At 42.7% G+C, this 72,089-nt stretch overlaps 1 protein-coding gene and 1 long non-coding RNA gene across 3 annotated transcripts; both read left to right on the top strand.

The window, feature by feature from the left end:
* The first annotated feature begins 39,280 nt into the window (after positions 1–39,280).
* Positions 39,281–57,631, top strand: LOC138923666 (uncharacterized). 2 transcript variants are annotated; one of them, XR_011437643.1, is made up of 6 exons: positions 39,281–39,594; positions 40,622–40,858; positions 41,380–41,474; positions 41,945–42,027; positions 52,297–52,349; positions 56,835–57,631. It is a non-coding gene; the product is annotated as an uncharacterized lncRNA (long non-coding RNA). The 2 variants fall into 2 exon arrangements; XR_011437646.1 differs by lacking the exons at positions 41,380–41,474; positions 52,297–52,349 and having other exon boundaries at positions 56,835–57,222.
* Positions 57,632–57,830: 199 nt separating this feature from the next.
* Positions 57,831–70,724, top strand: LOC102150467 (collagen, type I, alpha 1b). Its single transcript, XM_070238934.1, has 7 exons — positions 57,831–58,253; positions 58,367–59,301; positions 60,847–61,048; positions 63,380–63,477; positions 67,058–67,210; positions 68,447–68,539; positions 69,559–70,724. Exons 1-3 carry the CDS (start codon positions 57,831–57,833, stop codon positions 60,851–60,853), a joined length of 1,365 nt encoding a protein of 454 aa, XP_070095035.1. The 3' UTR covers positions 60,854–61,048; positions 63,380–63,477; positions 67,058–67,210; positions 68,447–68,539; positions 69,559–70,724.
* The last annotated feature ends 1,365 nt before the right edge of the window (positions 70,725–72,089 follow it).

The raw sequence follows: 72,089 nt of genomic DNA, 5'->3' as shown, positions 1-72,089 counted from the left end.
AATTTTGTGATACACGTGATGGTCGTGTCTTATAATTTTATCTGTTTGACCAAGGTAAGTTTATTAATAACAAACCAAAACTTAGGAAATGTGAAATGCCTCTTGTACAATAAATGATAAGCTTCAAATGAGACATCAAGCTGTAATATAAAGCATCAATAACAATGGAAAGAGTAAAAGCAATACTTTTTTCAAAAAAGCTTTGCAAAATTATGGAAATGCTAACTAGATGAGGAAATTGACAGAGCTGATGTGGGAATGAAAGTATTGTTAACTGAGCATGGTACAGACTGCCTTTGGTCACACAACAGACAATATACAAAGGAAATGACACAGGAAGGAACATGAACTTCAGGTGGATATTTGGACTCTGGAGCTAACCTCAAGGATATAAATTCATTGTAATGAATAGCTCAAAGTTGGGAGAAATCTTTGTAATTTCCTCTGCATTGTCCACAGGTTGTCTGTTACTTCATTATTTTAGAGCCTAGAATGTGCAACATCCTTATTAGCTATTAGGAACACCAAAATGAAGAAAGAACACTTGTGTCCTCCCCTAAAATAGTAAATATTCTATAGAATGATACACAAGTTGTCTCTGTTTCTTTATCAAAGTTAAAATCTCATTAAAGGTAGAATCCAGCACTGGGAACGAAAATCATATATTTTATTTCAGAATTTTAGAGTGTATATTGTATTCATTCATTCACTTATTCATCATTCACTCCATCAGTCAGCCAACAAATATCTTTTGAACATTGACTATTTCCTGAATGCTATTTTACAAGCTGTTAATACAAACCATTTAGACATACTCTTTTTTATGAAAAAGCTTATAGACTAGCAAATTCCAGACAAAAAGTAAAATAAAAAATGTTGTCGGTATTTATTACAATGCTTATTTTTGCTTGAAGAGAGATCACAGGTTTATATGAAAAAATATATTTTCTATCCAAATAATTTTTTACGACAAGCTGGAAATTGGGTGAGGTATATGATAGGTGCTTTATGAATTTCAATGAAAAATTGATATTCAGTATCATTACAACAATTCATATTTTGAATTTATGTTTTACATCCTCTGATTTTTATGGCAAATACATGAAGGCTTATCGCTTTTTTGTCTGAGGAAGATTATCCCTGAGGTAACATCTGCCAATCCTCCTCTTTTTTTCCGAGGAAGACTGGCACCGAGCTCACATCTGTGCCCATTTTCCTCTACTTTATATGTGAGACGCCTACCACAGCGTGGCTTGCCATGCAGTGCCATGTCCGCACCTGGGATCCGAACCAGCAAACCCCAGGCTGCTGAAGCAGAACATGCACACTTAACCGCTGCGCCACCGGGCTGGCCCATGAAGGCTTTGTTGACTTAAGAATTGCGGTTTTGCAAGCCAGCCCTGATGGCCTAGCAGTTCAAGTTCAGCATGCTCCACTTTGCTGGCCTGGGCTCAGCTCCTGGGTATGGAAGAACACCAGCCGTGTGTCAGTAGCCATTCTGTGCTGGCAGTTCACGTAGAACTCTAGTTCTAGGACTTAGAACTACAATATACAACTATGTGCTGAGGCTTCGAGGAGGAAAAAAGGAGTATCGGCAACAGATGTTGCTTGGGGTGAATCTTTCCCAGCAAAAGAAACAAAAGAAAAAAGAATAAAGAAAATAATCTTCTATTATTAAAAAGAAGAATGAAGGTCTGGCATTCAATTTTATTCATAATACTCACATTAAAATTAAACATTGGAGCCAGAATCCTTTGTTTTCCAACTGCTGGATTTGCTTGCATCCCTGGGCCAGAAGCAACATTTCCCAGCAAATGTAGGGTTACCATTCAAAACACACAAACAAAAAGTGGAATCATATCATGTGATGGTTATTCAAAATGATCACCTAAGAGAGTCCCTTGTCTATCTCCACTTTTTCACTCTAGTGGAGACTTGAGTAATGAACATTCAATTTGTCTTTCTTTCTGTGGGTAATGAGACCTTTATTTGGGAATTCTGGCCCTCATTCAGGGAATAGGGTCATAAATAAACATCTTTCAGTGTGAAGGTCTTCAGGGACTTCAGACACTTCTGAAACTATTTTGCATGCTTCATGCAGCAAGCTCAGGAGTGGGTCTCAACAGATCTCTGTGTACGATTAGGTTAAATCAAATAATTTACTTATTACTAATTCTAGATGTGAAGACCAAGTACCTTGAAAGTTTTATCAATTCAAGTCAGACTCTGCTCTATTGCTATCTGCTCTAGTCTCTTTCCCTAGACTCAAATCTCTGCTCACTGCTAAGTTGACGTGAAGCTGTTATGAACTAAACAATAGAGTCCAGCATCCTTACTGATAAATTACACGGCTTAGACATATACGGAATAATGAATAGTCGTTATAGGCAGTATATTTCACATTAATATCAAGAGGAATGTTATCTGCCTTTGAATTGACAGGATTGATGGATGTTTTAGACAAGATAAGAAACTTCTCAAGTGTCTTTAAAATACAAGACTCTATGTCTCTAAGAAAGACCTATTAAATGACTTAATATCAATAAAAACAAATTTCCATTTTTCTCAGAGTGACAAATCATAAGACAGAAGGATTCCTAGTGTCAACAGTCAGTCTCTATGTTGCTGGTGGACACCAAGAGCTCATATCAAGACGCGGTTTGTCTCTAATACAACCTAGGCTTAAATAAGTTTCAAATTCTACTGTTAGAGACCAATGGAACATACTCTTGAAATCATTTCAGAAGCTATTTATAAATTAATTTTCAATATTATTTCTCATCCACAATTGTAACATAAAATTATTAGGATCAGGTAATTTTTACAATTTATTGAGAATTTATTTTGGTAGAACTATAAAATATTTCTTTTCATAACAAACTTGTAAAAAACTATATGTAAAATATTAAAATAACTCTTATCAGGAACAAGTGCAAAATCAAACAAGATTCTAAAGAAACAGGAAAAAACTGGGGTTGTTCTACAGAATCTTTGTTTCAGTGACATATACTTACTGAAATAAAAAGTCACCCTAGATTTGCCATCGGTTGTATTTCAGTAGAAGAGGGAATTTTAATAGGTCAGGATTTTTGCAAATAGAGCCAGCCCTGGTGGTCTCCTGGTTAAGATTTGGTGTTTTCACTTGCTGTGGTCTGGGTTCATTTCAGCTCAGGGAACCATAGAACCTGTCTGTCAGTTTTCACCCTGTGTATGCTAGTGCAGTTCTTTTTAGATGTGGTGGTAGGAGACAAAAGATACAGGATAACTGATGCAACACCATCAGATCAGCTCCAGACACAAGCATTTATGGAAAGCTTCACCTAGAATGTTGTCTAAGCAGAGATGCTGATGCTCAGGTCAGGGATATTGATGCTGTCTGTGCCTCAGATATTAATGGTTTCTGATAGGGCTTTCAGTTATCCAGTATTGCAATATTATCACTATGTCTTATTATCAAGACTCCGTAGAGTGTCATTTGTGCTATAGATAAGTGTGGCCTCATTTTACTAATGGCATGCAAGAGACTAGGATTGTAAGAATGGAAATTGCCCCAAGAGCAGACCCTGAGGCAAGGACTTGGGTATACAATATTTATTTGGTAGGTGGTTTCAGGAAGCAAAAATGAGGGAATAAGGAATGTGCAGCTGAGAAGAGAGAAAGTTACTGAAATGTGCAATAAAGTATAGATTACTGTTGTAAGCAACTAAAGATCCATCACTTGAAATGCTTTGACACATCCTTCAGAACACTTCTACATTTCTAGGAATTGTTCAAAAGAAGACTAGGAAAGCTTCAGTGTTTATCCATTGGTTCCTGTCCCTTACTGGTTGAGTACTGCTCCTTGACACATGAGTCTCAGGCAATACCAAACTGTCTTACGTATGGTCTAAGCAAGCTGTCAAGACAGTCTGTCCTCAGGAAAAAGAAGTGAAATTTTCAAAGTGGGAAGCTTCCAGCAAGCCAGAAACAGTCTACCATGGCTGTAGGCCACGTCAGAGGTGGCTCAACGTGACAAGGGATGGGGAGACACAGTGTCTACTACAGTGATGTTTGCAATAGTGAGATGATGACAAAGCCAAAATAATATAACACAAACTTTTAACTTAGGCTATGTCTATGGCACCACAATAGAGGATGTTTAGAAAACGTCCTGCTTGTGGCTCTTTAATATCATCTTCATAAGTGACTTTTAATTCAATGCCGAGCAGTCTAGACACAGGCTCTCAAGCACATGTGTGGAAGGAAAATTATGACTGAGATCAGCTTGCCAGAAGCTTCAAGTGACATTTTCCTAGGAGAGTTTTTAAACATTCCACTAGAGCTGGGAAAGAATATATCTCACACACAATCAAGCAAAGTACATTGTGGAGAAAAGCTCTGGCATTTAGCGGTTTAGGATCGTGCTAGTGAGAACAATGACACACATTGCAGTTCATGCCTTCAGTCAGGCTCTCTCTCCCTTGATGTGAAAGCATGTTCCTGCTGAACTCAGCTGCCGGTAGCTGTGAAGGGATTCATCTAAAGAGATTGAAAACCCTTCACTACCTCTGGGACAGATTATCTGTAACTTTCAGACAATGCGGGTATGCAGTTTAGAAAGACTCCTGCCTGTGGCTCTTTAATATCATCTTCATAAGTGACTATTAATTCAATGCTGAACAGCCTACACACAGGCTCTCCTGTGCATGAGATGAAGAAAGACTATTGGTGACCTCACCATGCCAGGAACTGCAATAGGAGGGCTATTACAAATTTCACTACAGAGGCCAGCCCACTGGCCAGCTTTTTTAAGTTCACACGTTCCGATTCTCGGCGGCCCAGGGCACACCAGTTCGGATCCCAGGTGTTCACGTGGCACCACTTGGCACGCTATGCTGTGGTAGGCGTCCGACGTATAAAGTAGAGGAAGATGGACATGGACGTTAGCTCCGGGCTGGGCTTCCTCAACAAAAGGAGGAGGACTGGCAGTAGTTAGCTCAGGGCTAATCTTCCTCAAATAAAAATTTCACTACAGCTGGGAAAGAATATCTATAACACATATTCAAGAAAAGTACTCTATACTGAAAAGCCCTGACTTCTACTTGTTTCAGATCATGTAGGTAAGTGCCTCTCACATTGCAGTCCACAGACTTCACTCAAGCTCTCTCTCAAATGTCAGGAAAGCACATTTCTTTCTTATTTTTTTTGAAGAAGATTAGCCCTGAGCTAACATCTGCTGCCAATCCTCCTCTTTTTGCTGAGGAAGACTGGCCCCGAGCTCACATCTGTGCCCATCTTCCTCTACTTTATATGTGGGACGACTGGCACAGCATGGCTTGCCAAGCGGTGCCATGTCTGCACCGGGGATCTGAACTGGTGAACTCCGGGCTGCCAAAGCTGAACGTGCGCACTTAACTGCTGTGCCACTGGGCTGGCCCCTAGGAAAGCACATTTTCATTGAACTGAGCTACACGTAGCTGTGAAGGAACGTCTCCCAAGGAGACATTGAAAACCTTTCAGTAGCACTGCAACAGATTGTCTGTAACTTTCAGGCAATGCTGTTATATGGTTTAGAAAATCTTCTGCTTGTGGCACTTTAACACCGTCTTCATAAGTGACTTTTATTTCAGTGCTGATCAGTCTACACAAATATCTTACACTCACATCACGAATGCAAATGACTGCCACAGGTTAGTTACTGGAAGGAACTAAATGGTAATTTGGGGTATTTCAACTTTTCCACATTGTTCTTCTTCCTTTTATGTTTAGGAGATACCACCACCAACCATCGTGAACTGGAACAGGTCTGACCATGAAAGCTGTGCCTGTGACCTTTGCATTATTTTTAGTGCTAAGATCTCTCCTGGTGGAGCTTAGGTCTTATTACCATCAGCTGCAGTGTGTGTGAAATCATATTTCCCAACAGAGCCTGTGCAAGAGGATATCCACCTCTCTTTTCAATATTCATTCCCCAGCCCAAATAAATGTCCCTTCTTCCCTTTGTATGGGGACGCCATGACTATGGAAATGATTCCTCATGGTCTCCTATTTACCGCAAATATACTTTAGTTTGTGAGACAACTACTTCTGGTGTAGAGTCTGATTTAGCTCACCAGGAGGGAACCCACTTCGGTTTCGATGACAAGTGGGCTTCCAATGGGGCACTGGCCCCTTCATGGTGCCTGTGCCACCATCTTCATGTCACTGCCCCCTCAGGAGACCCAAGAGCCACACTGAGCACTTTGCTTGGTGGCTCTCTCAATGGAGGAGGTGGCAGCAAACCCACTGCATGGCTATAAGAGGTCTTTCTTTAAGTTGTCTCACAAAAGCATGCCTGTTGGGGCCTGGATTTGGGGTTTGAATCCCCATTTGGGGGTTGACAGGCTTAGGGGAGGGAGAGTCGGCTTTGGTTGGAAGGACCACAGGACTTGTCCACTCTGGAAGGGCTGATGCTTGACTCTGGCAAAATGGGAGCAATCCCTGTTGACTACTCAGGGGTTTGAGTCTTTTACAGAAATAATTTCCCTTGAGTGACGAGGTGGGGATTTGAGCTACCCCTGCAGACACTGATTCTGTCTTTGAATTGGGTCTGTGATGGGAGAAGGGCTCCCCTTCGATGGAGTTAAACTGTCCCTGAAGTCGCTGAGTCTGTCTTTGTGTTGGGCCTGTGACCTGAGGAGAGGTCCCCTAAAATGGGGTCTACGCCCCTCTGGAGTTGCTGAGTCTGTCCTTTTTGGTCATTGGTTTGTTTTTGTCAAGGACGCTAGACATCCATATTGTTTTTTCACAGTCTGGCTTTTCTGGACTCCTAGGTCTCCTTTTTCTGTTCCTTGCCCTCCCTTATGACACGTTCCTGGGTGAAAGCTAGCATCCAACAGTTTTCTTTTCCTTTTAATGTATTAGTGACTTGACCTTTGTCTCATTTTAGACTATTAGGGTGCCAAATGTGCTCTGGGCACAGATTTGTGACATCTGAGTCTCCACTAACCATTACAAACAGCGCCTGGAAAGTTGGAAAGAGACCATAAGAAAAGATGCTATAATAAGAGGGGGAGAAAGCTCCATCCCAGAGAAAAGCACATTGTGCTGTGTACTCTAGAACTACAAGGTGTTCAACTGTTCACCCATTGGCCAGAGAGGAGATGGTCTTTTTATATATACAACCTGACTGCAATATTCACTGGAATATAGGTAAATATGTCAAGAAAGGGACTCTAAAGTTAATGCCATGCTCTAATGAGATCTAAGTTGCAAAAGAAGCAAGAAAGAGGAAGAAATTCCTTATGTTCACTGTATCGAGGCAGTATGCTTCAAAGAAGGGATAAAGGTTGAATCTAAGATTGATTATTCTGAAGAGGCCAACAAGATTGGAAAAAACAAAAATGTGAAACTGAGGCAAGCCGACGTTACCCACATACAGCAGATTCAGCCCCACACTTAGACCAGTTGGTGAGCCCTAGTGGACCTCCACCTCATCACCCTACCTTACCCCTGCTTGAGCCAGAGGCCGGCACCGGTCCAAACCCCTTGCTGTTCTTCCCCCGCCATCCCCCTACGGGAAATTGGACACTGGCACAAGCCAAGACCCTCCCCCATTCTCTTCCAGAGTGCAAAGCCAGATTAGGAACAAGTGACACACCTGGGATACAGCCCGTAAGACAGGTGCCTGATGGTGAGGGGACACTTGTTGATGTGCACGTCCCCTTTTCCACCTATGTGATTGGAAGGCACACACAAAAGGACTGAGCGCTGCCCCAGAGTTCATAAGCCCGACTGAGGGAATCTTCTGCACTCATGATCCAACCTGGGCAGATATTCCAAGCCTGTTGATTACACTCCTCATGCCTGAGGAAAAGTCATCCGTTCCATTTGAAGCCAGAGAACAAGCTGGTAAGGAAGATGACCCAGGATCAGACATCTGCAGGCCTGGTGGACAGGCTGTGCCAGAGACTGAGCCAGGGTGGGAGCCCAATCATTCTGAGGATCGAGGAAAGGGAGGATATTTTCGGGGTCCGCTTCTGAAAGCCATGAAAAGAGTAAGCCATCCACCTAATAAATGGCCTAAATTAAGACAGGTCCAATAGGGCTCTGAGGAAAGCTGCCACCCCCCACACACACTTTGTTCCAGAGGCCACAGGACTGCCTCAGGCGATACACAAATTGGGATCTGGAGGCCCCGGGCAGTACAGTGATCCTGAATCTGTATTTCAGATCTCAGAAGTGCTCCAGACCCCCTTGGGAAACTCCAAAAGTTGGCTATCGGTCCTGATACCAGTCCTGCACAGCTACGAGAGGCTGCATGGAGGGTGCTCTATAACCGGCTTGAAGCTGAGGATGCAAAGGAAGACAAGAAGATGAAAAGGCAGGCCGCCCTGCTTGCTGTGGCTCTCCAGTTTCCTCAAGGTAACCTGAGGGAGAGGAGGCATATGCCATGGGTTGGTAACCCCGGCCCCCACCGAGGGGCCAGGAGGAGACCAACAACGTCGGGGGCTAATCGGTATGCGGGCTGCCAACAGGAAGGGCGTTGGTGGCAGGATTGCCCGAACCGTCCCCAGGGAGGGAAGGGATCAAAGAAGACTGAGCCGTGGCAGTTTTCTTTGACTACGGATGAGACGTGATGGGGCTGAGGGATCCCCCCCCAGGTGGCTCCAGGAGGCCCTGGTGACCTTGGCAGGAAGGAGGAGAGCAGGCTGAATCTTTGCTCCCTAGTGAAGCCATGTTCTTGTGTTGAATGCCCACAAGGGAAACCTTTCTGAAGGAAAGTGTGAACTGAAGGAGGTCTCAGGAAAGGGAGAGACCAAAAGATTTCTGGAGCCCTGGACTCTGGGGAGTGGAATTTGCTTGCCCCTTGATGAGAGACATTTGCATTTATGAAGGAAGTTTCCATCTATAGGTGTGTCTCCCTCTCTGCACCAGGAGGAAGGGGGGATGACCTTATCTCTAGAAACTCTTAATGGGGATGGCAAGGACTTAAGTCTTGTTTATTGTGCTTGTCTGGTAACCTCACATAGCTGACTCCCCCAACCACCAACATGCTCCGGGAAGCATAGAACATCCTGACTTAATCTGGTCTGATTCTTATCTAAAGTTATAGGACCACCCAATAACCAGACCCCACCTGCACTGATACCATCTTAACAACTTTTTACATATTCTTTCCTTTGTCTTGTAAAGAGATAACTCACACACCTATGCTTTAAATTTAGCCCTACTGTCAACTCATGTTTGCAGCAACAGCTCTTACTGCCCATGGATCCTGTCCCCATAGCAGCAGATGTGACTGCCCATGGGTTCTGTCCCCATGCAGCAGCAGCTCTGACTGCCCATGGGTCCTGTCCCCATGCTTTTCCACACTATTCTCTAAATAAAAGAGCACTACTGGCAGACCTTGAGAGTCCAAGAAATCTTTCATTCAACTCCTCGGCTCACCGATCCTGCATCAATTCTTATTTAACTCACCCAGAGGCAAACCCACTTGTTTAGGTAACACAGGACCTCCCCATCAGTGCTCCCTGGGTGACACCCAGGATCCACCAGTTTGATTTTCCCTTTAAGTATTTAGTTTAGCCTGAGAAAAACAGCCTGAGGAAACTTGGCCTGACCCTAGTTTTGGGTGATTAAGGTACTAAGCTTCCTCTGGGCACAACCTTGTGGCAACTGTATCACCACTAACCTTAGAAGTTTCCCCTGGGATGTTGGAAACAGACCATCAGAAAAGATCCTAGAAAATGAGGGGACCAACTTCCACACCAGAGGAAAGCTCATTGGGCTGCATCCTCCAGATTTGAAAATCCTTTGTATATTCCCCATTGACTCCAGAGGATAATGATCTTATTATGCAACACAGCTGGTTGCAATATTCACTGGAGGATGGGGGAAAATGGCCAGAAAATGAGACCCTAAGTGTTAACACAATACTAAAATTAGATCTATTTTGAAAAAGAACCAAGAAATTGGAAGAAATCCCTTGTGTCCAGTGCTTCATGGCACTACGTCTAAGTGAAAGGTTAAAGGTTGAATCGAAGACTTATCTTTCTGATGAGGAGGATCTGCTCCTCCAAAGAAGGAAACACGGGACTAAGGAAAGCCCACCTCAGAGTCCACCAGCTTTGGCCCCATCGGTAGACCAGCTGGTGAGCCCCAAGAGACCTCTGGAGGATGTACCAGGGCCAAACTCTTTACTGTCCCCCAACCGAGCAATCCTTCCACAGGGAATTGGACTCTCCAACAACCAAAGACCTTCACCCTTTTCTTCCGGATAGTACAACTAGATTAGGAACCAGTTACAAATCAGGGATATATCCCCTAAGACAGGAGCCTGACGGTGAGGAGAAACTTATTAATGTGCACATCCCCTTTTCCCCTCTGATTTGTATAATTGGAAGGCACACACCAAAGGATTGAGAGCTGACTCAGAGGAAATCATAAATCTGCCACTCATAATCCAAACTTCAGATATTCAAAGACTGTTATCTACTCTCCTTATAGCTGAGGAAAAGTCAGCTGTTCTGTTAAAAGCTAGAGAACAAGCATATAATGAATATGACCCAGGATCAGCCATTTGCAGGCTTAGTGAACAGACTGTGCCAGGGACCGAGGCTGGGTGGAATCCCAATGATCCTGATGATCATGAAGAGGAAGACAAGAAGATGAAAAGGCAAGCCACCCTGTTAGATGTGGCCCTTCAAGTCTGCTCAAGGTAACCTGAGGAAGAGAAGGAGTGAGTGACCTCAGCCCCTAACCAGTGACCAGAAAGCCACCAACAAATTTGGATGTGTGTACTGCAAACAGGAAGGGCATTAGCAGCAGGACTGTCCCAACCATCGCCGGAGAGGGAAGAGATTGAACAGGACCAAGCCACTACATCTTCTCTTGACCACAGATGAGATGTGACAGGGCCATGGGGCTCCCCAGTTGGCTCTAGGGGTGACCTTGGCAGTAGGAGGAGAACATGTTAAAATTTTTGCTCAATACTGGAGCCACATTCTCGGTGCTGAATACCAAAAAGAAAACGATGTAGCATCAAAGGAGTATCAGGCAAAGGAGAGACCAAAAGTTTTCTGGAGCCCCTTGACCTACGAAACAGGATAAAAAATACTTAAGCGTTTCATTCTGTATGTACCAGAATGCCCTGTTCCCCCTCTAGGGAGGGACAGACTATCTAAGTTAGGGGCCTCAATAAGCTGGGAAACAGATAAAGTAGAGATCCAAGATCCAAAAAGTTGGGGAGTTGAGCTTATGGCCCTATTACAGGATACACCAGCACCTGAGAAGGAAGAGATTCCTCTAAATGTTTTAAGTTGAGCTAACTCAGAATTATAGGCACAAGAACAGGTGGAGTGAGCAGCCAGTGCCATGTGAGTAAAGGTAAAACTGAAGCAGGTAGATTGCTGGCCCTGGGTAAAAAAATACCCCTCGAAGCCAGAAGCCATAAAGGTGAATCTTTCTTATAATCAATATGTTTTTAGAACCGGGGAATGTAGATTTGTTCAAGACCGTAGTGCTGTCAATGCTGCACAGTACTGGATTTATAATAGTAAATATCTTCATTTTGTTTCTGGCACAGAGATCCAAAAACTTTTGTAATTTCCCATATAAGAGCCATAGAGCCATATTTTGTTATAATAATTACTTTAGTCCTCAGTTCCTGAAATCAATCCAGAGCAATAAAGGGGAAAGAGGTGTCTTTTGTTATTCCTAACAAGACCCTTTCAACCACACCTGCATTTATGTTAATAAGGTGACATTTGGAAAGCCCCTAAGGGTGGGGGCTGGTATGAGGGAAAATAGGGAAACCTACTGTGAGATTCAGGGTTGAAATTTTCAGCCCCATCCCCCTGAGGAGAGGGGCTGAAGATTGAGTTCAATTGTCAAAGGCCAATGACGTAATCAACTGTGCCTATGTAGGTGAGTCTCCATTAAAATCCAAAGGGGTGGGCTTCAGAGAGCTTCTGGGTTGGTAAACACCCAGGGATATTTGGGGAGAGTGGCATGCATGCCCAGAGAGGGTCTGGGAGCTTCACATCCTTGCCCCACGTATTTTACTCTATGCATCTCTTCCTTCTAGCTGCTAAGTAAAATGTTTTCCTGAGTTCTGTGAGCCGCTCTATCAAAATAATCAAACACAATGAGGGGGCTGTGGGAACATCTGCTCTGTGGCTGGTTGGTCAGAAGCACAGGTGGCAACCTGAACTTGCAATTGGCATCTAAAATGGGAGGCAAAGGGTAATCCTGTGGGACTGAACTCTTAACATGTGGGATCTGATTCTATCCCCAGGTAGTGTCAAAATGTTAAACTTCTTAGCCAGTAAGGGATATAAAGTGTCTAAAGGGAAGGCACAAATATCTAAAGAGACTGTAAAGTACTTGGGGTTCATCATTTCAAGGGGACAACACAGCCTTCCCCTAGAGAGGAAAATGGTAATATGTCAACTTGCTTCACCAAAAATTTGTAGGCAGCTCTGAGGATTCTTGGGGATGGCTGGCTTTTGCTGCATTTAGATCCCTAACTTTGGATTAATTGCTAAGCCTCTCTAGGATAAACTACAGGGGAGAGAAATAGACCCCTTTGAATGGGATAAGCTATGTCACCAAACTTTCAATAAGCTTAAAACTTGCTAATGGAAGCACCTACACTGGCCTTACCAGACCTGAGCAAAACATTTGACCTATGTGTCTGTGACAGACAGGGAGTAGCTACAGGAGTGCTAACCCAAATGCTGAGGCCCCCTAAAAGCGTGATAGCCTATTATTGTGGCAAAATGATGACTCCCATACTTGAGAATATCAAGCTATGGTATTAGGGTCCCCTCAGATTTCTTTAAAACCTTGTCATACCTTAAACCAAGCTACCCTGCTCCCTGATTCCAAGGGGCCTATTACCCATGCTTGCCCAGAAGTGATTGATCAGGTTTACTCTAGCCACAGAGATCTCCAGGGTGAACTATCGTCTAATGTAGAGGAGGTGTGATTTGTAGATGGGAGCACCTTCGTGAGTAACAGACAAGGAAGAGCAGATTATGCAGTAGTGTCTCTGCATGAAACTATAGAAGCCAAGGGGCTGACACCACTCACCTTGACCCAAAAGGCAGAAATAATTGCATCAATCAGAGCTTTGGAATTGGGACTAGAAAAAATACTAACAATATACACAGACCCTAAATATGCTTTCTCTGTAATTCATGCTCATGGAGCCATTTGGAAAGAAAAAGGACTTTGTAACAGCAGCAGTAAGAGAAATCAAACTTGAGCCAGAGATGCTCTGGTGCACGGACCCAAGGATGTAGCTATGGCCATTGTAAAGGCCATCAAAGTGGGTAATCAGAGCATATAAAGGGGAATGATTTGGCAGATGCAGCTGCACACAGGGCTGCTATATCAGGAGAGCTTCTCCAATTATCATTCATTCACATTCTACCCTTCTATGAATTTACACCAGTGTAAATTCCCCTGATGAAGTAAGGGAAACCACTACACAGGGTTATCAGTGGTCCCCAATAGTCAAAGGCTGGATGATAAACCCATGAGGGAAGATTTGGGTCCCCAAACAGCTTGGGGGCTCCTTAAGAGTGCTCATGATTCTATCCATCATGGAAAAGAAACCTTATATACCTATGGCTGACAAAGGTCATAAGCACCCCAGGTATAAAAGATCTTATTGAAAACAATAACTGGGCAGTGCATTTATCGCCAGAAGAATAATGCATAAACCAGGCCTCCTGTACCTCCCCTGGCCAAAGCAATTCAAATTCGGGGAACTTTAGTGGGGTAAGACTGGCAAGCTGATTTTACTGTTATGTCCATGGTCCCTGGAGGGTACAAATTCTTCTTGGTGTTTGTGGATAAATTTACTGGATGCATTGAAGCCCTTCCTTGTAGGTCAGAAAGGGTGAATGTGTTAACAAAAGTGTTAAAAGAAATAATTGCCCATTTGGGGTTGCCTAGATCAATTCAGAGTGACAACAGGCCAACTTTTATATCAAAAACAACCTCCAAAGTAGCCAGAGTTTTAAAAATTAAATGGAGGGCTACATGCTGCAAACAGACCACAACTTCTCGAAAAACTGAGTGGGCCAATAAAACTTTAAAGATAACATAGCAAAATTGTGCCAAGAGATGCAGGAAAATTGGCTAAATTACTGCCAATAGCCCTCACTCAGATAAGGGTAGTTTCAAAAAGCAAACTGAAGCTTAGCCCCTTGGAAATCACCCATCGGAGGCTGTTCCCTAAGGACTCAGATTCGCTACAAACCCAGACAAAGAGGTTTCCATGGCAATCAAACACATAATCAATCTGAAGCAGGTGGTAGAAGAACTCAATAAATATGGAAACTCCTGACTTCCCTTGTCCATGGAGGTCAAACTCCACCCATATGAGCCAGGAGATTGGGTCTTCCTTAAAACTTGGAAAAGTGGTTTGTCCCAAGATCTGCTATGTCCTATTTGGGTAGGGCCTCGCTTGGTGTCACTAATCACACACTCTTCCCTAAACTAAGGAGTCGCCCCTTGGATCCACCACACAGGAGTTAAAAAGGCGCCCAAGCCTGAACATCAAGAGAGGTCATCACAGACACTTGATGACTCGGAGTTTTCCTGCAAACCACTCTCTGTTTTGAAACTCTCGCTTTGGTGACACTATACAGATTAGTAATGACTCCTTATTCACCCCAGGCTCGTCCCTGGATCCTAACCAACCGCACAGCAATTAGGGATGGTATGCTTCTAAGGGGGTGGCATGTTCCTGGGCAGCAAGACTAGGTCCATCAGAGAAAGATAGACAACTCAGTTTCTAGACTATAAAGAGCTGGTGGAATGGGGGGCAAGTACGCCCAGATCCTAAACATATACTAAACACATTGAGGGTATAAAATTACAGGTGGTTGTTATGAACAATTGGGGGCTATGCCTGTGGTGAGCCACAAACCTATTTGAGAGTAGCTGGAAATTCAGCTCCTCTTCTGGTCCCTATGACAATGCCCATGCTCAGCAGTCACAGAACATGGACCTTCGACCTGTGCCCCTCAAGAACAAGGCGTAGGATAAAACCAGAGGAGGGATTTGTGTCACCGACTAGTTACCCCGAGAAACTCAAGGGTGGGTATGGATATTTTAACTGTTTTTCCAAGTGGTTATTGTTCCTTATGTTAAGGAGATGCAATCACCAAGCTCTCTGAATCAGACCAAGCCTCATCACAAGAGCAATGCCTATGACCTTTGCCTTATTTTTAACGCTAAGATCTCTCCAGGAGGAGCTTAGGCCTTATTACCATAACCTACAGTGTATGTGGAAGCATGTTTTCAAACTGAGCCTGTGCAAGGAAATACCCACATCACCCTTTTGAATATTCATTTCTTATCTGAAATAAACGTCCCTTCTTCCCTTTGTTCAGGGAGGCCATGACTTGGGAGATGATTCCTCATAGTCTCCTATTTGCTGCAAATATGCCTTACTTTGTGAGATAGCTACTTCTGATCGAGAGCCTGATTTAACTCACCAGGAGCAAACCCACATTGGTTTGGTAAAAAAAGGGAATCCTGAGAATAAAATAACAAAGCTGGAGGTACCACACTCCCTGATTTCAAAATATACTACAAAGCTATAGTAATCAAAACAGCACTGGAGTGGCACAAAAACAGACACACAGATCAATGGAACAGAATTGAGAGCAAGGTAAATAAACCCACATATCTATGGACAGCCAATTTTTGACTAGGGAGCAAAGAACATACAATGGACAAAGGAAAGTCTCTCCAATCAATGGTATGGGGAAAACTGGACAGCTACCTGCAAAAGGATGAAAGACCATTATCTTAAATCATACACAAAAATTAACTCAAAACGGATTAAAGGACTTGAATGTAAGACCTGAACCATAACACTTCTAGAGGAAAACATAGGCACTGTTCTCTTCAACATCGGTCTTAGCAGTGTATTTTCAAGTACCATGTCTGAACAGGCAAGGGAAACAAAACAAAAAATAAATGAGAGTACATCAAACGAAAAAGCTTCTGTACGGCAAAGGAAACCATCAACAAAACGAAAAGTCAACCTGAAAATTGGGAGAAGATATTTTCAAACTCGTGTTCATCACATATACGGTATGAGTAGTTAATATCCAAAATATATAAAGAACTCATACATCTCAACAACAAATAAACTAAAAACCCAACTCAAAAATGGGCAAAAGACATTTCTCCAATGAAGATATACAGATGGCCAGCAAGCACAAGAAAAGATGTTCAACATCACTAACTATCAGGGAAATGCAAATGAAAACTATCAAGAAATACCAACTTACGCCCATCAGAATGGCTATAATTAACAAAAAAGGAAATAAGAAGTATTGGGGAGGATCTGGAGAAACGGGATCTCTCATATCCAGCTGGTGGGAGTACAGCCACTATGGAAAACACTATATCGATTCCTCAAAAAATTAAGTATAGTACTTCAGTATGATCCAGCTAGTCTACTGCTGGGTATTTTTGCAAAGAACATGAATAGCTAAAGACATATTCACCCTTATGTTCATGGCAGCTTCATTCAGAGTAGCCAAAACTTGGAAGCATTTAGGTGCCCATTAAGAGATGAATGGGGGCCAGCAGTTAAGTTCACACATTCTGCTTTGGTGGCCTGGGGTTCAGCAGTTAGGATCCCAGGTGCAGACATGGCACTGCTTGGGAAGCCATGCTGTAGTAGGCATCCCACATATAAAGTAGAGGAAGATGGGCATGGATGTTAGCTTAGGGCCAGTCTTCCTTAGCAAAAAGAGGAAGATTGGTGGTAGATGTTAGCTCAGGGTTAATCTTCCTCAAACAAACAAAAAAAAGAGATGAATGGATAAAGAAGATGTGGTATATATACACAATGGAATACTACTCCACAATGGAATACTACTCAGCCATGAAAGAGAATGAAATCTGGCAATTTGTGACAACATGGATGGAACTTGAGGGTATTATGCTAAGTGAAATAAGTCACAGTGAGAAAGTCAAATACTGTATGATTTCATTCCTGTATAGAAGATAAAAATGAGAACAAAGACATAGAGACAGAGATTGGATTGGTCGTTACCAGAGGTTAGGAGGGAGGCAGGAGGCTAAATGGGGTAATTACAAACTTGGATATGGTGATTCATTGTAATTAGCCTTTGGGTGGTGAATATGATGTAACTTACACCAAAATTGAAGGATAATCATGTACACTTCAAATTTATATAATGTTATAAACCAATGTTACTGCAACAAATAAATAAAAAAGGAATGAATATGATAAAGTTGCAAGATACAAATCAACATGAAGACATATGTTGAGTTTCTATACAATAACAAGGAATTTGCTGAAAGAGAAATTGCAAGTGCAATCCCATTTACAATTGCAGCAAAAGGAATAAGCCACCTGGGAAGAAACTTCTCCAATGAGGTGAAAGAACTTTGCACTCAAAAAGTTAAAACACTGTTGAAAGAAATGGAAGACGCAAAGAAATGGAATGATATTCCATGCTCTTGGATTGGAAGAATTAACATAGTTAAAATGTCCATACTTCTTAAAGCAATCTACAGGTTCAATGCAATCCCTACCAAAGATCCAATGACATTTGTCACAGAAATAGAACAAAGAATCCTAAAATTTATATGGCACAACAAGAGACCCCAAAGAGCCAAAAGAATCCTGAGAAAAATGAACAAAGCTGGAGATATCATACTCCCTGATTACAAAATATACTACAGAGCTATAGTAATCAAAACAACACTGTCCTGGCACAAAAACAGACACACAGATCAATGGAGCAGAATCACGAGGGCAGAAATAAACCCACACATCTATGGACAGCTGGTTTTTGACAAGGGAGCAAAGAACATACAATGGACAAAGGAAAGCCTCTTCAATAAATGGTGTTGGGAAAACTGGAGAGCCACTTGCAGAAGAATGAAAGTAGACCATTGTCTCACACCGTACACAAAAATTAACTCAAAATGGATTATAGACTTGAATGTAAGACCTGAAACCATGAAATTCTAGAAGAAAATAAAAGTAGTACCATCTTTGACATCGGTCTTAGCAGTATATTTTCAAGTACTATGTCTGACCGGGCAAGGGAAACAATAAAAAAAAATAAACAGATGGGACTACATCAAACTAAAAAGCTTCTGCACAGCAAAGGAAACCACCAACAAAACAATCGCTAGAATATGTTGGCAAACCATATATCCGATAAGAGGTTAATATCCAAAATCTATAAAGAACTCATACATATCAGCTAGAAAAAATTGAAAAGCCCAGTAAAAGAATGGGCAAAAGACATTTCTCCAAAGAAGATATACACATGGCCAACAGGCAGATGAAAAGATGTTCAACGTGACTAATTATCAGGGAAATGCAAATGAAAACCACGATGAGATACCACCTCATGCCCGTCAGAATGGCTATAATTAGCAAGACAGGAAATAAGTGTTGGAGAAGATGTGGAGAAAAGAGAACTCTCATACACAGCTGGTGGGAGTGCAAACTGGTGCAGCCACTATGGAAAACAGTTTGGAGATTCCTCAAAATAATTATGAGTAGAACTACCATACGATCCAGCTATTACAATGAAGGGTATTTACCCAAAGAAGATGAAAACATGAACATGTAAATATGTATGCGCCCCTATGTTCATGGCAGCATCATTCACACTAGCCAAGACTTTGAAGCAAACAAGGTTCCAGTCAAGGGCCAATTGGTAAAGAAGATGTGGTATACAACTAGAAGGACACACAACTAAAAATGCACAACTATGGACCAGGGGGCTTTGGGGCGAAAAAGAAAAAATAAAATCTTTAAAATAAAGAAAAGGAGATGTGGTATATATACACAATGGAATACTGTTCACCATAAAAAAGGATGAAATCTGGCCATTTGTGACAACATGGATGGAACTTGAGGGTCCACTGTGCTAAGTGAAATAAGTCATAGTGTGGAAGTCAAATATTGCATGATCTCATTCATAAATAAAAAACAATAAACAAACACATAGAGACAGAGATTGGATTTGTGGTCACCAGAGGGTAAGGAGGGAGGAAGGATGGTGAAAGGAGTGATGAGGCACATGTGTATGGTGATGGATTGTAATTGGCCTTTGGGTGGTGAGCATGATATACTCTACACAGAAATCGAAATATACTGATTTACACCCCAAATTTACATAATGGTGTAAACCAATGTTACCACAATAATGAATGAATGAATAAATAAAATAAATAAATAAATAAGAAATGAATATGGTAAAGTTGTACGATATAAAATTAGCATGCAGAAATCAGTTGCTTTTTTATACACTAACAAGAAAGTAACAGAAAAAGAAATTAAGAAATAAATCCCATTTACATTTGAAGCAGAAAGAATAAAATAACTGGGAAGAAACTGAACCAAAGAGGTAAAAGACTTTTATACTGAAAATGATAAAACATTGTTCAGAGAAATAGAAGAAGACACAATGAAATGGAATGGTATTCCATGCTCTTGGATTGGGATAATTAACATAGCTAGAATGTCCATAGTCCCTAAAGCAATCTACAGATTCAATTCCATCTCCATCATAGTTCCAATGACACTTGTCACAGAAATAGAACAAACAATCCTAAAATTTATATGGCACAACAAGACTCCAAACAGCCAAGGGAATCCTGAAAACAAAAAACAAAGCTGGAAGTATCACACTCCCTGACTTGATGTAAGTTGACGGGATTGGAAACATTGGCTGAGCCAGTGGCTGGTGTCTCTGATGAGCTCCTGTGGCTCATCCTTGATCTGGAAGTCACTGACATGCTTCCCATTCTCCCCTACATCCCTAATCCTGCCGTCTCCTTCCATAGGTCTCAGGGGTGGGAAAAGCATTAAGCCCCAACATCCACCTCCTTCAACTCTTCCTGCACTTTTGGCAAATATCAGCCCAATAATGACATTGACCATGGCCAAGCTCCCTGCTGAGCACTTTCATTCATCATCACCTCATTTAAATCCCGTAGAAGCCTCCATGAGGTGGATAAAATGAACATTCCTGTTGTTCAGATGGGGCAACTGAGGCTCAGAGAAGTGAAGCAAACAGGCCAAGAGGTGCACATGGGTTTGAATCCAGGTCTCTGAGGGATGGGTGGAGAAACTAGGACATCCACACAGGGGAAGAAGGGGATCATGGGACACAGTGCTATCTTTGAATCTTTCTAAACTTCAGTTCCTTTGTCTTTAACATGGGGATAATTATAATAATACTTTCCACCACAGTAATGGTGAGGGAATGTGTAAGTCACTTCTCAGAAGTGCTCAATAGATGTTCATTATTGTCACTGTTATTGCTTCTATTCCCAACTCCAGGAAGCCTTTTCTTTCTGGTCAGGGTCTCTTTCCTAGCCTGGGAGAAGAGACAGCCAGATAACCCCCCACTGCTTGTCCCTAGGTCTCTGGCTGTATAAAGCAGGATCTCAGGAGTTCCCTTGGTCTCTGTCTCTAGTTTGGACTACATGTTGGCCACCATCCAGGTACTGTTCTCCTCCAATCTGGACCACCTCATGGTGAAGCAAGTGCTTTTAGACAACATCCTGAATGCCTCATCCCACTGCCTGGGTGCAACTTAACTGGTGGTTGATGTGCACGTGACAGGTGCTAGATGGGGTCTGGTTTCATGGCTCGAAGAGATGGGGCTGTGAGGAAGGATGGGTTTTCTCAGTAGCAATGTAATGGATGGAGGCTCTGGAGGTGAAAGGGGGTCTATCTAGATACCCATGGAAGTGTGCCATCCAACAGGAGGCAGGAAGACGACGTCAAGCAACTGCACCCAAGGGAATGGTTATTATTACACATCGATTTTTCCAACTCAAAACGTGAAGGATCCTGAGTTGACTTCTTAGGCCCCTTAGTTATGAGTCATGCATTGTTTCATTCTCATTCATTTATTCAACAAATACTTAAGGGGAGTAAATAGGCACTGATGGTACATTTTGATGGTTGCTATAATCAGAGAATTTCAAGAGCCTGTGGGAACCTCAAGGAGGGACACACAGCCATGTCTTGAAAAGTTTTCTGAGGAAGTAATGAGGAAACAGAGATGTGATGGGGAACAGGACCTAGAAAGGGGGAGGAGACGGGGAGTGGTCCTGAATGTGTCTATAACCTAGAGAGAAAGATCAGGGCATATTTGGGGAAGCTGTTAGAAGTTTGGTGAGGCTGAGCCATACAGTTTGACACAGGAGAGGTGACAGTTGAGGCTAAAGATGTGGGCAGGGTCTTTGGGCACTGGAATGGTTCATGGGGGGACACTACACATTCAGAGTCCTGCTTTAGAAAGCTCATCTTCTAGGTGATGTTTGGAGAATGGATTGGGAGGGGGAAGACGACCAGAGGCAGAAAGCCCCATTAGGAACCTAGGTCAGAAAAGGTATGTGACAGATGCCCACTGGGGTGACCAGCACCTGCACTTGCTGACTATGCCCCCCAAGAGGCCCAATCTCCTCTTCCCCCATCCTAGTGAACTCTCATAATTCTTGGTTGGGAGTTGGACAGGTAGACATATGAATGGATTCAATGTGGACAGGGAGATGAAGGGTCTTCTGCAGCCCACCTTTAAAAACCCAGCTCAGGGGCTGGCCCCGTGGCTGAGTGGCTGGGTTCACATGCTCTGATTCGGCGGCCAGGGATTTCACCAGTTCGGGTCCTGGGCGCAGGCATGGCACTGCTCGTTGGGCCATGCTGGGGAGGCATCCCACTTGCCACAGCTAGAAGAACCCACAACTAAAAATACACAACTATGTACTGGGGGGCTTTGGGAGAAAAAGGAAAAATAAAATCTTTTTTTTTAAAAAAAAAAAAAAACCAAGCTCAGGTCATGTTGCCAGGAATAAGTGGACCTGGCTGGAATGACTTCTTTGTCAAAATCTTCTCCTGACTGAGGAATTTTATACTTTCTGTTTATTCTAGGAGTGGAGGCACCATTTCATCTACAGACAGACAAGTCAAGAAGCGATCCCAGTCCCCAGTTTCCAGCTGAATTTCACTATCACCAACCTACTCTATTCCCAGGACATAACCCAGTCAAGCACCACCAAACACCAAAAGAACAAGAGAAGTATTGAGGATGCGGTGAGAATGGAGTTGCTTGTCCACTCTGTTCTCATGTAAGGACTGACCTATGGACACTGGGTGGTCAGAGTTTGACTTTTCTTAACAATTAGTGGAGACAGGTTCTTATTCGTGTTTTACAAATTAAGAAATAGGCGCTGAGAGTTTCAATAGCTGGCCCAGGGTCACATAGCTAAGTCATAGCCTGGAACAAGACATCCTTTGGTACACATACCTGGTCTAGTGTTCATTGAGACAAGAAAAAATAAATGGGGAAGTTCATTCGGTAGCTGAAAACTCTCAGAGGCCACGGAGCCTGGGATTCTGACCTCGGAAATATTGCCGTGTCTTTCAGCTCAACCAGCTCTTCTGAAACAGCAGTGTCAGGAGTTATTTTTCTGACTGTCAAGTTTTAGCATTCAGTTGAGTTTCAACTCAGGACCTAATGACTCTGGAAAGTTCTCCATCTGTAAAAGTATTCCCATTCCATAGTCTCTCAGTTCTAGCTGTTATGGAAGAGAATCCTTGGAATATAGAACTGTTACCTAAAATCCAGTTTCTTCCTAAACCAGTGAGCCCAACATGTTTTGAACCTCAAGGAAGCCTGTGTGAACTCAGAAGTCATGGAGGTACCTAGTGCTGGGAACCATGGAATATGGTGTGTAGGAATCATGCCTTAGTCAAGATTCATGGAAGATGGGGACCTAGAACCAGTTGACTTAGGATCCAGCAGTCTAACTGTGCTGTTCAGTAGTGTATCCACTAACCACATGAGGCAATTTAAGTTTTTATACACCTGTTGGGATAGGTTCACATACCGTGTGTTCATCTGCTTATCTCTTAGGATTTTCTATATATGATATGTCATCTGCAAAAGGAAATAGTTTTACACCTTCCTTTCCAACCTGGATGACTTTTATTTCTTTTTCTTACCTAACTGCCCTCATTAGAACCTCTAGTACAATGTGGTTACCACATGAGATGAGGGCAGAAATTGCTCTCTTGGCCCTGGTCTTAGGGTGAAATTTTCAGTCTTTCACCATTGAGTATGGTTATTACCTGTGGGTTTTTCAAGGATGATATTTATCAGGTTGAGAACATTTCTTTCTATTCCTAATGTGTTGAGTGATTTCTTTTTTAATCCTGAAGGATTTGTATTTTGTGAAACCTATATTCCATGTGTGTATTGAGATTATGTGGTATTTGTCCTTTACTCGATTAATACAGCATATTACGTTAATCAGTTTTTCAGATAAACTAAACTTTCAGCTAAAGGTGAGAGATTAAGACCTTCTCAAGTCTTTCCTGGTTATGCACAGAGCCCTGCACACTTACAGCCTTCTAGATAACTACAAATCCACTGGAGCTTTCCAAAGCCCCCTACGGACTTTTCGTTCCCACAATTTTTCTTTTATGCTTCTGCTCACCTCTTGCCTGCCTCAACTGGTATAGCTCACTCAGGCCTCTGAAATGTAAAACACTTACCACTGATGTTTTTTCTTCAAGTGCTCTGGGGAAAAGCTTTCCTCACTGAGCAAGCTCTGAGTCAACTAAAGAGAAGCCCTGAGAGTGAAGCTTTTTCAAGGAGCTGCCAGACAGGTCAAATAGTGACAATTCAGTGGGGATGGGTCTTTTGGGAGCTCCAAATCCATTATGGCTGCTAAGATGTTGGTTTTCAGAGCTTCCATGGTTCTGAGACTGACGGTTTTCAAAGTTATTGAGAATATTGTGAGAGCAGGATGTGAATAGTGCAAGTTATAATGCCACAGAGCTTACTCGCTTCACCAAGAATCAAGTTTTTCTTAACCAAACAGTCCTCAGATTGCTGTAAGCCTTTGGTTAATTTCTAGACTTCTGAAAATATTGATTTTGACCATTTTGACCAGTCTTCTCATTTTTTTTGTATTTTCAGAAATCCTTTCTCCAACATTTCCCTGTGACTACTTATTTATAAATCAATTACATTAAATTAAAATACATGAGAAATTTAGCCCTCGTTCACACCCAGTAGGCACATTTTAACTGCTCGATAACAACATAGGACTAATAATGACTGTATTGGGTAGGGCAGACAAATGTTCACATCTTTACAGAAAGTTCTCTTGAACAGGACCTAGAATCAGGGTAGAATTCCAGACACCCTTGTGCATCCCTTGCACCCTTCTAGCTCTGTCCCCACAGTAACCACACTGGGGGACCATCTGTGTAACTTCTCACCATTGATGTGGAGACTGGGCATAGCTGCCATCGGTGAGGAATTCCTGTGACTTACTCAGAATGGTACCCAGCTACAGAGCCTTACCCTGGACAAGATCAGTGTCTTTGTGGATGGGAAGGCTCCCTGGTTACTGGGGCAGGCGTAGGTTTCCAACTTCTACACCTGGGGTTGTTCCTGGGAATCTGGAGGACTGGAGCTGAGAGAGCATGGAACCTCTCAGGCTAGTGGGAGGTGGCATAGTCCCCCAGGCTTTACCCACCATTGAGGGAGAGAAAAGGAGACCCAGTGGAATATAAGAGGCCTTCTCCTAGACAGCTTTGTGAGCTCAGGCTAGTCACCTCCCCTCTCTGCACTCTGTTTCCTTATCTCTGCACTGAAACCCACTTGGCCAGATGGTCAGTGAGGGCCTCTAGCTGTGTGTGAACCAGCATTGACAAGTGTGGCAGGGTGGACCTGTTTCCACATCCATAGGCTGTATAAAAATAGGAACGAGCCTGACTTGGCCCACAGGCTGTAGTTTGCCAAGTCCTGCTCTAGATCACACCATGCACTAGAGCTTTCTGCAATGATGGAAATGTTCTATATCTGTGCTGTCCAGTGCATAACTACCTGTGGCTATCGAGTACTTGAAGTTACATTATTGTGACTAGGATTTATGGTTATCAATTTCTAATGTTACTGAGGTACCAGATTTTTAATTTTACTTAATTAAAATTAATTTTAATTTAAAAAGGCACTTGTTGCAACTCCACATTGGACAACACATCTATAAGAATTTGGCTGGAGAGAGGTTGCACAAGTACAGGGACCTGAAACCCTCCCCCCATGCACAACAGGTGCCGTGTGTCCAAACCCTCCTGGAGTTTATGTTGTAGTTGGTAACAACAATGATAGGTGATTGGAAATTATAAATTATGTGATGTGAACCAATCCATGATTGGGAGTGGTAATCTGAGAAGGCTTCTTGGAGGAAATTACGTTATAAGAGAATCCTCAAAAATGAGTATAAAACAACTCAGTAAAGGAGAAAGGGATGAATATTCTAGGCAGAGAAGAAAGCGTTTGAGTGAGAATTTACAAATTTAGAGAGATCCCATGGGCTTGCCAGTTATGATGACCCATTCTCCCCACGACCGTCATAAGATGGCCCAGCCCAATTTCAGTTTTCCGGGCCCAGAGGTATAAGTTTGATTTAATTTTTTACTCTCTTGTCGTGCGATAATGGCCTTGACTATGTAGCAAAATTCCCTGATTTTTCAGAGGTGCAATATGGGGTTGAAACATCACGACGTCTACTTGACTTTAATATTTCTATGAAAATATCCATTTTCATTGAAGCAAGGGTGGCAAGTGTTAATAATTTACACATTGGAAGAAATATTGTTTTAATTGGCTAAAATATACATTGTTAAATCTAGGTTATGGATGTTTATGATATTGTTCTACTTTTCTGTGTTTGAAAAGTTTTATTTAAAAAAGTAAAACACACATGCATTCTCAATTCCATTCACTTCCAGGGTATTCTCCCAACAGAAATGGTGCCTTGACTGAGAATTCTCATCAACCTCAAGGAAGCCCCAGCCCAGGGTGGGGAGGGAATATCTTGATGCTCTGACCTATAAAAGATAACCATGCAAACAGGGTCTTGGGTGATGATAAAAGTTGGCCAACCCATGTCAAGGAGTGTTGCAACACAGTGAGGGGACAGCAGCAGCCCTGGGGGAATTACAAGAGGTGGCTCACAGGAACAATTGTCTGCCCATATCTCCCCTTCTAGACCATCGTTCTCATTTGCTTGGCAGGATTCATGGTGCTCATCACATGCCGGATCTGCTGTCTCCTGGCAAGCAGGGAAGTGTTGCTTGTCTTCTTACTATTGGGTTGTAAGAGCTCTTTATATATTATAAATACATGTGCTTTGCTAGGAATATGTTTTGCAAATGTTTTCTCCCATTGACCACTTGGTATGCAGAGCCCCTTTAGAGATTAAATTAATAGTGAAATTATCTACCTGACTCTTAGTGACTCACTCCCACATCCCAGATATTTCCATCAACCCAAATGGTCATGTGCAAAAATAAATAACTCAGAAAACATATCCACCCACCACCAATTCCTGATTTCCAGTTTTTACTCAAATGCTCATACAATAGATACTCGTTCCTCAAGATTGGAAATAATGCCAGATCACCACATCCTCACCTTCATTTCTCTTCTCCTCTTCATTCTCTTCTCCTGTCATCCCAGGATTCCATGGGCTATGATCTCAATAATTCCCTTGGAATGATCCAAACTTTCTTACTGCTCATATGTGTCTTGTAAAACTTCAAACCCAGAAGATCCTGCTTATCTGCCATGGCTTACCTGCTGCTGGTCTTATGTTAACAGCTAAGAAAAGCACATAACATATGTTGGTACAACTGTATATCCAATATCATCTACCTCAACTGGGAAGCATCCATAAAGCCTGGAAATTTTACTTTCTTTTTATGTGTCAGTAATTTACAGCCTGTTTTTAATATTACCCACTTTCCTTATTCTTTCATACATATTCAAAGTCACTTAACTTGCCTCACATTTCACAGAGAAATTGCTGTCTATAACTCCTTCTCTGTAGTGGTGAACCATTGAGAAAAGATCATCTATATTCTGTGTCTCTGTCCCACCACCTCCTCAGACCCCCCACACTCCATCTGCTCTCACTATTCTATGGGTGATTCCCTTGGTAAGGCTGCACTGACTCCTTTCTTACTAGACCCAAGAGAGACTTTTCATTATTCATCCTACGTGATCCTTAAATGGAAATCTTTTAAGTATGTTTGCAACAACTTAGAGAAGTGAATCTTATGTTACAACTGTCAACATCATAATATCTCGATACATAGAATGTATATCTGAAAAATTCAAGTTACAAATGGAGATTATGCTACAGCTGGAAGGTACAAACTGGATTTGTGGAACCAATAAAAAAAAACCCAGAATGTAAACTCTCTCATTATTGATTTTTATATAGATTGCATGCACGAATGATAATATCATGGTTATAATGGGTTAAAATATACTATTAAAATTAGGTTCAGCTATTTGTTTTTATTTTCTTAAATGTGGCCACTAAAAAGTTTTGATTTTATGTTATAGAGTGTTAATGCTACTATTGGACAGCACTGGTCAAGGCATGAGTGAAAATAAAGCACAGAGAAAGTGGTTAGGGGGCCCCGCTCGGTGGTGCAGCGGTTAAGTTCGCACGTTCCGCTTCTTGGCAGCCTGGGGTTCACCAGTTCGGAACCCGGGTGTGGACATGGCACCGATCTGCAAAGACCATGCTGTGGTAGTCATCCCACGTATAAAGTAGAGGGAGATGGGCATGGATGTTAGCTCAGGCCCACTCTTCCTCAGTGAAAACAGGAGGATTGGCAGTAGTTAGCTCAGGGCTAATCTTCCTCAAAAAAAAAGTGGTTAGGGAACATTTTTCCCAAGAAAAGGAGTGTACTCTGGCCCACACTGCAAGAGGCAGTAAACACTCTCATTCACACACACACACACACACAAAATGAAACAAATGTCATCCTAGAGTCCCACCACTACTTCTCAAGTGGCATGAAGTTGCACTCCTACATAGTCCTAAATGGACTAATCTCAAGAAAGTAATCAGAAATCAAGATAATTTACCAATTAGGAAGATCTAAAACCAGAGACTAAGGGTCAAAATCTTTTGTGTGAATTTTCCATCAATGGCTTCTGTTATTAATTCAATATGCTAGGGAGACTCTTTGAAGGAGAGTTGATTTAAAACTCACTTTTTCTTTACTATGTAAATGTATACAAGATATGTAAAGAATAATTGAATTACACTAGCCAATCAATGAAAAGGACATGATAGAATACAAACATCACTGCTATAAATCACTACTGGATTAGCGAATTGGTCAGGGAATAGATGACATTGGATTAATTTGGACCTCATTAGGATGATTCTGACTTCATGAACCATCATATTGCAGGTATTATGCTAGGACCTATGAAACAGCCATCCCCCCAACACACACAATTTAACTATCAAGGCCCACCAGCAGGACTAGTCCTTGCTGACAACTCCCCTGACTCCACCCCTCTGACAACACCTGGAAGTTTTACACAAATCCCACCCTGTCACTGCATGCTTCTACCTGCCACAGGCCAGGGAACCGTTTCTACAAGGCTCATGTTCTGTGCATGCCCAGATCTGGGAATGACAATTCTCCTTAGTGTGAAGAAAAGGATCAGAATGCAGACCCTGTGAGCTGCAGCAGCTGGGGTTTGTGACAGAGAGAAGAGAACCTTCAGAGGGTATCATCACTAGGGTCCAAGAAGCTCCAGTGATTCCTGGATAGTATCAAAGAAGACGCTTAAGGACAGAACACATAGGTTTGGGTGTGATTCTGCTTGGGAATGCCTGTAGGATGACATATGTGACAGTGGTAAAGCATTCAACAGTGTTGTTCATTCTTTTATTCATTGTATGTCATGGAGTGCTTTCTACATACATCCGAGCACTAGCCTCACCCTCTGGAGCTTATGAACAGTGTCAGAAGATTTTTTAAATTTTATTTATAATGCATAGATACAGTGCTTATGATATGCTAGGTGTTCCAAGCATTTTACAGACATTAACTCCTTTAATACTCTCCATGACTTTACAAGTGGGTACACTTATCATTATCGCCAACTGACAGATGAAGAAACTGAAGCACCAATGACATAGTAATTTGCCCAATACACATATCTAGTAAGTGACTGTGCTGGAATTTGAGCATGAGATGTTTGCTCCATTTTCTATGCTCCTAATAATGATATTTGCTCTCTAAAGACTTCACACATTGAAAAAATTTGATCAACTTATCCATTTTCTTCGTGTATTCAATAGCCTATCTTATCTGTTTGAAAAATATAATACCTGCATAGAAACTATTGCCCATACACACCCAAAAACATTTACTATGTACCAGGGGACTTTAGGGAGAATAAGCAAAAAAGAGATTGGCAACAGATGTTAGCTCAGGTGCCAATCTTAAAAAAACAAAAAACTTGGACATGATCCCATCACCTTGGCTGTATTAAGTTGTTCAGAAGCCAGCAACTAACCACATCATGGTTACATGAGGATATGCACACCAGGAGGCAGGGAGCATTGGGAGCCATTGTGAAGAACACATAGGCCAACATGAGGCACTTGGGTCCATAAAACAGGAGACCCTGGAAGGTTTAATGCCAGTGGATGATATTAGATGAATATCTGAATTTCATTTAATTTCAACCCTTTAAAGATGCAGGCCTGAATATGAGGCCTGGAGGGGCAGTGGATTTCCCAAGATCACACAGCTGAAACCCAGGCCAACTTTGAGAGCTAGTCCATAGTATATCCCACGCTTTCCTGTAATTATTTCATCTGTAAGTTTGTGTATCAGACACATGTGACGCTAGCCCACAGGTATTGTAGATGTCATCTCATATACACCTGACCATCTGCCTACGTAGTAGTTTTGAGCATCATCACCGTTGTGCAAGTTGGGAGAGTGGGGAAGCCCTGAGAGGCACAACGCCTTTTCCAGGACACAGAACTGGTAGAAAAAAAGAGGTGTGAATTCAGTTCTGTCTCCTCAAAGCTAGAGCCCTGGCTTCATCCCCAAGGAGCTGTGGGCAGGGTTGTGATAGATATTTGTGTACAGTTATGGAGATGACATGGGCAAGGAGGATGTGCAGTCAAGAGCCCAGAAGACTCAATGCCTCAGCACAACGCCTTGGGAGAATAACACAATGTCTGCCTGTTTAGCACTTAGCAGAGTGCTGTCCATTTGAGCATTCAGCACAGTGGTTGGTGAGCACTCAGCATAACGCCTGCATGTTGAGCACTCAGCACTGTGCCTTCCTGTGACAAATAGAAATGGCAAGCAATAGGACATATTGGAGAATATGAGGAAGCCATTTGGTGTAAACCTAATTAGGCCTGACTTTGTTGTTCCAAAAGGGCCTGAGCACAGCCAGTGAGCACACATTGTATACCTGCTTTAAAACATTTACTATGGCAAGAACAAATGGCCTTAATTAAGATAAAGGTGCAACTTCCCCCCACATTGGCATTTCCTTAGGGATAAACATCTTTCCTTAGGCTAGGAACTGATCGCTGTGCTCACCTTTGACCACCCAGCTCACCTGTGACCACCCAGCTCGAGACAGCAGACCTGCCACCCTGCTGTGTTCACCGAGACAGCAGACCTACCTGCTGTTTCCATCAATCACTATGCCAACAGAGCAGTCTCACGACTGTTGTAAAATGACATTTCAATCCTATGTGAAACATCCTGTTTGGGGGTATATAACCACTCTGTGCACCCCACTTCTTTGGTGCTCTTTCTTCCTTTGGGAAGAAGGGCCCCAGGCCATGGTCCTCACATTTTAGCTCAGAATAAACTCACCCAAATTTTCACTTATAGATTGGTTATGGATTATTTTCATTGACACCTGTGAGAACTCAGCACTGTGCATGGTGCTCACTCAGCCTAGTGCCTTCCTGGTGAGCTCTCAGCACAGTGCCTGGTGAATATTCACAAAGCTCACGCCAGGTGAGTGATAAGCACAGTGTCTGCCTGGTGAGCATTCAGCACAGTGACAGCCAGGTGAGTACTCAGCATAGTGCCTACATTGTGAGCATTCAGCAGAGAGGCTGGTGAGCAGTCAGCACAGTTCCTATCTGGTGAGGACTCAGGATATTGCCTGTCAGGTGAGCACTCAGCACAGTACCTGGTCAGCACTCAGCAGACTACCTGCCTGTGGAGCACTCAGCAAAGTGCTTGGGGAGCACTCAACATGGTGCTTCATGAACACGCAGCACTTCCCATATTTGCATTCCTAGCCCTGGCACCTCCATTCCCAGGTCTCTTTCTCTGAGGCCACCAAAAGATTTCTTCCTCAGGCACCTCTGCTAGACATTTCCTATGAAGGGAAGAGGAAAAACTTGAAGACACTTTTTCCCTCTCTGACTCAGTACCCCACACTTCTCCACTCCTATCTCAGCCCTCCTAGCCCCCAGCATCCAGAGAAAAACAATGAAGCCTTTTGTCTGGGGCTCTCCAAACACTGAGATGACCCACATATCTGTGCTGATCCACGTGACCCTCAACCAGTGAGCCATTCCATGGGAGAAAATTAAATAGGAGGAGACTAAAATTCCAGTTCTAGTTTCTTGCTTATACCATCATAGTAAGTGATTAAAGCCTTAACTCCTTCATTTTGGGTTTGTGTTTTTAATCAGTCACTCTGACACCTGGCGGTTCAGCTGTCTCTCTCTCAGCCCAGTTGATCTCCTGATGCTATCTTTATATAATTGTGTTACAAGATTCAGGAGGATAAAAGACAAGTTTAAATATTCTGTTGGAGGGGCTGGCCCCGTGGCAGAGTGGTTAAGTTCACGTGCTCCACTGCAGGTGGCCCAGTGTTTCATTGGTTTGAATCCTGGGCCCGGACATGGCACTGGTCTTCAAACCACGCTGAGGCAGCATCCCACATGCCACAACTAGAAGGCCTCACAACAGAATGTACAACTACATACTGGGGGGCTTTGGGGAGAAAAAGGAAAAAAATTAAATCTTTAAAAAAAATTCTGGTGGAGAAATGGAACATAAACTTTAAAAAAGACAAAGTAAATTTGGAGAAATGAAAATAAAAATTCTAAAACTGACAAGTAAAATAATATTAAGAACTCAATTGATGTGTTTGAAAGTACGCATCTTAGAGACAGCTAGGGAAAAATTAATAAGCAGGATAAACGGTTGGAAAGAAATCCAGAATAAAGTCCAAAGAGGCAAAATTTTGAAGAAGAGAGAGAGAGACCATGAGAATGAAATAGAAATAATTCTAAAATGCATTCAGCTATTACCACAGGTTAAAGAGACACATGGGCAGCAGCAATATTGAACTGAAAATGACTAAGCATTTTTAAACTAATGAATGACTACTCCATAGAGACAATAAGCTCAGTGGATCACAAGCACAACAAAAAACAAATTCCACATCTACAGTGAGTATAATAAAATCACAAAAAAGAGAGGAATGAAAAGACAAAGAGAAAACCTGAAGGCAGTCAGGAGGGGGCAAAAACAGGAAGGAGAGGAGGAAATAAGGAAAGAGAGAAAGAACAAATTCAACTGATATCTCATTTTTCAACAGCAAAAATGGAAGCTGGATCACAGTGGGAAAAAAATAGCTTTAATGTGCTGAAACAATACAATGACAAACCCAAGAACTGTAAAGAACTGTAAAGAAAACAAAAATGTCTTTTGGAAAATAATAGAAAAACAAAAACTGAAATTTATCATTAATGTGTTGTGGGGGAGCAGAATTTGCTACCACAAAATGTGTATTTTTGGCTTATTTTTTTAAAGATTTTTTATTTTTTTCCTTTTTCTCCCCAAAGCCCCCCAGTACATAGTTGTATATTTATTCTTCATTATGGGTCCTTCTAGTTGTGGCATGGGGGACACTGCCTCAGCGTAGTTTGATGAGCAGTGCCATGTCCGCGCCCAGGATTCGAACCAATGAAACACTGGGCCACCTGCAGAGGAGCGTGCGAACTTAACCACTTGGCCATGGGGCCAGCCCCTTGGCTTGATTATTTTTAAGAACAAAAGACCAAGAAGACCCTTTGACTTTCCCTCTAACTTCCTAAAGTAATTTAAGATAGAAAGTCTGTTCCAGGAAGGAGCTCTCACCATAGATAACTATAGTGTAATATGTATTAGGTGTGGTAGACAGGGAGGAGCCTAGCAAGGCCCATTTGATCAAAACACTCCTCATGTCCCACACTCTCTGCCAAACATGGCAAACATTTGTTGACCAAACATTTACTTTTCCTTCTCTTAGTGAATTGCCTCCCTCCCCTTTGAAGTCTCAAACCACTACCCTCAAAACCCTCTTTTGTCTTTAGCTGAAGTATTTAAGGTATTTCAGGTGGTGGCTCCAGCCATTTTGGGGAATTACTCAGTTTTCCTGGGCTTCTCCATGTATATATGTTCTTAACTTTCTTTGATTTTCTCCTGTTATTCTTTCTCATGTCAATTTAATTCTTAGACCAGCCAGAAGAACAAAGAGGAAAGAGGAAAATTTCTTGCTCCCCTAAAATATCAAACTGAAGGATAATAGTGAAGGATATCTTTTGAGAAAAAGGGAGAAAATCTCAGGATGGAGAAGTAGGAACAACGTAAGAACAGCAAAATTAATAAATATGTGGGTAGCTCCAAATAAATAATCTATAAAACAAAGATAATATGTGATAGGCTTCAAATATATTTTTCATATATTACATTTATAGTTTTATAGTTATATGATAATTTAAGTACACAACAATAATAATCTAGAAGTCAGAAAGAGGTAAATGGGATTCTTGCACCTTCTGGGAAGAAGGTATAAATACTAATTAATGTTAGACCTTGATAAAGTAGGGTAGCCACTAAGATAATAGGAAAAATATTTACTCCCCTGAGAAGAGAGAGCACACAGGAACGACAAGGGAGTATTACTAGAGATGTGGTGGAGGAGCAGGAGCAGGAGGAGGAAGAGATAGGGGGAGGGAATCCAGGAGAGAAGGGGTGTCTGGAAATCCAGAGGAAAGTGTTTCAAGAAGGAGGGAGTGTTCAATTGTATAATCTGTGTCAAATGCAGCTAAAGGTTGAGTGAGATGAGAGCAAAAACTTAACCTTGAATTTAGCAAAATGGAAATCATTGGTGACCTGGAAAAAGCCATTTCAGTGAAGTGGTGTGGAGAAAACTCCTTAATTGGTTCAGGAGAGAACCTGAGGAGAGGCAGCTTGAATGGAGCAGAGGAACAGAATGGGAAATGGAGAGGAATCTGGGGTCAAAGGAGGTCTGCCTGTTTAACACACATTAGGGCATGTTTGTACATGGATGTTGGCAAGGAATCATCCCAGATACAGGACTACAGCACTCTGAGATGCAGCCTGAAAGGACTTCCCAGTCCAATTTTACTCAAAGTTACCACTTTAGGTCAAGATGGTGGTATAGGCAGACTCTGAACTCACCTCCTCCCGTGGACACAACAAATCTACAACTACCCTTGGAAAAATTACCCCTAAGAGAGAACTGAAAATAGGATAAAAAGAACCCCCACAAAAAGGGACAGGGCTGACTGAGGTGGAAGAGGCAGAAATTCCTTTCTGGAGAGAAAAAGACCACCGTCTAGCAGAGATGCCTCACGGCCAGCTGGAAGCAACCTTAAGCCTAGCCTCCCCAGGCACCTGCAGCAAGAGCAACATGAACAGAAGGGCACATATAGCGCACACAGGGGACACTCCTGGAACATTTGGAACTGGTGATGAGAGGGAAGCAAACTGCTGGACCTCATAAGGCATCTCTTATATAAGCCCACCTCTCCAAGATCAGGAGATGTAGCTGGCATACATGATACATAGATATAAGCACAGAGAAAGAGGCAAAATGAGGAGATAAAGGAATACACTCCAAGTAAGGAAACAGGATAAAATCCCAGAAAAACAACTAAATGAAACAGAAATAAACTATCTACGTGACAAAGAGTTCAAACAAAGAGTCATAAGGATGCTTGCTGATCTTGGGAGAAGAACTCAGTGAGAACGTCAACAAAGAATTGGAAAATATAAAAAAGAACCAATCAGGGGCTGGCCCTGTGGCCAAGTGGTTAAGTTTGCGTGCTCTGCTGCAGGCGGCCCAGTGTTTCATTGGTTCATTAAGGCTATAATATATGAACCTCGTGCTAATGACAAACCAGAAACCTATAATACACGAATAATTAATAGAAAGGAACCCAAACATAATACTAAAGAAAGCCATCAAACTATAAGGGAAGAGAGCAAGAGAAGAAAGGAACTGAGAAGAATTACTAAAACACCCAGAAAAAAAGCAACGAAATGGCAATAAGTACATTCTTATCAATAGCTACTTTAAATGTCAATGGACTAAATGCTCCAATCGAAAGGCATCGGGTGGCTGATTGGATAAAAAAAGTCAGTGGATACAGAGGAAATTATTAATAAATGCTATTTTGTATCAAGAAAGAAAAAGTACCAGCTCTAAGAGAGAACACTAACACCTTCCCCCTTAGCTCTTTCAAGAACGCACTTAAGATAAAAGCAGTGCCCATGCCCACAAGTTCCTTTAGCTAATTATCAGAGCATTGCACACTATTTGTTGACCTTCACTGGAAGAATGGCTGCAGTGGACTTGCCGGGATGAGTTCTCTTACATATGAAGGGGGATCAGAATAAATAGTCTTAGTTGCAAAATGATATATTCTCCTGGTAAGAAAATAGATTCTTCATCACAGTAAATGTGGTGGCCACAAGAACTACCAGCTACAGGGAGCAGAACTGACCAATGGCACCAGCTGCTGCTCTGAAATCCATCATTTCTTTGTGCTGAGGCCACGCCTCCCACAAGCTCTTCCCAGCCCATTACTGAGCTCAGCAGGGATAGCGTGGCTGCCCTCTTCCTGAAAGATGTGAGCTGCAGGATTCCTCTATTGGTTGACTTTGGTTCAAGGTTGTCCCCCCTTGCCAAACTTTCCTTTCCTCAAGTCAGACCTCCATCACAGTCTGACAGCCCTGCCAGCTTCTCTAACTTCCACCACAATTTCTCTCTGAAATATTTCCCCCCCAAAATGCTTGTCATCTCTCGGATGATCCAGATTAACGTTGTAAGCAAAACAAGAAAATACTCAGTTTCCAAAAAATTTTTGCATCTCTAATAACATCTATTCCTTATAAATATCTAATACATTACACAAAAGGGAAATTGTAACCCCCACTGTTTGGATGAGGAAACGAGTTAAGTGATTTAGCCAAGGTCAATTACCTTTTTTTTCAGTAGCTTCTCCATTTCCTAGTCTTCCATGATCAGTGTTCAGAAAAGAACTTTGAGTTTGCTTTCGCTTTTGATTATTATTTCCCTACTATGAACAACAATAACACTAAGCAGGCACTGTGTAAGTGCTTTGTATATATTCAACTTTTAATTTAATCCTCACAACAACTCAGGGAGGTAGATACTTCCCCCTTTATATATATGTGAGGAAATAGCTCCCAGAAATTAAATGACCTGCTCAAGGTCACTCACCTACTAATCAGAAGGCCTAGGACCAGCCCCTGACTCTAAATCTAGTGCCATTAGCACTAATCATAACACATCATACCTGTCAGCATCTTACTAAGCACACCTACATTCATTAGGAAGTGGGATGGGCACCTACCAGCAACTCCTCCTGCAGAGGTCTGGAGTTGACAAGAGCCAGGGAAAGGAGCAGGTGGTGATAGGAGGTGACAAGGTACAGGCAAAGGTGAAGATGACTAACCTTCTCCCAACTGCTCCATCTCAGGTTGCAGAAGAGTTGCTCATGGCCACCTATACTCCAAGGGGCCTTATTTCAAAGAAAGTGTGGAGGGAAGTAAGTTTTTATTTAAGAGGTTGCAGCAATTATTTTTGCAAATAATTCTCATAAAAATGTTAGGAGATGGGACCCAGCTCCCTCCCACCTGCCAGCCATGGAATGGGGAAGAAAGTATTAGACACTCAAGATTCTCCATGGTCCAATGTTTAGCCTCCTCTCCAGCTTCATCTCCCCTCATACTCTGTTTTACTTGATGCTTAAATGCAACAGCATCCTTACGGTGCTGTCACATATCTCTGTACATTCAGTCATGTAGTTCACTGTCTAGTTTACCCTTCCTTCCCTTCCCTTGGTGAACTCTTACTCATTTCTCCACATCTCAGCTCAGCCACCATATACTTCAGGAAGTCTTGCTCAACAACCAAATTGAGAACTCCCAGAGGACGCCTCCTCTGTGTTCCCCTATCCTACCCTCAGTGCTTACCTCGCCTCAACATTTCCCTTATTACACGACATTATCTCACACTAGAGATACAAACAAAACTATCTCCTTAAAACCTCACTCATACCACGTCACTCTGGCCCATAAGTGCTTCAAGAGGCATCCTATGGAAGGTAAGAGAAGATACAGGCCCCATGCTCTGGCCTTTAAGACCCTAAATGGCCTGGTCCCTGACCATCTCTCCAAACTCCTCCTTTGTCCTTGCTTACTGTCATACCACTGTCTGTTTTCAGATCCATCACACTGCCAAACCGTCTCATGCCTTAAGACTTATTTCCTCAGCTCTTAGCACAGTTGTTCCTTTTTATTCTCCAGGGCTTTGCTTGAAAGTTGTCTTCTTACAGGCACCTTCCATCTCCACCTCAAGAACTATCATCCTTTCCCACTGTTCCCTATTTCTTTTCTTCACTGCAACCACAGAATTTTATAAGTAAGATATTTATCTACTTATTCATTTATTGTTTTCTTGTTATTTAAATCTCTAATTTAGTGGAAAACACACCCTCAACTCTTCTTGCTACTGGAAAGCACAATCCAGGCTTTTTAATCCGTATCCTTCCAGGGTGTTTGGTGCACTGTTACATCCTCAAATTTGCCAAGTAAATGAATGAGCAAGCAAAGTTCAGGAATGACATAAAAAGAGAAGGAATTACAAAATAGCAGAGATTTAAAGAAATTAAATATTAGTGTTAGTTTCCATAATGACTTGCATTGAGGGAACTCTGAGTGCTTTAAAAATATTAATTTACACTCTGTTCACAGGAAGAACTCATTATCTCTAACTTACAAGCAAAGAAAGTCAGCCAAATGAAGCGACTTTTCCAAAAGGAATATAACGTGTTAAATAGGGAGCTTAGTCTAAACTCTGAATAGCTTTATTTTATACCCTGCCTTGTTCCCAGAGGATTTTAGATGGCTTTGAGAGACACAGATAGTTACACAATTTAGCATGTTCACAAAAACAAAACAAGCCAGTTGCTCAGGAGAAGCGCAACTATTCCTGGTACAAGGTCTGAAAGAAACTTCTTTCTTGGGTCCACACAAAGGGCAGAAAACCACATCCTCAATCACATCCTCCAGGCAATGAAGCAGTGGGGCTCACGGGGTTGTTTGAGGCACTCCTCAGTGTGGGCCGATGGCGTGGGGCCAAGGCTCAGATCCACAAAGCAATTCTCCAAGGAACCAGATCAAGACAGCCAGGTGTGCGATTCTCTGATGGCCTGTCTTAATCCAAAAAGAACATCTGGAGATTCTGGAGGAATAATTTAACAGCACACTCTTCATACGCTGGGCTCTGTGAATTTTACTTTTCACCCAAAAACTTCTAATAAGTATTAAGTAATGGTGAAATTGAAAGTGACAAGCATCTGGAACACGGTCAATGTTGTGTAACAACGAAGAGTTCCATCTGATTTATCAGTCAGATGACCTGGGGAAGGGTATATTAGCTAAGGTGTAGGTTAAGCTGTTCTAACAAAGAGATCCCAAAATACAGTGACCTAGATAAAACCACACTAACATTTTGGGAAAAAAACACTGGGAACTTCTGATCTTGTTGCCTGTGTTAACTAGGCCAAGAGGCCCATGGTGGGTAAGGAGGTCCTGTGGACCCACTGAGTGGGGCCTCAGAGAAGGGGCTTGGGGGTCACTTACTGGGCTTCTGCATTTCCTGTCTATAGTGCAGGAATTAGAGCTGTCCGCTGTGATGTTTCCTCCTTTTAATACTATGGCTGGGGCTGTTCTTCTATGAGGCATGACCAAAGTGTAGACCCCTCAGCTGGGAGTTCTCCACTGTGAGGGTTCCAGTAGCCCGACCAGATGGAGGGGATGGAGGGAAAGGTGGCTTTGAAAACGGGAACTTAGTCTTAATGGCAGCACCAGGGAGCTTTTGCTGGGTTTCAAACTGCCTCAGGAGCCCTCGGGAGCTGGCCTCAGGCGCCATTAATTAAACCTGCTTTAGCCAGGCAGCATGGCTTCAGGGTCAGAGCGTGGAGGATGCCGGGAGGAAGGGGAGGGCCGTGAAGGAGCGCAGAGTGTGGTGGGCGTGGGGAGCTGCATGAGGGGAGGGGAGTGGAGGAACGCACAGCGTGATGTGCGTGGCAACCGGCATGATGGAGGAAAGGGTTGATACACTGGTGCTCTCCTAAGCGCTATAAGCAGCAGTGACTGTGACTCCTTTCAGCCCTCAGGCCATGGAGCAGCTGGCCTGCCGCTGCAATTTGCTCTTGCCCTGAATATTTGGGGCGGGACCTTCAGCCTGCGTGAGGCCTGAAGAGGATGTTCCTGCCACAGAAGGCATCCAAGTCTTATGGCAGGCACCGCTGTCACGCTCAGACTTCTCAGACTTGGTCTCAGGCTCAGCTGCTGTCTCTATGGGGCGGCTGTGGACTCTTCAGGTGGGTCGGACTCACTTTGGGTGGGTCGGAGCTGGGGTGGGGTGAGCACAGCTCAGCAGGCAGGGATGAGGGGCAGTGTTGGGGATGGGGTGGAGGGTTCTGTGGCCATTTGGGGGTTCCTGGAGTGACCATATACAATTGAGAGGCTTCTGTTACCTATCAGATGCATAGGACTAAACTACAATGATAACAGATGCTTGGAGGTCCCAGAGAAAATTGACAATGGAAACCTCACTGTAGGTGGGGCAGGCTAGGGCCATCCTTCTGTATAGAATTATCAGGGACCCTTGGGTTGTGTTTCTGGACCATCTGTCCTTCTACCTTGTAGTGAACACAGGGAATGTGTACGGATAAGAGACAGAGGCTGCACATGCCGATCTGTGTTCTCTAAGTCTGTTCCATTCTGCAGAATGGTCAGCATGGCTTCATTCAAATAACGTACTTATTACTTATGTGTATTGAGTGTTTGATATAAAGGAAGTGCTTTGCAAATTAGCTCATTGGATCTGTCAACATTTGTAAGAGGTTGTTAAACCATTTCACAAAGGAGAAAGGTAAGGTTCCTATAGGGGAAATGTTTACATATAATCACAGTTATATGTCACAGGCAATTGATATTGCCTGCTATGTGATGAGTCTGTGATTTACTTTAAATTGGTGAGGAGAGTCTAGTTATGTATTCTTAAGTTGACAACCAATAAACTATATTAAACGTGCCAGTTTGTAAATGAGATTTACCATATTTTTGGGAAATGTCCAGTTTCTTTCACATTGCACATCATGTGATAGTCCTTTATAATGAAGCTAGTATGTATTAAGGCTGTGTACAGACTGTATATACGTTTGTAGTTATGCATGAATAACACATGCCAGATCAGCACAGGGAAGCGTTTGGCTAGAACCCCAAAGAGGACTTGAGCTTTCTATACCTACAGCCTCCTTTCCCCAACTCTATCATGTCAACTTTCTGCCCCTGGACTCTGGTAGAGATGTCCCCGTCTCAACCAGAATGTCCACAATGTTTTAGGAATCAGCGACCTTCATGGATGTGGTTGTGGACTTCACCCAGGAAGAATAGGCCTTGGTGGGCGCATCCCAGCGAAAGCTATACAGAGATGTGATGCTGGAGAACATCAGTCATCTTCTCTCTGTTGTTGAGTCTGTCAACAAGGACTTATTTACTCAAGTATCCAGGGAAGTTTCCACATATCATGCTCCCCTCTCAGCTCTCATTTTTATTCTTTCATAACACAACTACGAGAAGGTAATTCTGTTTATTTATTGATTTAGTGACATGTAATTTGTCCCTTCACTAGAATATAGTCTTCTTGACCACAATTTTATGTTTTTGTTGTTGCTCTATTGCCAGCACCCAGAACAGTGCTGAAAACTCAATGGATTTTTTTAAAATAACTAAACAATAAGATTAAACAATTCCTAAGTAATTATTCTGTTCTAAGCAGCAATCCCAGAGTTTGAGACCACAGTAGAAAAAATACCAGGCAGGCATAAACTTAGGTTATTCCGGATTAACTAGAAACATTTAATTCCTCCCTTGTTGAAAACACTGGGGATCTTTACTCTGTGAGCTTGCTCGTGGACATCCACGAGTTCCTCAATGCTTTGGGCTTGGTGTCACGGTGTTCCTCCTGCTCTGCTCAAGGACTTACAAGATTTTCTTTAATGCTCACTTAGTTGTTCATTGAGATCCTGTCCTTGACTTGAGGAATATGTACGGTTCTTAAAACACAGTTCAAAATTCAAGTGGCTTTTTCCCATGAACAGGGTGGCAACTCCACAAATAAGACACAATTTCCCATTGGAGCAAGGAGAGGAGTTGTGGAGGGAAGAAAGGGGATTCCCACAAGGCCTGAAGCTGGGTAAGCTCCAGGCATGTGTGTTCACTATGAGGAGAAGCCTAGTCAGTGAGGGATTAGGACCTTGGTAATGCCAACTGCAGGTTTCCTTAAGTCAATGGTCTTTTCAGGAAAGTATGAGAATCCAGTGGGGAAAAATTCTCAATGTTGTCATTATTCCTAGCATTTGTCAATGTCTTTTATTTATAGTTTATGTCCTCTTTGGATCAAAAGTTTCATATTGTGAACTTTGCCCTCATCCCTTCCCCTTGATGATTTCTTCTCTCATAACCTTACCAAAATCCGTCTTAGTTTTCTCTTCAATCTTTAAAACATTTTGTAATTGACAGTGCCCTAAAACTGTTTTTAGACACTAGTACATTGCTCCATTTCACATTCTTGCCCTGTGTAAGGGTCAATATTTGCCTTGCATGCTGTACAACACTTGGGTTCCCTAATGCCTCTTGAGAAATTTATTTTTTAATTTACTTTAGGCAGGAGAAGTAACCTTTAAAACCAAGAAATTGTACCTATACCAGATATCTGCAGGAATAATCCATCTAACTGTACAGTGATGGTAAGTTTCTTGGGTTGAACCCTGGTCCCCTACATTAGAGGCCTGGGAATGGGATGATTACTAGTAAAGCATAATAACGGGACTATAATTTGAGTTGGGAGTAAGTGCCATCCCAGCAGAAAGTTTTGCATAATTTTAATTTAGGAAAGATATTGACCTGAGCTCAGAGCTATAACCTGAGATCTTATAAAAGGACAATTGTATAAACATGGCTCAAATACCTAGTCTATGAAACATAGTCTATGAAGTTACAAAATTAACCAACTGGACAGTTGAGGTGTTATAAAGAAGAAATCTCTGGGCTGGTCCAGTGGCACAACAGTTAAGTTCACACGTTCAACTTAAGTGGCCCAGGCTTCACCAGTTTGGATCCCGGGTGCAGTCATTGGACCACTTGGCAGGCCATTCTATGGCAGACGTCCCACATATAAAGTAGAGGAAGATGGACACAGATGTTAGCTCAAGGCCAGTCTTCCTTAGCAAAAAGAGGATTGGCAGCAGATGTTAGATCAGGGCTAATCTTCCTCACAAAAAAAAACAGAAGAAGAAGAAGAAATCTCAATGCATGCAAGAGAGTAACACACCGTGCATATGTAACTTACATGGGGAAGGTTTTTAACCAGGAACTATGACTGACTGATTAGCCTAGAATTCATACATAGAGAAAAGAACGAATGAACGTCTGTGGGCAGTCTTTTAAGTGCCTCTTATCTCCTCCAATAAGCAGAAATCTCACATTAGGGAAGAACCCATTGAATAGAACTAGTGTGAGATGCTTTCACTCACAGGTTCATGGTGAGTTAACATATGTGAAGTCACGTGGGCCCAGGAGGCCCACCTCCATAAGCTGTTGGACCAACTGAGGCAGCAAAGCCATGAGGAAACTCTGAAGTTTCACCTGGAAAATACCCAAGATATTCTCCAGAACATGAAATACTGGTAGGCAGACCAGATTCAAAAAGACAGAAGGGGATGGCCTGAAATCCATAATTAATGTCAGATGAAGCCTGCTTAGGAGGCCAGGGGTGTGCCCAGGAAGTTCAAGATGAAAATCTTTCCTCTAACTTCGGAGAATGTTGTGGACTTTGCTGCTCTGTTCTCAGCCAACTCAGAAGGTTCCAGGGAGGATTTTGATCTGAATAGTTTATGGAGGGAGGTTTCAAGGCCATGTAATTTAAACAAGTGCAGTCAAAGAGATGGCTGTAAGTGAGGAAAGCAGGGCTCCTGGAGTGGTGAGAGTCACTAGGACAGATGGGAGATATGGGGGGCTGGGGAGGGTGTGGGTACACCAACGATGCACTCCTCGGGTCCCCAAGATGCCAGATGTCTGGGAAGCAGCTGCCACCATGGCCTTTACCACTGCAGCCACCGCCAGTGCCATTTCCCCAACCACCAAGAACACCACTGCAGTAGGCTGGACAGGGAAGTAAGAAGTAGGTTCCAAGTTCACCACTGTGGTCTCAAATCTGGACCTGGACACGTTGGGATTGGGTCTGATAGGAGTCGTGCGTGGGGCAAGAGGAATTACCCTGAGGCAGGGGCATGATGATCCCTGAGCTCCTCTCCAAGTGTCATTTGTTGCATTTGCATCTGTTGAGCTGAGGTGGATCCCTGCCCCAGAGGTGACCAGAGGCAGCCCACTCCACATGCCACACCACAGGGGGGCCCCACCCCACCCAATGCATCCCAGGAGGCTGTGGGACACCAACCCCGCTGCTGGTGCCCTTGCACCGGCTGCTGCCAAGTTCATCATCCTCCCTCGGGAGCCCAGCCTGGCCTAGGAGGGGCCCGAATGTGGAGGGGTTGAGACACAGTTTGGGCACACTAGCTGCCTGGCAGCCTCCTGCTCCAACCAGGCTGATGACAACTGCCAAGGTACTTTCAGGTCTCAGGATCCTTTTCCCCATCCTAGACCCTGGACAGAGACATCCCAGGAAGCTGGAATGGTCGGCTTCCTTCAGACAAAGCAGGCTCCTCCAGAGGATACGCCTCTCCCTGTGCCCTGCCACAGTGCACCCAGGGAGATGGCCAGGGGAAGGCCTGCCTTGGCCCTTAGTCATGGATTTCTCTCAAGAGTAGAGCTCTGGGCAGCAGGAGGGCATGGCTTTCGTAACTCCAGAGTGAAGGGAGGTGCCTGCCCATGGAAGGGCAGGCCTGCCAATTTCCCCACTATTTCCGCAGGGGGCATGGCATGCCTAGTGTTGCCACACTCCTTTGGTTAGCGTTCCTGAGCCCTGTTGACTTGTCAAACATTTACTGCTCCCTGTGTTGAAAAGTTCCTTCCTGACGTGAGGCCTTGTTCTGTCAAACAATAAAGGAGGCCCCGGATGATCAGCATGCAGGAGGGATAGCCTTGCCCTGCCCCCTGGCTCCTGATGGGCAAAGAGGGGCAGAAAGCTATTTTCAAAGGATGGAAGTGGGACCTGAGCAGTAGGGGAGAAGGGGATGTGAGACACAGTTGTAGAAGTTGGGAATCCCAGTTCACCAGCAGCTGCACCCGGCCACCACCAGTGGGCTCCCCTACACTTTCAGTGCCACAAGTACCTGTCCTTCAGCAAGCCCAAGGGCCTTCCTGAGACCAGTCACCTTTGCTGTGCATGTGTAGATAGAAAGAAGGGTTTTCCCTCCATGGAGCAGGGCTTCCAGAGTGCTAAAAGTCAATAGGACCCATGGGATTAGTCAGTTGGGGAGGGGCGGGTGCACCCACCATCCTCTCTTCATTTCCCTGACATCCTAGATCTGATGAGAGTCACTTGAGGTTTCCATGAAATTAGTGGAGTTCTCACTGTGTTGTAGGGGGTCTTGTTGAGGTAATTGTTGGCCTCTGTGATATCAGGTCTCAGTGAGGTCAGATGGGGGTCTCTATAATGTCACTAGAGGTTTCTTGGAGGTCATGGGAGTTCTTTGTGTGTTCAGGGAGTTCTCTGTGAAATCAGGAGACCTCACTTTGAGGGAAGAGGGGTTCACCATGAGGTCAGTGGAGGTCTCTGGGTGGTCAGACAAGTCTCTGTGTGGGCATGGGATGTCTCTGTGTGGTCAGGGGGAGTGTCTAAAGTGTCAGGGGATGTCTCTGTTAGGTCAGCTGAGATCTCTGTCTGTCAGTGAGGGCAGAAGGGGTCTCTATGAGGTCAGAGATGGTCTCTGTGACGTCATGGTGTTACCAAAATCAAAGTGGGTTGAATCCTTGCGAGTTAAGTTGGGATGAGTACACTAAAGCTATTTGGGGACATAAACCTTGCCTCGTTTGTTTGTCATCCAGCCCTTGACTATTGGGGACCACTGATAATGCTGTGTAGTAGCTTTCCTCACTTCATCTGTAGTAAGTTCACAGAAGGTGTCAGTTCACACAAGGGCAGTGTGGAAATTAATGGTAACTAGAGAAGCTCTCCTGATGGAGCGGCCATTTTTGCAGCTGCAGCAGCCACATTATGTCCTTTACCATGGATCCCAGCTACTTTCTTGGGGACCTGTACCACTTCTAGCAGTTTAAGCATCTCTGGCCCATGTTTAACGTCCATGATTCACTCTGGAGACCTCTGTGGCTGGAGGTCACTTCTGGGCAGGCATGGCTTAAAGACCCATTGGAATCAAGGAGAAGGGCAGCAGGGTTTAAGATATGACAGGATTTTAAAGAAATCTGAAGGGAATCTAGCATCATATCTTGACAGTGCAGTATTCTCTTTTGGGATAGCCAGAGGTGTCCTCAGTCACTGGTAGACTAGAGAATTGATGTAGGGGTCCAAACCCTCATAGGTAGGCCCATAGCCAATTTTTTTTGCTTTCTTGATTAACAAGCAGGTGACAGCTACAGCTCTCAAGCATGGGGGCTATCCTTTCACCATGGTGTCTAGCTTACCCATTCAAAAGCGTCCGTTTCTGGTCCCCGTAGTTTATCAGAGAGGCTGATAGCCATGCATCCAATGTAAAGGATCCAAAACAGAAAAAGCACAGCCATACCTTTAGACACCTTATATCCCTTACTGGTCAAGAAGTTGAACATACTTAGCTCACATCTGACTCTATCCTCCTGGGGATAGAATCACACCCTGCAGGATTACCCTTCTCCCTGCCCCCATTTTCGATGCCAATTGCAAGGTCGGGTCGTGACCTGTGCTCCTGACAAACCAGCTGGAAGACCTCAGGTTCCCACCACCACCTCCTTGGGTTTGAGTGCTCTGATAGAGCGGCTCACACAACTCAGGAGAACCTCTCACTTCTGAACAGCCACATGGAAGAGGTGCATAGAGCAAAACATGTATGGCAGGGAGGAGGAGCTCCCACTGGGTGTGCCACTCTCCCCAAACCTCCATGTGTTCGCCAACGCGGCAGCTGTCTGAACACCGTCCTTTCGGAGTCTAACGGAGACTCCATCGCCTAGGCATAGTCGATTACAGTCATTGGCCATTGGCTACTCAACGTGGTCTTCAGCCCCTCTTGCCCCCTCCCCCACCCCAGGGGTGGGGGCGGGGACGGGCCTGAAACTTCCAAGCCCCGAATCAAATCACACAGGTGGTTTCCCCAGCACCCAGGCCCCACCCTTAGGGCTTCTCCAACACTCACCTCGTTAACACCAGTTCAGGTGGTGTTGAAAGGGGCTTGTTAGGAATAACACCAGACAAACCACTTCACCTTTCTGGCTCTGGACTTTTTTCAGGAACTGAGCCCTAAAGTAATTCTCATAACCAAAGATGTGCCATGTGGCTCTCATATGGGCAATTACAGGAGTTGTAGGCGCTCTGTGCCAGAAACGAAGGGAAGACATTTACTATTATAGCCCCAGGAGCACACAGCATTGAGAGCACTAAGGTCTCGAGCAAATCTAGATTCCCCTTTTCTGAAAACTTACTGATTCCGGGAAAGCTTCCTCTTTATGGCTTCTGGCTTCAAGGGGTATATGTTTTACCCGGGACCAGCCACCTACCTGCTTCCCTTTTACCTTTCCTGGCGTGCCACCGGCTGCTCACTCCACCTGTCCTTGGGCCCATGGTTCCGAGTTAGCCCTGCTTGAAACATGTAGGGGAATCTCTCCCTTCTCAGGGGCTGCTGTATCCTGCAAGAGGGCCATCAGCTCACCTCCCCCACTTTTTGGCGTTTGGATCTCGGTTTTCTCCTGTTCCCGGCCTGTGGAGGCCCCTAACTTACAGAGCATGTCCCTCCCTAGAAGGGGGTGGGGAACGGGGCATTCTGGTACACACAGTGAGGCAGTTTTGACCCTGTTTCACAGGTCCAGGGCTCCAGAAATCTTCTGGTCTCTCCCTTTCCTGAGACCTCCTTCAGTTCACACTTTCCTTCAGATAGGTTTCCCTTGTGGGCATTCAACACCAAGAACATGGCTCCACTAGGGAGCAAAGATTCAGCCTGCTCTCCTCCTTCCTGCGGAGGTCACCGGGGCCTCCTGGAGCCAACCGGGGGAGGGGGTGTCCCTCAGCCCCATCATGTCTCATCTGTGGTCAAGGGAAACTGCCACAGCTCGGTCTTCTTCGATCCCTTCCCTCCCTGGGGACGGTTCGGACAATCTTGCCACCAACGCCCTTCCTATTGGCAGTACGCACACCGATTAGCCCCCGACATTGTTGGTGGCCTCCTGGCCCCTCGGTGGGGGCCGGGGTTACTCACCCATGGCATATGCCTCCTCTCCCTCAGGTTACCTTGAGGAGACTGGCGGGCCACAGCGAGCAGGGTGGCCTGCCTTTTCATCTTCTTGTCTTCCTTTGCATCCTCAGCTTCAAGCCTGTTATGGGTTATGGAGCACCCTCCATGCAGCCACTCGTAGCTGTGCAGGACTGGTATCAGGACCGATAGCCAACTTTTGGAGTTTCCCACGGGTGTCTGGAGCACTTCTGAGATCTGAAATACGGATTCAGGATCACTGTACGGCCCCGGGCCTCCAGGTCCCAGTTTGTGTATCGCCTGAGGCAGTCCTACAGCCTCTGGAACAAAGTGTGTGTGTGTGTGTGTGTGTGTAGCTGGGGGAGCCGGTTTTCCTCAGGGCCCTATTGGACCTCTCTTAATTTAGGCCATTTAATGGGTGGCTGGCTTACTCTTTTCATGGCTTTCAGAAGCGGACCCCAAAAATATCCTCCCTTTCCTCGATCCTCAGGATCATTGGGATTCCACCCTGCCTGTCTCTTGCACAGCCTGTCCACCAGGCCTGCGGATGTCCGATCCTGGGTCATCTTCCTTACCCACTTGTTCTCTGGCTTTGAACGGAACGGATGACTTTGCCGCAGGCATGCTAACCTTCTCCTCCAGAAGCCCACAATTCATATGGCGTGAGAATTCATATGGAGTGAGGATAATAATATTGTTAATAAAGTTATTTTTATTATTAATAGCTAACAATTATATAGCGCTTACTATATTCCAGGCAATATTCTAAGTGCTTTCTAAATATTAACTCTTTTAATCCTTGCAAGTGCCCCATGAGGTAGGTATTATTTCTTTCAAATGAGGAAACTGAGGCTCCAGAGAGAGGCTAAAACCAATATGTAACTGATAAATGAATTCATCAGTAAAGCTGAGTAAAATGCAGGCTCTCTGCCTTTGGAGTCTTGGCTCTTGATACTCTATACCTATGCTCCTGCAAGTCCTATGAAACCCAGAAGCTTGTATGATGGTGGTGAGGCACAGGGGCTTTAGGCAAACTGCTGAGTTCCACAGCTGACTCCACCCTTGGCTTGGTACTGAACACAGTCCTCGATTTGAGAAGCTCAGTATCTACTGCCCTCTCCTCTAGGACCCAGGAGAGGTGTGGATTCAGATGCAAATATGGGGAGGCTTTTAAGTTCTAGGGGCAGGTTGTAGCCAAAGAAGCTCAGGGCCTGCAGGTAACTTCTCACCAGTTTAGCAGCTCCCCTACCCCTTCAGCCCCCATGCATGCAGAAAGGCAGCATGAGCCTGGAATCACACAGGCCTAGATGGAAATCCTGGCTCTGAAATGCACTGGCTTTGGGTAACAACTTAGGCTTCATGATCAAGGTAAAATCAGAGGAAGATGGTGCTGTTGAATGAGCATCCCAGCAGCTGAGTTAAACGGTAACCAAAATGACTGCCTGACTCAGGGGCATAAGGCTTTAATGCACACACACTTCACATGTCCCAGGCACAGGCTAGACATTCTACATGGCTCATCCCATTTCATACTCCCAATAGCCCCAGGAGTTGTGTTGTTCTATACCCACTTCACAGGTGAATAAACTGAGGTTCAGAGACCTTAAGTAAGTTGTACCAAAAGTTGGGCTTCTTTGAATCCTTGTTACCATTATGGGCTTAATTGTATCCTCCCAAAATTCATATGTTGAAGCCCTGACACTTAGCACCTCGGAAGGTGATTGTATTTGAAGACAAGGACTTTAAAGTGGTGATTAAGTTACATGAGGCCATTAAGGTGGAGCCTAATCCTGTCTGACTGGGGTTCTTGTAAGAGGAGGAAATTTGGAATCACAGGGAGACATCAGGAATGCGCTCACACAGAGGGAAGAACATGTTAGCACAGTGAGAAAGTGGCCATCCACAGGTCCCCTACTATCAGCACATAATCAGGAAGGGGAAAGAGGTTTTCTAGTGCCATGTTCTCCAGAGGCTTTATCTCATATTAGGTAACTCCTAGCAGCTCTGAAAAATAAATGTTATGAATGTGGAAATATCAATGGATCTGGGACTTCGTTGTTGCATTATCGTCATTTCTCAGAGGGTCAGAAGATGTTATAGGCATAAGCCTGTCTCTCCTAAGAGGGCCTGGAAAGAAATTATAGAAAGTGTAGAAGGCAGGACCTACTTCTTCGATAGCTCATTCCCAGATTCGGGCTAATATCAGATCTTCATTGGATTATTAATGTTTCTTGAGAGTGCTACTTCATCAAATTTCTCTTCCCTGCCTAGGCCTTCAGCAGCTGATACGGTCATCAGCTGCCTAGCTTGTGGCCCAGCATACCTATACCTTACCTATCCATATGTCCAAAGTGACATGAAGCTCAGGAGGCCATATTTTCTGATTTGTGGTATCATTTTAGGAAAAGTTTTATGAGGTATAAACAAAGCAAACTAGTTAAAAATCTAACAATCATTTTTATTTGAAGAGAATAAGATCACATGACATTAGAACTCCTCTGGAAAACCCAGGACATATATCTCACAACTTGCTTGACTTTTTCTTTTAAAGATTTTATTTTTTCCTTTTTCTCCCCAAAGCCCCCCGGTACATAGTTGTATATTCTTAGTTGTGGGTCCTTCCAGTTGTGGCATGTGGGATGCCGCCTCAATGTGGCTGGATGAGCAGCGCCATGTCTGCACCCAGGATCCGAACTGATGAAACACTGGGCCGCCTGCAGTAGAGCACGCTAACTTAACCACTCTGCCACAGGGCCGGTCCCCTTGCTTGACTTTTGATAGGTAAGAAGGAGATAGAAATTCTTACCAGTGGCTATCTGGTTGCTAGAAACAGAAACTGCCTTTTGTTAACATAAGCAAAAGAAATATTTTTAAAGGCTATGGAATAACATATAAAATTGAGGGAAAATAGAACTTCAGGAAGAACCAGAACCAAAAAATAATGAGAGATACAGAGACAGAGACAGAGAGTGGAGGGAAGGGAAGAAGGGAGGGAAGGATGGGTGGAGAAAGTGATAGAGTTAATTAAACAAGGTGGCCACAGCATAGGCTAAGGGAGGGTATGGGATATTGACAGTAGTCCGTGATCCCAGAGAAGAATGTATTTATATATAAATGGAGGAAGGATACTGGACAAGCAAGTATAAGTGATTTTCACTAACAAAGCATTCCTAAAGTACTCATAAGCATTACATGACTCCCTGATTGTTACATGCACAAGTATTGCTCAATGAAATTCCTGCTTGGGGACTTCACCAAATGTCATCTATTTACACTCAACACCCATTTCTATCCCCTTCTACATTCTTTCTTGTGTTGCAGTGATGCGGGGTCGGTGAGCCGAGGAGTCGAAAGAAAGATTTCTTGGACTCTCAAGATCTGGCAGTAGTGCTCTTTTATTTAGAGAGTAGAATAGCATGGGGACAGGACCCATGGGCAGTCAGAGTTTCTGCTGCCGCCGCTTCTGCTGCCCCCGCTGGCATGGGGACAGAGCCCATGGGCAGGCCGAGTGGCTGCTGCTGCCCCCGCTGGCATGGGGACAGGATCCATGGGCAGGCAGAGCTGGTGCGTGGGGACAGGACCCACGGGCAGTCAGAGCTCCTGCTGCTGCCCCAAGTTGAGGGTTAGGGCTAAATTTAAGGCATAGGTATGTGAGTTATCTCTTTACAAGACAAAGAATATGTAAAAAAGTTAAAATGGTAGATAAGAATCAAACCGGATTGAGTAAATGGCAGAAGTCACCGCTTGAATTTTATCCTTGGCTAAAGACAAAGGAGGATCTGTGGGGGGGAGGGTCAGTTACATGAGGTTGCCAGACAGTAACCAACTTAAGTTCTTACCTCTGGCATTGACCAAGAGCCTCTAGAGATAAGACCATCCCCCCTCTTCCTGGCACAGAGAGGGAGGCATCTTCACAGATAGAGGTTTCCCTTAGAAATGTAAATGTTTCCCAACAAAGGGGCAAACAAATTCCACTCCTTGGAGCCTGAATCTCATCTGCAGTTTTAAAAGTAACCAGCCTAAAAATCCTCATCATAAACTGTTTTAAAATTAAGCAGCCTAAAAATCCTCATCAGCAGTACTTCCCATATTTGAGAGGGCTGAAAAGAACATTTCCAAAACTCCCTTGATGCCACGGTTCTAGAATTGATTTAAGTTCCATCAATGTAATGCAGTTGCATGAGATTTGAAGGCAGAAGGGGTAGTGAAGGGCAGCAGGGACATTTGATATATTTATTTTCCTGCATTGGTAGCAACTCCAGGCCCTGGCAGGCATCAGTTTTTCCAGTGACCCAAAGGCACTTTGCACTGCCTAGTCACCAACCTCATGGTCAGGGGCACTGAGACATCAGGGAGAATTTCCTGCAGTTCCCCCATCTCTGGACTACATCTGCTGAGGCCTGACCCTGAGCCTGAGCCTAGCAGCAGACACCAAATTCCATTCTACTAGCCCTTGCAATAATTCTGTGGATGTCTAATTTCCTATAGTAAAGCCCTTTCTAGTGGAGATACTTAAGTAGTTTCTGTTTCCTGCATGCACCCTGAATGATACAAGTATCAAAAATCTCCTTCAGCATCAATTTAATTTCCAGCTTTATTGCACATTCTTTCAGTGCAACGATATGGTTCACCCATCTTATGGCTCCTTTCCTTGCACAGATGACAGAGTTTTCTTGAGTAATTGAGCAGAGCTTCCTCTGACTTGCCTACAGGTGAGTTCAGTTATTTTGTTCCTTGAGACCACTCCCATTTCCCAGAACTATTGTTGACTATGCTGCTTAGCTTCAGTGGTTTCCTTGTTGTGTTTCATCTCATTATTCCCAGAAATGTAGATGCCTCACCAGTGACGAAACACTAGGAATGATGATTGCCCTGATGGCTGTTCTTTTAGGCCAGTTGGATCATAAAAGGCATAATTCTCCAAATATTATTATATAATGAAGCAGTCTCTGGTGATAGCCCTGTGATAGGTACACTTATAGAAGAAATTAGAGTTGGTATTACGTGTTAGAATTTCAGTCACATAGTCCCTTGGATCTAGGAATCCCAAAGCTAGGTACTTATGTTACTGATATCTCACAAAAAAAATCCTCTCAGATTTACATATAAGTTTAGTGCAGGAATTTTTTTTGGTAAGTGTTTTTAAAAATGAAAACAGCAAAACGATCCTTCAGGGACCATTTAATTGAGTTACAGTATATTCAATTGATAAAAGTATTCAGCTGTAAAATAGCATGGTTGGCTCAATACAGGAAGTTTCCAAGATGAAATATTAAGTGAAATTATAAGGATGAATTGCACAAAATATTTAGCAATTAGCAAGTTTTGAGTATGACAGGTGAAAAAATATGCATTGGTATTAACTACACACATGAACTGTTCACTAATTCCCCTTGGGATCAAAATACAAGGTTCTGAGAGTTTAGAGTGGGGGAGGGTGGTATATCATTTTGTATTTCAGTGGAGAAAGAGAAACATTACCAGGTATTTCAAACAGAGGGAATTTACAACAGGGGATTGTGGGTTGGTTATGCCAGGATTGGACGACTGAGAATGAAGGTATTCGTTTCCTTAAGGGTGCTGTAGCAAATTACCACAAACTTGGAGGCTTAAAATAATAAGCATGAATGAAAAAAGTGAATGAAATATACAAAAAGAAGTGTATATGAGACATATAGGAAATGCTGACAATACCCAGTACACATGTAATCAACGTTTCAGAAGGACAGTAGGAAGAGAATGGAGCTAAAGCAATATCTGAAACAATTATGGCTGAGAAATTTCCAAAAGTTATAAAAGACTTCAAGCCACAGATCCAAGAAATACTATGAATTCTCATGAAGACAAATACAAAACATTTAGAGCCCATCAAACATGGTATGGTCTAAGGTCTAAAGTGGTATTTCACAATAATGAAGTGTGGGTCCAACTTTGCATCTCTTCATTGTGGGGCCTGTGAGTGAGGGAGAGGAAGAAGCAGCAATCATGGAGCAGGGCTATATCATGGCTGCTGATGGGGGATAATTAGGAGGGAATGAAGATAGCCTCAGAGGCTCATTGATCCCCTCAAACATTTCTTGAAGACCTGTAACTCAAGATTTGACAGAAAAATGGCTAAGAGTTTGGCTTCCCTTTTATCAAGGAAAAAAATACCTATAGTAATTCTTACTTAGAACTACTTATACAAAGGGACAGAGAACCCAACTCAGTTGGTATAGACAATGAAGAGATTTTGTTTTATGTAACTGCAAAGTCTGGCAGGAGCAAGTGTTATAGGTGTGGGTTGATCTAACCATTCAGGTGTCAAAATCAAGGATCTGCTTTCATTCTGGCTCTCTGTTCTGCTTTACTTGGTGTTGGCATAATCTCTAGGCTCTACGTGGTAGTCCTCCAACTTCTCCAGGTGGGCACTCCTCTGCAACAGCAAAATAGCCATAGCAGCTATGTCATCATATCTTCATAGCTCCCTCTTTTTGTAGGTCTTTCCAGGAAGGAGAGAACATTACTAGCTAAGAAATTATAGCAGACATCTCCTTTCACCTCTGAGTCTCAGATTGAGTCTTATGCCCATCTTTGAACCAAGATCGTGATTGAGATACCACATTAGTCTTCTAATTGGTCTCTAAGCAGAGACCAAGTTTAGAGTCAGAATTGGGGGTTAATCCTACCAAACCACAGCACTGGGATGGGGGAGGAGTGGTCTCTACAAAGCAAAATATAGTTGCTAACAGTAGAAGTGGGTAATCACCAGAGGAGGAACAAATGCTGGAAGCCCCCCCCCAAAAAAAAATCAACTCAAATCACACGGCATGACACTTGACCCACTTCTCTTCCCTTTTCCTTCTAGGTTAGCTCGGCTCTCTTCTCAGCTGTTGCTTGAATGCACCAAACACCTCGCCCTTGAGGCCTTTGCTCTCCCCAGAGCTTTATCCTGGAATGCTCTTTCCTCAGACATTTGCTTGACTTTCTCCCTTGTTTCTCTATTCACGGCTCTATTTAAATGTCACTTCAGAGACATTGCAAAATATCAAAAATAGCAACTGCATTTCTCTCTACCCCCATAATTGGCTTTGGTTGTGTTTATAGCATTTGTCACTATTTGAGATTCTTTTACGTCTCTCTTTGCCCTCACCACTGGAATGCACTCTCCATGAGAAGATTCTCTCTCGCTCATTGTTGTATCATGGTGCCTAAAACAGTGCCCAGCATGTAAGCATTAAACAAATGTTTGTTGAATGAATGAATGAGAATCCAAGACCTAACTCCACCTCTGTAATCTTAAGCAGGGAACTGAAGCCTTTATTGCCTCTGTTACCTTATCTGTCAAATGGAGATGCTTTCTACCACAGAGCATTATTCTTCAAGTAAGAAAATGTGTGGGAAATGTCTGGCATGTACAGATCTTTGATATATATTATTCTCACAAATATACATATATAGATAGCTAGCTATATTCTCACAAAGCTTCATTCAGTGGACCCAATGAGGCCAGAATTCTTTATTTAAATCAGTTGTTATCAACCCTGGTGTCACTTTAGGATTACCGAGGGAATTCTTCACAGGTATTGAGCTTGGTTCTCACCCTGAGTCTCTTATTTAATTGGCCTGGTGTGATGCCCAATCATTGGCAATTTTTAAAGCTCCCCAGCTGGGTCTAATATGCAGCCAGTGCTCAAGACCACTAATATCTAGTCACTGGTGGGCTGATGGCAGGGCTGGATGTGTAACCCTCAGACTCATGGAAGCATTGTAAAACCTGGCCCTTCCAACACCTGGAAATCTCTAGAAGCCAGCTTGGCTTATTTTCTCCAGTACAAACCTTCAACTGGTGGACTACACAGACGATCCTTCCCACTGTGTTAGAAAGAAAAAACATCAGCTCTGCCTCAGATTTCTCAAATGATTTTCACATGTGCAAACCATGACCTGTTTCCATGCTTGTAGATGTTAGGGGGGAGAAAGGGAAGCTTAAAGGAGACCAGGGAGACTAGTGTGTATTTTCTTCTAAAGAAACTTTTAAAAGTGCAGAGAAACTGGCCTGGGACAAGATCTAGGATCTACATCTTATACTAACAGGGATGATGCATGTGAGCAGTGCCCAGAAAAATTCCTGGCCCATCGTAATTAGTGTTCAATTAAGCAAACTAGACTTGCCTAAGGTGTTATGATAATAATGACACAACAAACAATGAATCCTTTTTTGACCATCTTCCCTGCGTTAAGTATTTTAGGTAGGTAATTTTTTATCTCTATAACATTACTGTAAATCACTGGTTTTCTCCCCTTTCACAAGTGGCAAAATTAGGATCCGAAAGCTTGCAGCTGGGAAAGGGAAGACTCAAGATTAGCATTCAGGGCTGACACCAAAGTTCATCTTCCGGCCTGTATACTATATACTGTTTCTAGAATCCCCTTAACTCAAACTCTATGACTCAGAGCAACCTGAACCTTTTTCACCTGCAGTAAACAGAAAGCTTTTCCTTCACATAAAATAATGTAAATAGTGATAAATGCTGTGAATACAACCGAAGCCAATTGTGGGTGTACTGGGTTAGAGATGCTGTTCAAATCTCATCCCATTCAGAAACTCTTACTATTGATAGGAGATGGAAAGTGGAAGAGAGAGGTTTTGCCTGATCTTTGAGGCATACGCATGTGTGGAGAGAGGGGGCAGAAATGCCTGGTTTTCTGTTAAGAGGTAGGGCCATGGGAGGAAGCTGTTGCCCACTCCCCAAACTGTGCAAGTCCTCCTGATTCAGGGCAGTTCTACAGGCTCTTGTCTCTGCTTATCTGGAACTCTCTGCTCCTTATGAACACCCACCATCACCTTTGCCTGGAAATTCCTATTCATGCTTTGCATCCACAGTTTAAGTGTCACTTCCTCCAAGAAGCCTCCTCTGGTTCTCCACCTCTCCTACCCCTACCCTAAAACAAAATATTTTCACATCTTATTTTGTTGTGTTTATGGTAGTTTGTAATTAAATAATTTTGAGTAATTGTTTAGTGCCTACCTCCCCTTTGTCAGCTCCATCAGGGCAGGAACCAGATCTTTCTGATCTACCTCCATATCCCCATTGCCTAACACAGTGCCAACCACATAGAAGGGCCTCAACATTTTATTTGCCTGGGTGTAAGTGTTACAATGAAGAGACCAAACTTAACCCTTCCATTTTTTCTTTCTTTCTCGGGAAACAAAGGAAAGGGAACCTCTGCCACTCCAGTGCAGCCTGACATTCCTGAGATGCCTCAAGGCACAACTGAACATATGGTATGCACCTGGGTATGTGGAGCTTGAGGAAGAGCTTCACTCATCTTTCACCTTCTATTCTCTGGTGCTGGATGGGGTCCTCCTTTCTGTTTTTTCTGTTGTTGTTCATTTATTTAATGATTGGCCCTGAGCTAATATCTGTTCCTCGCAGCAGAACAAACAGCACACAGAGCTCCTGTCCTCCCCACCGCTCGCCCCAGGCGCCAGGCTGCCGCCTGGGGTGTAGACGCAGGGAGGGTACTGTAGGGGAGGAAGACATTTCCTCTCCCCAAATGTGGGTTCATCTGGCCGGAGAATGAATTAAATTCACATGAGACAGAACAGCAAGAGAAAATTAAACAAAGCTTTATGAGGAACCATGGCCCGGGGCCTTTCTTCCCGAAGGAAGAAAGGGCACCCAAGAAGTGGGGTGCACAAAGCGGTTATATACCCCCAAACAGGGTGTTTCACATGTGATTGAAATGTCCCTCCCACAATAGTCACAAGATTGCCCTGTCGGCACAGTGCTTGATGGACACAGCAGGTAGTGGTCGGCTATCTCGGTGGTGGGCGTGGCAGGAGGCAAGTCGATTATCTGGAGCTGGGTAGTCACAGGTGAGCCCAGCAATCAGTTCCTAGCCTAAGGAAAGATGCTTAATCCTTAAAGAAATGCCAACGTTGGGAGGGGGAGGGAAGTCAGGTACAGGAGGTTACCAGACGAGCACAATAAAATGCAGATTTAAGTCCTTGCCTTTGGTATTGATTAAGAGTTTCTAGAAAGAAGGTCATCTCCTTTCTTCTTCCTGGTACAGAGAGGGAGGCACCTTTTACAGATAGAGATTTACCTTACAAATGTAAATGTGTCCTAAGAAAGGGCAAGTTCCATTCCTCAGAGCCTCCTTCCCTGTCCCAGTTTATCAAAAGCAATCAGCCTCAAATAATCCTGATGCCAAAGAGACGTATCTTGGGGTGGCCAATTTCAGGTCCCTACAGTACCCCAGGTCTGACTGAGCCAGCGCGCAGGGCCTCCTCCCAGGGAGACCCTCGGAGACACAGACCGTGCCCTGGGAAGAGCAGTCTGGGAGCGATCCAGCGGCCGCTCATCAGCAGGGCAGGCGAGAGGGTGGGAGAGTTGGGCCCGAGGGAGGCCGATGCCTGGAGCGCAGACGGTCGGGCCCAGGTGGGGCCCACCGTGCCCCAAGGGACGCAGGGAGGGGACGGTGCGGCTGCACTCCCGCACCCCATCTCACGGCCCACCCGCTCCGGCAGTCCTCGTGGGCCTCTGCCTACCCGGCGGGGACACTCAGGACCCAGGCCGCCCTCCCCCCACCCCGTGAGGGACTGTGGGGCCAGGGGCGTTGCCAGGGCCGTACGTGCTCGGGCTCCGTCCTCTTGCCCTGCGCGTCAGCCGGTGCTCCTGAGGGAAGCCGGTGGCGCCCTGGGGACAACCCGCGCCCGCCATCCCCCTACCCCGGGTGATAGCAGCGCCCCCTCGGGGGCCTGCGACCAGCAGGAAGCAGCAGCCGCCAGAACGCAAAGGAAGGCCAAGGAAGGCGAAGGTACGTGAACACGAACGGTCTGCAGCCCGGGCCGCCCGACGGGACGCGCCGCGCAGAGCGGACGCCGCGGAGCACCCCGCACGGTCCCGTCTCAGCAGACGCCGCACGCACGACGCGGGCGGGCGAGCACAGGACAGCCACTCGCCATCCACAGCTACGCGACGGTCCAGACGCGCCCCCGGCTTGCGGCCTTGAGACCCCGGATGCTACCTGCCCGCCGGGGGCGCGGGGGCTCCTGGGCTTCTCCGGAGAGACCCCGGATCCCCGTGTCCCCGAGTCCCCACTTCACTCCGGCTCCTCGTGCGGCCCCGCCCCTATGGCCGCCGCCCGCCCCTCGCCGCCCAGCCCTCTCATTCGCTCCGCCTCTGCTCCCTCAGTGCCTCCTCTCTCCACATGGCCGCTCCGCCCTCCCCTTAGGCCCTCGGCTCTTTCCCTCATTCCTCGGCCCTCCCCGCCCAACAGTGGCTCTTTCCGTGGATCCTCCACCCTGTCGTCGACGCTCGGTCCTTTCCGTAGACACTTGGCTCTCCCCTCCCCACCCGGCTCGGTAGAAGCTCTGCTCCTCAGACACTCTCGGCCCTTTCTGTCTCCCCTCGGCTCTTTCCTCCAGGACTCTGTGACTCGGACAAGCTCGGCGCTCTCGGCCAGCTGGCGGTTGTTTCCATCTCCGCCAGGGCTCTGCGATTCCCACAACCTCGGCGCACTCGGCCAGCCGTCGGTTCTTTCCGTCGCCCCCCCGGCTCCCGGCCCGGATGTGTTAGTCTCGCTTCAGGCTCAGCCCGCGGGACGCGCTCGTGTGCGCTGGGCGGTGGCTGTGTCTGTTCTGAAATTGCAGCTCGCGGAGAACTGTGCGCCAGGGTAGGTGCAGCACGGTCCTGGTGAAAGTCTTGGCGTGTGGCCGGGCGGGGACAGTGGAGTGGGGCCTGGGTCAGAGATCGGCCTCAGGATCAGGGCTGTAAGCTTCATGGATACATGACAAGCAACAGGGTGGACGAGCGCCCGAGGGAGCCATTTGGGTTGAAAGGAACTCGGCCAGCACTGGTTTTCCCGAAGGGGCCTGGCCTGTGGGGTGCGCGTGCATCCGCTTTAAATGTTGACTGTGTCCCCAAGACAGGAGAGATCCGTAAGGATGGGGATGCAGCGTCCCCACATCGGCGTTTCTGAAAGGAAAACCCTCTCCCCCTAAACTCAGGATTGAGTGCCGACCCGGCTTCCTGAGACCTCCGACCCGCTGTGTTCACCGACCTGCGGTGTCAGCAAAGCTTCTGGTGACAAGTGAAGGGACATCCCTGTCATATGTGGTGGATGCCATTTGTTCTAAAACCCTATGTAGCCGCTCTGTGACCCCCTTCTTTGGTGCCCTTGCTGCCTTGGGGAGAAAGGCCCCGGGCTAGTCCCCACAGCTGCTCTATAGTAACTCACCCAGTTTTCAGTGGTAGATTAATTATGGAGTATTTGCGGTTAGGGTTAGGGCTGGCGTCAGGGATGTGGTTAGGGTAGGGGTTGGGGTCGGTGTCAGGGTTTAGGGTTTAGGCAAAGGTTTAGAGTTTAAGATGGGGTCTGGAATTAGAGGCAAGAGGTGAGAAGAGCGGGGTGAGGGTGAGAGTAAGGGTGAAGGTGAATTTACGGGTTGGGGGTTAAGGATACAAGATACGGGTTAAGGTTCGTGGTTTGGGTACAGGTTCTGGGTTGGGATTAGGATTAGGGTTAAAGGTATGGTGATGTTTGTCGTTAGGGTTAGGGAATTAGGTTTAGGGTTAGGGTTGGGGAGATAAGTTTTAGGGTTAGGGTTAGGGTTTAGGGGTTAGGATTAGGGGTAGGGTTAGGGTAAGGTTAGGGTTAGGATTAGGGTTAGGGTTAGGGGTTAGGGTGAGTGTTTAGGGTCAGGGTCAGGGCCAGGGCCAGGGTGAGGGTTCGGGCTATGGCTAAGGCTAGTGCTAGGGCTACAGTTATGGGTTAGGGGTTTGCGGTTAGTGTGGTGGGTTGGGGTTGGGGTAGGGGTAGGGTTAGGGTTGGGTTAGGGTCAGGGTCAGGGTGTGGATCAGGGTCAGGGTTAGGCTTAAGGTAAGGTTAGGGTTAGGGGTTAGGGTTAGGGTTAGCTGGGAACCTTTTTTGAAGTATAATGTGCTAGCTTCATCACCACTACCTGACCCCCGAAACAAGATTGTGTCTTAATAAATCCATCAATCTGGATTTTTTTTTTTTAAGATCTCTAGTGATTGTGATGTGCAAACCAGCTTTGAAAGTGTCTCACTTGGGGTGTTTAAAGGCAGAGGGAGAACCTTGAATCTGAAGAAATTTTATCTACAACCTTTAATCTGTTTATAGGCTCTTGTTACAGATAAAAGTGTTCTTAAGTTGTCAGGAAGGGATATTTAACATTTCATCCTTTCTCCTTCCCAGCATTTGATCCTCCAGCTCCCTTTATCACTCGTGTTTTGAACACAAGTGCGATGAAGGAAACCTTTAAAAGCCACATGGAATTGATTGTCAGCATTGTCCTGGACCCCGACACGATGCAAGCCCTAAAGAGCAACAGTATATAATCTGCTGAGTAGCACTTCCTGGGTCTTTGTTGTTCTTGTCTGTTAGTTGTGCGTTTAATGTATGTTTTTTTATCAGTTAACAAATTCATGATATATTGATTCTATACAATGGTCATATCTTTTCATGAATTATCTGAATATTTGAATAACTGTATATTGAATGTATTTTTACTGATCTCTACTCATGGGAAAATTATGTAATATCTGCTAGTTTCTTTCAATTTTACGAATCTTTATGAGCTTTACAATATTTCACTCAGTGTCTGTATTACATGGAGGGTCCAGAGGTCCATATATTGTGTTTTCTAATAATTAGAAGAACTGGATAATAATGGTGTAAAAATTAAAATTGTATATTTGCGTCCAGTAAAAGCTATATCACAAAGTAATTATTTCCTAATCAGTTAGTACTAAAACAATATATGCATTGTTTTATATTCATTAATATTATTCCTTTATACTCTTGCTTTATTAATCTTTCTTATAGTAAAGTAGGGATGAAGTTGATATATAAATAAACTATATAAAATATATCTAATGTTGCTCACTAATGTTTACCCTTCAGCTACTATAGCATTCACCAGGGACAACTAGAAAGATGAATGAAAGGATTAATGAGCCAGTTTCTATTACCCTTCTTCTGTCAAAATGATTCTATGGGTGTAAGATCAAAAGACAATAGCAAAGCATAGTCAGTAACAATATACTTCAACAGCAGTGCCTAAAAACATGTATTGTTTTATTATTTCCACATACTTTGACGTATGTTATTCTACATTAATCCCAGAACAATTTAGCCATTTTGTGGATGAAGACAGTGAGAGGCTCAAAGAGATTAAGTGACTTGCTTAAGAGCCCACAACTTGGAAGAAGCAGAGAAAGGATTGAAGTCCAAGGTTTTCGAGTTCCTGATCCATTGCTTTTTTGACCATATAATCAGAGACAGTAATCTGTACATCAGTCATTTTAGAGTCATGTAGGGCTGGAAGGGACATTAGAAAGTACCTGGTTTAAAGCATTTATTCATTTATTTATTTACCTTTTTGTCCAAAAGATTGGCCCTGAGCTAACATCTGTGCCAATCTTCCCCTGTTTTATGTGGGATGCTGCCACAGTGTGACTTGACGAGTGGTGCTAGGTCCACATCTGGGATCTGAACCTGCACACCCCGAGCCACCAAAGTGGAGTGCACAAACTTAACCACTATGCCACTGGGCTGGCCCCAAGACATTTATTTTGTAGATGAAGGTTCAAAGAGATAAAATATATTTCCTGAAGTTATAGAATAAGTTAGTGGTAGAAGAACCATTATTAAAACCCAATAGTTAATTCCCCATGTTGGCTTTTTGCCATTAAGTGTTTTCCCTGTCAATCAAAACTCCTTGCATCATAAAATATGCATCTCTTAGTAGTGGTCATTTCTGGTATTTGTATTTTAAATGACTTTTTCCCCTACTGTTTATCATTGTTTTCTGATTTTTCTCCATTTAATATAAGGGGGGAAGATTTTAATGGTTATAATACTTTAAAATAATCCACAAATGTTTAAAACTTGTTTTTGTGAAATGTAAATTCTTGTAGTATTTGAATTGATTTAGTCACTACTGGAAAGATAAAAGAAAACTATCAGGTGTGTTCTAGTGAGCTTAGAAAGCATTGCACACTAAGGACCTTTTCTTCAATTAGAGGAGGTGTTCTTCTGATGGTCACTGTGCTTGTGTTTGTATTCCAAACATTTTATTGAACTATGAAACCAGTAACCAGATTCTGAGGATTATATATACATTTTCAGAAAAGTCATTAGTATTATAAAAATATGTTGTTATGCTGATAAATTAAGAAACACTCTGTATTCTAAAGTCTTTAATACAGCACCAAAAGTAATTAACTTTACACTCTGGAAGGGCTTTTCTCAAACGAGCTTAAAGTTTCAGGGGTGACAAAGAAAGCACAAAGCTTTGAGTAGGATCTTTGTCATACTTTTAGTTTCCTTCTCTGAAATAACTCTTTTGACTCTTCCCTTGTATTTTTCACACTGGATTTTGATCATTTTTCTTCTCCTTAAACTGTAGTGAATTAAGAATATCATACTTAGTATTTTATAAAATTTTATAATGTTAGATAAATTTATATCCTGTAATACTCTTACTGTTCAGATGGTAAATGAGATCTGGAGAAATTAGGCAGTTGCCCACTGGTCATGTCGTGTGTCAGTTAATTCTAGAGGCAAGGACAGGTTAGAACGCAGGGCTTTCATCCTGTCCACACACTGCACTGCTGCTTTCTCACTCAGCTAAGGTCTTAATAATGTTTTGAGACAAAGACAGATTTTTAACAAGCTTTTCTGTTGATAGTTTATCCTATTCCAATAAATTTTTATCTTGTTTTAGATGAGCTACTTTTGCCTCATATGAAAAAAATAGATAGCATGCTGAATGATAATCGAAAGAGACTTCTTTTGAATCTCCACTTGGATCAGTCATTCAAGGTATTTCCTTCATATGATTTATTAGCAAAACTCAGTGGCAATCATAGTCTTAAGCGTAATAGGTTGGAAAATTTATGAAAGTCATTTTCAGTTTCATAAAATTTTCAACCAACAAAAAATTTGATTTTTATTCATTGTGAGTCTGTTTAGCTTGTCTTTTTATTGTATTAAGCACATTCTTAGTGTTAATCATTTGCTTTTTTCTGCTTAAATTCATTTTTCAGGATTTTATATTTTTCTAGTTTTCCTCCTATATAATAATTTCCAAATGTTTTCAAAAGTACTTGCTTTAAACTACTGTATTCCGACCTTGTTTTTCTTCTAAACCTTTTAAAAATTTTCTCATTTCACCTGTAATGAGAATTGGTCTAGCACAGTTGTTAACATTCCCTTTACTTGCGTGCTTTACTCAATATCTGAGCAAAAATTAATTCTCACATAATAGGGGATATGTGTATATCCGTTGATTTATCTTGGCACTACAAATTGGTTTTGGTGTTATCAGAAATATAGAACAACAATAAGCTAATGTAAACTCAGAAAAATTGTGATAGAAGCTACTTAGTAGTCAGAAAATTTCCAGCTTATTCAAAGTATAACATACAACACCTGGAATCATTTGATTATATCTAGCTTGGGAGAAGTTTTTTTATCCATTTGTATAGTTTTTTTTTTTTAAATAGACTTCAGTTTTAGAGGAGTTTTAGGTTCACAGCAAAATTGAGCAGAAAGTACAGAGAGTTCCCATATACCCCGTCCCCACACATGAACAACTTTCCCCGTTATCAGCATCTCTTATGGTTCACTCTTGCTGTTGTACATTTTAAGGGTTTGGACAAATGTACAATGACATGTGTGTATCATTATGGTCTCATAGAGAGTAGTTTCATTGCCCTGAACATCCTCTGTGCTCGCCTACTCATCCCTCCCTCCCTCCTACCTTTGGCAACCACCGATCTTTTCACTATCTCCATAGTTTTATCATTTCTAGAATGTCATACAGTTGGAATCAGACAGTGTGTAGCCTTTTCAAATTGGTTTCTTTCACTTAGTAATATGCATTTAAGGTTCTGCCATGTCTTGTCTTTTCTTTTTTAGAGATTGACACCTGAGCTAACAATTGTTGCCAATCTTCTTCTTTTTTGTTTTTTTCTTCTTTTTCTCCCCAAAGCCCCCCAGTACATAGTTATACATTCTAGTTCTAGGTCCTTCTGGTTGTGCTATGTGGGACGCTGCTTCAGCATGGCCTGATGAGCGGTGCCATGTTTGCACCCAGGATCCTGGGCCGCCGAAGTGGAGTGCGCGAACTTAGCCACTTGGCCACTAGGCCAGCCCCTGCGGTGTTTTTTCATGGCTTGATGGCTCATTTCCTTTTAGCACTGAATAATATTCCATTGTCTGGATAGATAACAATGTATCTATTCTCCCACTGAAAGACATCTTGGTTGCTCCCCAATCCTGGCAATTTTATCAGGAAAGCTACTATACGCATCGTGTGCAGGCTTTTGCATGGACATGTTTTCAACTCCTTTGTGTAATTTGTATAGCTTTTTCACATCCCTATTTTATCTGAACTCCACATAAAAGTGAAACTTGACTTCATTTTTGCTAGGTGACCCCAAGCTCTTCTGGTAGTCCTGTATTCTTCACTGACATGCACTTGCTGAGAAAAAAGTCAGAAGCTAGTAAGAAGCCCAGTACTAAGAATTTGGTCTACTGATTCCCAGTCCAGTATTTTCTGCTTAACTGCTGTCTTCAAACGAAACAGCCCTTTGGGAAATGTCATGTTTTCTTCAGACAATAGGATGTTGTTAGATGGGTGTTTTCTAAAAATTTTCTAAATCTTAAAAATGACCAGTTTGGGCTAACTGTTTTTAGAATGTCAAACCAGTTCTCTGGTAACTTGTATTAAAATAAAGCCACCACTTGGAATTTAATGGACTCAGTAGATATTTAAAACTTATGCAATAGTTTATGATGAAAACTGAAAAATTAGTTTTCATGTTATTTCACAGAAAAAATTTCTAATTTTGAAATTATACTTATTAATTTTGATAATTTTTATTTATAGTAACTTGCATTTCAAAGCCAAAATATACATTATTGAAAGTTAGAATGATTTGATGTAAAATATTACAAACAGTATATTAGAAAAGATTTTCTATTTTTTGGAAATGATTAGCACCATTTTCCATGATGATCTTGGTAATTTTAGCAATCCTAAAGCCTTTTGAAGTTCTGTTTTCATTTGAAATCCATGTACTCCCAGTCGTCTTGTGCTTATTAGAAAGATTATTTAAATATTCTCTTTTCATCTCCGTTGACCTGGTGTTCATTATTTCCAAATCTGGAATCCTTATTTTGTCTTTAAGTTCCATTTGTTGTAAATAGTAATTCAGGGTCCAAAAGTTTTCAAACCTGGGCATGTTTTATATGGAAAGCACCAAACTATGTAATAAAAGCACAAACAATTTAAGAAAGAGAAGGAAGCTAGAAATTAATGATAGCTCACTCTGGAGGAAATGCCAAAGATCCCATTATTTCTATTTGATGAAACTTAAACTTCGTTCCCTCCTACACTTATATCTAAAAAACATTAGACTATCTGTTAAAAAATGTCCTGTTTCAGGGGTCACAATGCCAGGTGCTTAGGCACGCAAACAGAATTTGGAAGAGAGTGGCCTTGAAGGTTGTAACTGTTTATAAAACAATTGAGCTTATTGAATGAGAACTATGTTCTGAATAATAAATATAAGAGAAAAAATATATAATGGGAGCACTTGAACCTGTTTAGTGTCAAAATAATAAATGATACTGGTAACTCACTTTAATTTTTTAAAACAATATTTAAATTAGTTAGATTTAGCTACAAATATTATTTAGTTAGTGTTTGTAGCTTTTTATTGCAAGATGATTTGCCAAGTAGGTTAGGGCATAAATATGCCTGTGGGTTTTAAAGAATGGACTGGAATTGGTTCTGCCACATGACCACTAAATTATCACTAAATTATCACTAAATTATCATGCTTTTCCTGTGGTCAGTGAAGCAAGAGAAGTGATAAAGCCAGAGAAGCATCTTGTTTTCCTCTGTTCTCATCCTGGGTCAGATGAATTCTTCATAGCAGGGCTTGGCCAAGTTTCAGGGTGTTAACAGTGGTTTAATTGGTAGAGCTTTGAAGAAACTTACATGTGTCCCTCTTTCTCCTATCATGAAACCAGAGAGGCATGACTCGAAAGAACTCTCTGCCTCATTCGGGAGTCCCCACAGTGTCACAGGCTGTTGCTTAAAGCAGGTCATGAGGTTGGCCCAGATTCAAGGGCTGGGGAAATAGATTCCACATCTTGATGGGAGGAGCTGCAAAGAATTTGTGGCCATGTTTAAAACACCCACATGTGTATGTATATGTACGTGTATATTGTATTTATTTACCACATCCATCAATCCCCTACACATATATTTGTGTGTGTATATGTACACATATGTATATATTTCCATATTTTTTAAAATAAATTTTGAGTGGCTAGAAATAGTTTAGATTATTTTTCTTCTGATGTGAATTATTTTTGCTTTATTTTAAAGAGTGCTTTGGAAAATTTTCCTGAACTAACAACAATTACTCAAGACTCTAAAGCAAAAAGTGGGGGATCTGCCATTTCTAAAATCAAAATGAATGGCAGAGCTTATAATAAGAAAACTCTAAGGACTTCTAAGACAACCACTAAATTTGCACAAGTGAGTATATATTGATTGTTGTAATTATACCTTTTCCAGTTGTTAATATAATTCCTACTTAAAACATTGAAATAAGCAAGCAGTTTACCATGTTGTTAATTGTGAAGTTTTTTCAGGTAGAAATGAGCAGCTCTGGCCTAAGGAAGAGGGACTTGGTGTTAGTCTTTGTCTCCAGTGCCTAGCACAGTATCTGGCAGACAGTGGGTGCTCACACATTTTTTAAATAGACTGGTAAGCAAGGAATCATCCTGTGCCTGCATTTGTATTTTTTTCTATAGTTTTTTTGTCATTGGATGCAAATGCAGACAGAGAAGTGAGTGTGCACACTTCCCATAGGATTCAGTGTGGATTCCATCTGCAAAATTATTAAAATTGGAATCCATTCAATTTCAAACATGGTCTAAATTACTGCTTTTTCAGAAAACAGCTTAGCAACATATCAAGTCCACATCAAAGATGTATTCTGTATAAACATATTTACAAATGCATAAAAGCATGCATTTGCTCACTGCAGAATTGTAAGAGCAGTTCAGTTATGTATCATCACTGTGAGACTAGATAAATAAAGAGCCATTCAGATAATGTAATGCTATGGACTTTTCAAAAAGAAGAGGTAGATTCATTTGTTCTTTCACTAAAATTTTTGAATGCCCGTGGTGTGCCAAATACAGTTCTAAGTACCACAAATAAACGGTGAAAAATGGTCAAAAATCCCTGCCCTCATATAATTTATATTGGGGGGCATATGTAATAAAGAGAAAGATATCCAAGTTTTAGTTACGTGAAAAACTAGTTATAAAAAAGAAAGTTGCAGAACAATATGTATAGTATGATTCCCTTCTCTTTACAAAATTAGTGTGGTTAATATATGTGTGGGGGGACATGGAAGAATGCGTAACTGTAATGCTGTTAACCTCGTTTATCTCTGAATCAAGAGATTATAGGATTCTTTTGCTTTATAAGTCATATGTTTACTGTGTAAATTTTTGTATAATGTTTCATTTTTTGGAATAGTGTATATTTATATTCAGGAAAAAGAATGAAGATTTTAAAATACAATTTAAATTCTTTTTTTGAATAAGCTCCTTGTTGATATTAATACAGGGTAATGCCTAGCCATAGAAATCATTTTTAAGATTTCCATTGAGACTTTTGGTCTAGTACTTTTGTAAAAGTATTGTTAGCTCAGATTGCTCCATGAAATAAATATATCTGTAAACTCTTTTGTTTTTATAGGAGTTTGCTGTTGATCCAGAGAAAATACAGTTGTATTCTTTATATCATTCACTACATCATTATAAATATCTTGTTTATCTCATATGTAAAGAGGTAAGTATTTTTCACTTATTTTAAAAAAGAAATGTGTGTTTTTCCAAATTTTAAGGAGACTGTAGGTATAGTACTTTTTAATGTTTTAAAGGCAATTGTTAGAAAATGTGTCTATATTCTCCTGTAAATAGTAACAAGACGACTTATTGTTCGGAGTCTCTGTCGTGTGTTGTGCTCAGTGCTCAGAGTAATCTGAGGCTCATCGCCTCTCACAGAAACTGTAAGTGGTAATGTTTTTAAGCTGTTAGAGCTTGCTGTACATTGCCATGATAATTGGTCCTTTGCTGCATGTTCTCTCATAATGTATAATGATTCTGCTGTAATTTGCTTCAGTCACTGCTGTCTTCTTTTCACTAGCATGGCCTTATCCCACTTAATTGCAGAGAAATAGGGCATGAAGAAATGATAATTAAAATTTAATGTTAACTATTAAATACCATAATTTGAGTTGCTCAGAAGTTATGTATGACAATAATACCGTTTTTGGATTGGATATAAGGATTAATTTGCTTAGAGGTTAAATGACTATAGACATTACTACCTTTTTTGACCAGCACTATCAATTTTTTAATCAAAAAGGGTGAAGTTGGCTCAAGGCTGTACCTGATATGTTTGATCATGGTTTAGTGTGGAAGGTTGTTCATAAATCTAAAGTCTAGCAAAGGAGAAAGTAAAGATGGTCATGTAAAATATGGTGACTGCTGTTACAGTGCTTCAAAATGCAGAATTGACCCCCAAATTTGCCTTTCAGCTTTTAACAAAATTGAAAGGAATTGAGAAAGTTTGAACCACTTTTCCTAGCCTTCCTCCCTGCCCCCATGGAGCCAAAAATGATAGTATTAAACTTAACCCAAATTTATTTGAAATAATCCTTTTCCATGGATAGATTTTTCCCAAAAAAGATTCCTACTTGTAGGTGACTTAATCTCTTTTCATTCAGAATATAGAAACAGTAAGCCCTTGTGAAGAGCTTATAAAGTGATAAGTATAAGCTAATGTGCCAATTCTCTTTATTTTAGATTTCTTCTGTGCAGAAAAGAAATGAAGATTTAGGACAGGAAGAAATTGTTCAACTTTGTATGAAAAATGTGAAATGGGTGGAAGACCTATTTGAAAAATTTGGAGAACTTCTAAATCATGTTCAGCAGAAATGTTCCTAAAAATTTCCACAAAAGTGCCATCTATTTTGTAGCACTAATGAGATGGCAGAGAGGGGTGATCAAAGAGGGTCTAAGGCCTCAGATAATCGAATATCAAGCAGTGGTCTCCTGCAGGCCCACCTGCTCCGATCAGGGAACTGGCATCGGGACCTCTGCTGAAGGACAGTGGTGCTGCCAAGGCATTCAGTCCTTTGGAAGTGGACCTAAATCCCATGACATGTGTATCCTAATGAATGATTTTTCTATTTTGTAAACCATTGGGTAACTGAGTTTTATATTCAGAAATGTTTTTTGACAAATGATGAAGCAGGCACTAAATACAATTTTTCTTTATTGCTAGAGAGATAACACTTAAGTAACTTGATAATTTTTTCCTGACTCTGACTAAACACCAGGATGAAAGAAAGGGGGCAGAAAGCCTATGTTTGCATTCATGTCTGGCCACGAAATGGAAAGTATTGTACGTTATGAAAACAGATCTGGTGTGATGTGACATTTTGTACGAGAATATCAACAGTTTAAAATATGAAATTCAGAAACTGCATTCTGCTTTACGAACTCCTATTACTCTTAACATGTTCAGGAAACTGGATGTGGAATTGGTGCAATTCTATGACTGCTTTTCGTGTCAAATTATGTTGTGATAAAAAAACAATGACATACTATTTTCCCTATCTCAAAGAAAAGTATTTTCCTTTATACATTTTTTCCTTTGGAAAAATTTTCAGTCGTACATTTTATTTTACTAATAGTTGTATTTTTCAGAAGGAAAGTGTTGTGGTTATAATTATGTTTGATGTATCTGTACTGCACTTTTCATTATTTTCAGTAAATCTTATTTAGATATATATTGAATTTCTATTGTGAATTCTATCTTGAGGTAACCATTTTTGTTTATACAGATTTCCTTCAGCGTTATCCAGAATATGCATTTAGTACTAGAATTAGTTTAGCTTTATAAATGGGATTGTGTTAGACACTGCAGTCATTTCCTGATTCATGAAAATAAATTTCTTACTAAATTAGCACTTGATTAACTGATTTATCAAAATAAAAATCTAACCACATTATACATTTTGAAGAATAAACGTTTAGTAGTCTTCATGCAGTGTTAAACACATCTTACCTAACTGAGAACTGGAAGTGATGGAGCTCTCCTTTGGGTGCCTTTCCAACCTTTAGATGTATATTGTAGCCTTCTTTAGTTCGATAGTTAGTGTTTTGAGTCATTTGGCTGAGACAGTGAACGTATTAGGTTCAACATGACCTTGTATTTTATTTATGTTTGCCAACAGGATGCCTTATTTGTTTGAGAAAAAGATTTACTAGTGTCCTTCTAAATGATCTCCTTTTTTAGGATTCTAAAGATGTTGTTAATCATCCTACTTGTTTATTTTCCCACCATTTAGTGCCTTAAGTCCTATCCAGAAAGCAGTGTTACTGCTTAATGCCCAAATAAGACATGCGTATGTGGATATTGCTGTTGTCTTGATTTTGAGTTAATAGGTCAACTTCTAATAGCTAAAACCTCAGTAAACTGGCAAAGAATTGAAGGTAACACGTGACTCAATTTGAGAATGAACCCTTGTGGCATTGGGTGAAAAATCAGTTTTTGAGGTAAACTTAACATATTTGTTTCTGATGGTTATCTTTTTAAGAGCAATAATCCTTAATCCAACAATCCTTGCACCTGCCTTTAGACAGGATACTCAATAATAGCAGTTTCTCTCAAGGGTTAAATGTTCGATTTCTGAAAGTTTAAAACAAAAAAACCGTTTAAGCAGCTTATTTGGAAAACAAAAGTAACTTATTTGATTCATTTTGCCTAACTCAAGTGAGAGAATATCAGCAATGAGCATCCAATTAATTTTGCTAAATGGAGAAGAGTAGGAAGCAGCCGTATTTCTTTCTGATATTGACTCTGGCTAGAATTGGTTGCTTTCATTTCCAAAGTGCACAGCAGATACTGCATCTCCTAATGTAGTGTTACAAGTCTTTATGTTACTCCCCCAGCTTACTTTCCTGAATCATTGTTGGTTTAAATATTTTAAAAAGTCGTCTTGCATTTAGGGTAACTCTTGAAGTACCTGTTTGAAACCACTAGCCACATTTTCTTCATGATAAGACCCTTAGGAAATAGAGATGTTTCTTGTAGAAAATAACCCATTTCCTTTTCAACTACAGTTGCCCTCCAACTGTTTGCAGTTGAATTCATTTTAGTAAAACAAGTGTTTTTGTGATATCAGAGGCCAAGTCTATAGGACTGCCTGGAGGAGACCTGGTTGTAACTTTGCACCATCCTCTGTCATGTGATCCACATAGCATAAACAGACATCAAACTCCAGGCCTTAGAGAAAAGTGGGACACTTATGACAGCTATACATCAGTCT

Source organism: Equus caballus, chromosome 1, assembly GCF_041296265.1.
Source record: "Equus caballus isolate H_3958 breed thoroughbred chromosome 1, TB-T2T, whole genome shotgun sequence".
In the NCBI taxonomy this organism is placed as follows: Eukaryota; Metazoa; Chordata; class Mammalia; order Perissodactyla; family Equidae; genus Equus; species Equus caballus.
This window is presented reverse-complemented; position numbering and strand designations above follow the sequence as displayed.

Bases quoted from the DNA above. Each gene is read 5' to 3' on its own strand.
- LOC102150467 (XM_070238934.1), top strand. From the start codon at position 57,831: ATGCCAAAGAGACGTATCTTGGGGTGGCCAATTTCAGGTCCCTACAGT. The intron at 58,254-58,366 runs GTACGTGCTCGG...CCCGGGTGATAG, and splicing joins CCAGGGGCGTTGCCAGGGCC to CAGCGCCCCCTCGGGGGCCT.